The sequence below is a fragment of the Protopterus annectens genome, chromosome 2.part2 (genome assembly GCF_019279795.1).
Source record: "Protopterus annectens isolate FY-2018-M chromosome 2.part2, PAN1.0, whole genome shotgun sequence".
Lineage (NCBI taxonomy): Eukaryota > Metazoa > Chordata > Ceratodontiformes > Protopteridae > Protopterus > Protopterus annectens.
In genome coordinates this window covers 501,199,129-501,271,217 of record NC_056730.1, presented here as the reverse complement: position 1 = coordinate 501,271,217, position 72,089 = coordinate 501,199,129, and positions in this window count along the sequence as shown.

Below are 72,089 nucleotides of genomic sequence, written 5' to 3'. Positions count from 1 at the left end.
TATCTGATACGTGTATGAGTGTGGAGTCATCAGCATATTGCATTAGGGAAGCCTGTTGTGTGGGTCAGTGGAGGGTGCTGGTGTTTAAAGAGGAGGAGACCAAGAATAGAGAACTTCTTTGGCCAACACACAGACCACAGCTACAACACAAGTGAAATGATTTATTGAAAGATTTAGCGCTTTCTTCCTCTGATAGGGAATTCCTCAGAACAACTTACAATGAATTACCCAGCCCTTAAATACACATAAATCCAATAATTAAATAATAAAATAATCACATAATTACACAAATCAACTAAAAACCATCATTACAAACATTAAAATGCCATAAGTGTGCACACAAATAAATAAGTGCAAATACATGAGTTTTAATATCATAAAAATTTCCTAATAAAATCTTTAAAATCTTAAAAAAGTATAAAACATTTACACATGTCCTAACCTATTAAACATTTTAACTTTAAAATGCATGCTATATTAGTGGCTTTATTGATTCCTGGATACTGAATTGCATCTAATCTTAATTGCCACTTCAACTCACAAATATCTAGGTGCAAATCCACGATTTTCCCCTGGGGGTCCTTCAACAAATGTTCAACTACCAAAAACTTAAAACAATGGTCATCATGTTCCTTAATGTGTCTATATAAGGCATTAGTTATTCTCCCTTTCCTGATGTCATTAATATGTTCACTAATGTGATTCTTAAATAACCTACTGGTCTTCCCTACATAAAAATAAGACACTTTTGGCACTTGGCCATATAGACAACATCAGAACTACCACAATTAAAATGCCCCTTAATGGTAATGTTCTTAAGTTGTTCTGAGGAAGTCCCTATCAGGGGAAGAAAGCGCTAAACCTTTCAATAAATCATTTCACTTGTGTTGTAGCTGTGGTCTGTGTGCTGGCTGAAGAAGTTCTGGAGTTGGTATTATTGTAGACCAAGAATAGAGCCTTGTGGTACACCGTTGGTGACTGGGAGGTATGGAGAGAGGGCGGAGTACCATTTCATTGACTGATACCTATTAGACAAGTAGCTTTTGAACCATAGAAGGGTGCTCAGTGATAGACCTAATGTGTACATTTGAAGTAGAATTTTGTTGTGACAAATTGTGTTGAAGGCTTTAAACAAGTATAGAAACAAGGGGGAAACTAGTTTGTCATTGCCTCTTCCTTTATTAACAGTATCTATAGGTTAGAAGTGCAGTGTTAGCATTATGGGAGGTATGAAAGTCATGTTTTTCAAGTATTTTAGAGAGAGAGGGTGGGTTTAGCTTGACAGTTAAGGTCTTTACCTCATAAATACAGAGTACACAGTTTGATTCTGGCTTCATGGAAATTAGCCTACTATTCTCCCATGAACCTAAAATCACTTTAGATCTAAGGTTAGCGATGTCTGTTGAATTTCCTACTTTGTGTAGATGGATAATCTGTGATTGTTTCCAAAGAAAGGGAACATGGGATTCCTAGACTGATCTATTTTTAAGGATTGAAAATTTAAATTAAATTAAATTTGTCTGCTTTTCTCACATGTTCAATGAACTTTGTAAACTAATGTGTATGTAGTCCACTAGCCTGAGCTGGTATTATTAACCTTTTATCCTCTGGTTTCAACTCGCCTTACCTTATCCATTCCTGTGTAAAATTCTTATCAAAACGAGGTTGTTCCAGGAGATCTCTAGACTGCTTACAATATTTATGGCTTTTCCACATTTTTTTTCTTCTCATCTGGTCCTTCTTATATTCTTTTTTTTTTCCGCACATTCAGTTGCTGTATGAATTTTGTCAACTTCTGGTTTGATTTCCATTCCTTATTGCCAATTGAACGATTCTGATAAACTAAGCAGAGTGGTCATCTTAAACTTTGTCTCCTTATGTTTTAAAACTTTCAATATTGTTTGAATCTGATGAGGTCAGAAGATATGTATGTAATCCCACAGCTGCAGATCTACACATGCAATCACTTTTGAGGAGGCCTATACCTCCTTCAGAGCATGGAATATATAATCTTGGTATAAATGGATATTTATATTTCATTTGGTAAGCGTGAAGCATTTTTAGCGTTTTTCTGTCCAACTAATGCAATACCTTTTGGGAACAGCGAATCACACCAAAACTGTAAATTAATACAGGATAGGTAAATCAGTTTATACCTTGGACTTTATTCCTAGATGTGAAGGTTGTTTTCATTTCTTCTTTTGTTTAACAAGAAACATTGTTATTAAATTATAGCTTATGACATAGACAATCATGCAATTATAGAAATGAAAACAAATCAAATTGACATATTTTTAGTTGCAAGCATTATACATCACTTATAGTCTATCCAGTCATTGTCAGTCAAACATTACATAGTTCCTTCAAGTCCTGCCTTCTTTTAAACCTCATTCCTCCTCTAAAACATTATTCAGTATGTATTGTTCCCACAATTCTCATTTTAAGTCTGCTATCTCATTACACTCCCAAAAATATATAATCCCCAATTACCTCTTTCTTCCCCATCACACTGCCAACATTTGATATCTACATTTCTCCAAAAACAGAGCTTTCTTTGGCTCGACAGTGCTTCAACATATCCCTATTTGAGGACCTCCCGAGAGTTACATTGTTGGATATTCTGACTGATCAGTGAGGAAGAATGAAAAGGACAACAACAGATAAAGAAGTTATGCAATCACCATAACGTTTCTACTGTGCTGTCCATTTTCATTCTTCCTCACCTTCCCTCCCAGCCATCCTCTGGCCTTGTCATTCCTAGAACAATTTTGGATGATTATAAAAGCTTTCATGTTCCATGTTTCAAACTCAATTTTTATTTTATCTGTCTTGTCTTTTAAATCAGTAGACTGTAGGCAGCAAACTCAATCTGAGGAGTTAGGAACACAATAGTGCATTATGGGAATAGACAGGAGCTTGAGACTAGAATCCAAAGTCTAAAAAATGTGGCTGATCCAGATTCAAGACCCATCAGTGAGGAAGAATGAAAATGGACAACACAGCTGGAACATTAGGGTAAGTACATTAACTTTTTTTTTTTGTAAAATGGAAGATTCCTTTCCCCAAAGGGAATGTGTCTGCCCAGCAAAAAAGCAGCATTAGCCGACCATCCATCCTCGTAAGCCTCAGAAGAGTTTTCTGTTTGGTCATATTAAAGCTCTGAAGGGCTTGGTGCCCAAGTCTCTCTTTGTAGTCAACTCATTTGAATGTGACTGATGGTTAAGTTCCATGGAATGTACCCTGAAGCTTTGGAAGCTGTCCGACTATTATATCCTATACAAGATATAAACTATATAGTTAAGGCTACTGTAGCAGTGATCAATATGATGAACATAAATGTATTCTTTAACTTGGGATTTTAAACTGTCACATTCATATGTTGAGATTTTTTTTTTTCTTGTGTCTTTTTGGAATGTGGAGAGGTTTATGAATAACCTTCCTTCTTCTGAGTTAAAGACTTCATTAAATGCTTTTGTGATATCCATTCCTCCAGTGACTAGGGATATTTTAAAATGTACTTATGATGCTGCTGAGTGCTGACTCTTCCTCCAGATCTATTGCATTGAAATCACTTTTGAGGAAATTTGTTTGTCTTTACTCTTAAAATCTTCCTAATGTTTAATCTGAGATTTTACATACTCTGAAATAAAGAGACGTTTGTTTAGTGTGTTTGGTCTCTGTGCAGCAGAGATACTTATGGCAAAACTAATTCTTGGACTGATTCAGATTTTTCAACCCTCATTTCTCACAACAGATAATAGCTTTCCTCCTCTTTAGGTCCTTTTTTCTAATAAACAGACAATTTTAAGCATTATGGAGCTAGTCAAAAGGTTTTAGAACTGGAAAGGAAGATCAATAAAGAAAGGAAATGTCTCTGATAGTAAAGTACATTGCTCTCAGTCAGCATGATTACCTGCCTGTTCATCACCCCAACTCTGGAAACCTTTCTGTCTCTGACACTCCATCCTCCTTACTGGAATCAGATTGTTTCAGAGAGAGAGTTGAGTTCTGAAGGTAAACCAAAGTGGATGCAATACTTCATTGGGAATCTCCCTCCTTTCCACTGGATTCCTTCTCACCCAGGAAACCAGATTCCTCTATTTCTTCACATTATACACAGAATTCTGTCTCAAAAAGTCATAGAACCAGTGTCGTTCAATCTCCCAAGAAAATGTTATTATTCAGCCAACCTTATTAATGGCAGACACTGTTTCCCCAGAAATGGGCACAGCATTCAGAAACAACAGGGAAAACGTCCGTGTTCTCTCTCTCCCAGGACTGACAAGAGTGGTTCTGCATTGCCCACTGAGGGAACCCCAACAGCTGCAGAGGATGTAGCTAACAATAGTCCATAGTGGCTGTAAGTGCTATACCAGAGGGATCCAGGGTGAAAGATGAGTGGTCTGAGGTACAACAAATAGCCACAGCAGTGACACTCACCTGCAGCCGAGGCAAATTGTTAGCATGCTATAATGGCAAAGAGTGTTTGCTTAACTTTTTCCTTTTGTGGCTGAAAGAAGGACCAGCTGTGGGATTAACCATCAGTTCAATGGTCAAACTGAAAATGGTGCACCTATCCTGGGGAAAACAAGCAACAATGGCAGTAAAATACCTGTCCACAAAAGTTACTTTTTAACAGCAAAAACACAGTAATAAGCACTTTCAAACACTAAGGCAACCCCACAACCTTAAAATAAATATGAATGTCCACAGAAAATAATTTTATTAGTTAGATAACACTACTTTTAAACTGACAGAAACATGCATTTAAAAGTACATTACAGTCTCAAGATAAACCATTAAAACACAAAACTTCTAGCCTAGAATAACGTTCCTGAAGAGGAAAGTAATAAAACATCAGTAAAAAATAAGAAAATGGATTTTTTTCCCCAAAGGGAACTTATCTGCCCAGCTACGGAAAGCACAAACTGACCGTCAATCCTCAAAAGCCTCAGAGGAGCATATTGTTCAGTGGCAGTAAAGCTCTGAAGGGCTTCAGAACAAAACTTGTCTTTTAGTCAGCTATGCTCAAGCTGCTTAACGGTTTGGATGCATGGAAGGTGTCCTGAAGCTTTGGAAGCTGGTCCGTAGTTATATCCGTGGCAGGATATAACCCATATAGCTAAGGCTACAGCAGCAGTGATCAGTATGAAGAACCTGTTTGGAAAACCATAAATCTCTGATTTGCATTTCATTGCTATTAAAACAGTACTATAAAATATATCATCAGATTTGGGAAAGGGGCACTTCGTTCTAATTAAATATTGTAGTATTAAAAAGAATGGTTGTTTGCTGTTTTGACAAGTGCAGCAAAAATGTTATATTTTCCAGACTTGCCACAGTAGTAATTATTACACGTGGTGTTAAATAACACTTTCTGCACATACCCCATTTACAACTGGGTGACTAAGTTCTAAGTTCCTTTTCACATTTCAGAATCCTACATTTGCTCTGTTTACTACTGAATCAAAGCTTCTTTATCGACTGTTCAGAATGCTGCATGTGCCCCATTTTCTTCATGGAAACTAACTCATAAGTACTTGCTTACTGTTTAGAATCCCACCTATGTTGGCTGTTATTGCATTTATTTCTTTGGTTATTTCTGCACTGACTTTACAGGTAAGTTTTGTAACTTGTTATGCTATTTATTATAAGCTTGTGATCTTGTTACAAAAAAAGATGCATTAAGAAAACAACCAACAGTTCCAATTACATAATAACAGCTGCATTACATTTACAGTAGTATTTTCATAACGGTTAAGGTTTTAACCTCACAGATAATAGGTGCAGCATTTAATTCTGACCTCTGGTTATTGGATAGGCTTGTAATAGTCTTCAGACTACTGGCCTAGTATTTACCTAAAAACATGCGTATTATGAACAACCAGAGCTTCATAGTTTCATAGGTATTCACTAGGCAAGCTGTCTGTATGACAATAAAGAACTTAGTCATGCAACCCTAACAGTTTAGTGGGTGGATTTGCTACCAAGCTTGGATGAGAAACATACCGCATATTCATAGGTTCAATAAGTAGGTACTATGTTATAGGCCCTGGTTCATGCCACCCAAGAAAGTTAATTTCCTGTACCCCTGTTGAGCAGAGCCACAGAAGTGATCCCTGGGGTGTATTTCCTATTTCCCATCCACTCATCAAGATTTTTCTTGAAGAGTGCTAATGAGGAACTTTGCTTGACATAGATGGGTAGCTTGTTCCAGAATATAGGAAGTCTCTGGACAGGAATCTATCCCTCCAGCATGTCCTGTTTATTGTGGTGACAAGGTTTAGGTCCCTAGAGCATGTGGCTCAGAGGGATTGAGATTTCTTAAGGTGTAGCATGTCCAACAGCTCTGGGTTTAACATAACTTTATATGTTAGGCAGAGATCTCCTTGGAGTAGGTGATATGCTACAGAGTAAAGCTGGAGTTTTTTAAGATGGTCAGTGTAGGTCATCTGTTTTGTGGAAATCCGTCAAATTGTCAAAGGAGAACATGAAAGACACCAAAGTGTTGCATTGTTTGGCACTCCTTCATCCACCATAGCTACACCTCTGCTTATTAGTCTTAAAAGCTATAAAATATTTACTATGAGTTAAAATGCATTAAATTATATTATTTTAAAATTTGAATCTAAAAACAATAAAAAACTAAGATTGCCTATTTACAGCAAACTCAAACTATTTTTGCATTGTTGAACACATTTCAGTAATTACAAATATTAGAAATTAGAACTGCTTTAGTTTTTTCCACTGGTTAACCATATGAGGAATATTCAGTGGAACTGGCCCCAGAAAAAAACACCAGCTAAATATATTAAACTAACAGCAGAAGCCTCATCCTACCCAGTGTCAGTCCTAATAAATAGGTCAATTAAGGAAAGATATGTTACCACACTTGGGAAAAATCATCTTTCCTCTGCACAAAGGAGGAAAATCCAATGACATTTGCAGCCATCTTATCCCATCTGTCAAAGCTACTAGAAAAGTGTATTCCTCAACTTTATTATGGACAACAACCTTCTCACTCCACCCCAGCATGGCTTCCACCTGCATGCCAGCACTACAACTGCACTTCAGAACTTTGTCACTACAGCCAACCAGCGTAAGAATAATGGTAACTCAGTCTCAGCAATGTTCTTGGATCTGTCCATGGTATTTGATACTATATCCCTTCAGAAATTATTACTTAAACTACCTTCGTTAGGTTTAGTCTTGTCATCAGCATCCTGGTTTCATAGACGCTTCTCAATCAGGATGCAGGCAGTGAATTGGGAAAACAACATCTCTACCTTTCTCCCTGTCCTGAAAGGCTCAGTATTAAGTCCTCTGCTGTTCAATATCTTCACCAAAGATCTGCACACTGCAGCTACACATGTATCCATCATACAGTATGCAGATGATTCTGTACTAATCAGTTCTGCAAATAATCTAAAAAAACTGCGACACTTAACACAGGAATCCCTTACCTCCATTGAGGCATGGCTAACAAGCTCATAATTACTATTAAATCCCCCAAAAAACCTCAAACTGATCCTATTCACCCTAAAGCAAGGGGGTCTCCACAAACAGCAATTTACCATCACCTCCTCCAATAATACTGGAATAGAACTTGTAATCAATACTAAACTATTAGGAGTCATCATTGATGACCACCTGAAATTTGACCACCACATAAAACAGGCAATAAAGAGAACTTGCCAAAAACTAAGGACCCTCTACAAGGTCAAACTATACTTAACCGACAGAGCCAAAACAATCATAACATTTTCTTTCCTTCTCCCTACCCTTTTTTATGTCACCGCCATACTCATCACCTTGCATTCCACCTCAGTCTCCTCACTAGGCCAGTGTTACAACAAAACAGCCAAATGTATCTCAGACCACAGCTACTGAACTCACCACTGCACACCTCTAAAACAACTTCAGTGGCTCAAGCTATGACAGGCCCTAACTCACTCAAAGTTATTGATTACTCACAAAACCCTGTACCTCCCTGAAAAGTGGCCAAGCAAAAGCAACATGCTCCAGCAGTATAACCCTGCCAGACCAGACAACATGGTCTATCAACAAGCTGTTGCTGACTGCAAGCAAGTCCAGGAACTATGCTAGAGACACACTGTATTCCTCCTACATCAAAAAAAAATTGGAACTCTATAACTCCAAGCTCCTAGACAAACTGAAAATGCTAAATCATTCAAAAATCAGCTAAAGCAGTATCTATCTATCTGACACATGGCTATGTTCATGTTCCACTCCTGGTTAAATCCTTAGCCTAATTCTGTTTATGACTTCCTACAACTCAAACATTTGTCAAGCTCATTCATGTCCTTTTCTCTACTGTACCCCCCATCTAGTCAGCTTCTACCTAACTCTTCTTTTCAGCTGTAACTCCCACAACTCTTAATATGCCTTAGAAAGCTTACTGCTTATTATACAATTAAATGTCAGTCTTGTAAACAATTTTTAGCTACAATATATACTTTACTAAATTCTTTGCATGGTCATATGTTTCTGTAATGTATTGTTTTAAATGTCTGCCTATTATCAATCTAACTTGGAATTACTGTGGAGCTTTTCTCCATGGGCCCCTGCTAAAAAGGGGGATCTGTTTGCTCATTTGGAATATCCTGGCAACAAATGCAATAAATACACTATTTTCAAAAAAAATTAGGTCCTGCTTTTGTTTCAGTCCTTCCTGTAAAATATCTTTTCTTGCAGATGCAGCTTCTAGAGTTTCTCTCTGCAGGTCATGTCTATAACAATCCTTACAGTCATTATTTTCATGACACAAGATGGTTGTCACAATTTTGGTTGCTGTTTCTCTTGGAACTTTGACTTCAACTTTTATATAGTTATATTATGCACATATTCACAATTTCTTCTGTCAAATTTCCACCTTCCCAATGAACCATATAAATAGTAGAGTTGTTTACACTTACCATAAATGTAGATGTTTATCTTGAAGGTGAGAGACTAACAGTGTTGGCACCACACATTTTTGAGACTCCACTGAAGTTCTCTTAGTGTAGTCTGGTCAGGGGAATTATGAGGATGCAAGAGGCCATGCAGCCTAGGGCCCTGAGATACTCTCTGGCTGTGAGGTATTTCCTGACAAGGAGCTTTCTGAAGTAAAGAGTTAGAAAGGTGACCTTGTCTGTTGAGAGAAAGGCTACCTAAAGCAATGAGTGCAGTAAAGTTATCAGAAGCACAATCCTATTTGTGGGGTTTGTTTGAGAGTTTTGGGTATTGATGGTTAACCACACTGAAGTTAGTATAGGATTTAAAGCAGATCTGCTTTGAGTTTTTCTAGGTCTGTTGCCTGAATAAGGCAATTGTCTAAGTAAGGATAAATCTGAATTCCCTTTGTCCTGCATAAGGCTTTGACCAGGGCTAGGCATTTTGTGAAAACCCTAGGTGCAGTAGACACCCAAAGGACAGAGCACAGAATTGATAACTCCTTGTACCTCTTCAAAGCATAAGAACCTCTTGTGAGATTCCTCTATGGGAATGTAGAGGTATGCCCATTTTAAATCTAAGGTTACCATGAAGGCACTGGGGGAAATCAAGGCAGTAGTTTTTGTAGAGTTCACATTTTATATTTTGGAACCTACAAGAATTGATTGAGCCTTGACGGGTTTAGAATTTGGCTCCCGGGTACCTTCTTTTCTAGGGCAAAGAAAAGAGTTAAACCCTTTTCCTTGGAAAGAAGTTGGTACAGGTTCCAGAGAGCCTTGTGTGCATAGAAGCTGTATTTGGTTTAAGGCATTGGCCTTTTAGTTTTGGGGAATATCTGGGAAACCTGAACAAATCAAGGGTTGTTTCAACTTGAGTATGTAACCTATTTGAATGGTGTTTAGAACCCGTAGATCAATCATAATGAGGGTCCAGTACTTGTAGAATAGGGACAGTCTTTCTTCCAGCCTGGGAGGAGAGGAAGGATGAGTGATAGGGGGTGGGTGGAGGGGGGAAAGGGAGTGCCATGTAAGGTCCCTAGAGGCAGGATCCCAATGACCTATTGTGGTCTGATTGCCACTGTCTTGGCTGCTGATGCTGTCTTTGCCTCTTTTGCCTATGAGGTCTCCTTTGTCTAGGTTTAGGCTGTGGGCTGGAAAGGACCTATATTTGGTAGAGTAATTTTGACTGAACCAAGTAGATAGGACCTGGAGAAAGTTCTTGTCAGTTTGCATGGACTTGGTCTTATCCTCCATTATCTTAAGGACAGCCTCCTTGGCTTTAAAACCAAAGAGGTCTTTGTCCAAGGGAACATCTAAAAGGGGTCTATATTCTATTATTCGACAATGAAAAGAGGGTGTGGGGGACTGGGGTGTGGGGAGCGAAGCCCTTCACTTAATTTTGTGTTTAAACTTTTTTTTTTTTTGTGGAACACTGAAATTTTTCCCTGGGAAAAATTAATTGTTCTGTGTGTTCACATTTTTGTGGTTTCGACATTATTGGTTCGATGAAAGTGCATTCGCTCTTGTCATCATCCAATAATGTGATATAGACGCTCTAAAAGACTAGATATGATGTGTTTATCAGGGGGCTGCTCCCTCAGCCAGGCATGCCTTCTAATGATGGATCCTGTAGATGCTGCCCTGTTGGTAGCTTTCAAGGCATCATAGCTGCAGTGCAGGGAATACTTAGCCACTTGAGAGCAGGGATTGCATTAATACAGTAGTTCCTTTCAGAGGGCCTTGTTTTCAGTCCCCCATTAAATTTAGTTTCATCTGGTCTGAAATGGTTTCCTGGTACGTCACCATATGAAACTGGCAGTTCAAAGCCCTCACAACAAGGGTAGCAGAGGCGTAGACTTTCTTTCCAAACCTGTCTAAGGTTTTGCTTTCATTGTCTGTTGGTGAAGAATTTTTGGAAGAACTAGCTCTTGCTCTCTCATGGTGAGTGACCACTTCAGGATGTGCCACAGGGTTCTTAAAAATGTGCTTGTGGGAATCTAGAACCCTCTAAAATCTGTTAGGTTTGTGAGGGACCAGGGGAGGGAAGTCTGAGGAATCCAGAAAGACACTGTCTACCACCTCTAAGACTGGGTGAAATGGCAAGGGTTTGTGTTCAGGATGATTGAAGAATTCCCTAACCCTCTTCCTGGATTGAGGTAGTCCTGAGCTTCCCATTTGAAATGTTCCTCAGAGTATGTAGGGTTCCCCCAAAGAAAATTTTCCTTAGGGGTAGACTGAGTTAAGGTTCTTCTCAGAATCAGAATCCCCATAGGAAGCAACAGAAATACCCTACTCAAAGGTGCATTCATCATTATTAAAGTCATCATCAGAATCTAAGTGGTCAGAAAACTCCTGCAGAGAAGTCTCCTTTTTTCTTTTAGCAGGGGATGCTTCAGGTGGAGGGAAGCGTCTGAAACTGACCAAGGAAATCAAATCCAAAGCCTATCTCATAGGATCATAGGATTATAGGATCATAGGAGATTACTAGGCTATTGACCTGGAAGTCATTTCAAGTCTATCCATTTCATCCCAATGTAATACTAATACCACAGATACTCTAGTCATATACCCAGGATTGTATTTATTAATGATTGCCCATGTCCAAGATGGTTGTGGGTGCTATCCCCTGGTAAGAATTTATGGTGCCTCATCCAATTGTCTAGCTTTTTTCTGAACAGTGTCATAGAGGTGCTCTGCTTCACATGAATTGGCAGCCTATTCCTAAGATGCTACAGTCACTGGGAGACAACTCTGTACCTCCAGCATGTCCTATTTAAGTTGCAGGCCATATTTAGGTCCCTGGAATGGGTAGCTCTAGTCCTGTTTGATTTATGTATGTGCAGCAAATTCATTAGGTTTGGGTCTGAGATTGCTCTGTAAGCCAAGCATAAGTATCCCCAAGAAATCTATATGATACTGAGTATAGTGACAGAGACTTTAGTCATCTGTGTAAGGCATATGCTGGAGTCCCTTGATGTTCTTTGTTAGAAATCTCTGAGATCTCTCCAATTGCTGCAAGTGCTTTGTACAGTACATGCCAAAAGGGACATTATACTCAATTATGGGTCTGATTAGTGATGAGTATAGTGAGGTTATAGCCTCCTTTGCTCTAGAGGCAATGCCTTTGCTAATCAAGTGTGCTATGTAGAAAGCCTTCCTTGGTGCAGTAGACACATTGTGGTCAAAGTTAAGGTCGCAGTCTACTCGTGATCGCAGATCCTTTACCACTTCTTAGGTACTTAGGGTATTGTTGTTAATACAATAGTGCGAAGGGATATTGTTTTTACCAAAGGGAATGATGATGCATTTCTTTGCATTCAGTTTGAGACCATGATTAAGACACCAGTCACTAGTCTGTGTAAGACCCCCCTGAAGTATACTGAGATAATTTGGGGATTCAATAATAGCACATAGTTTGCAGTTGCTCACAGAGTTGGTCAGCCACAGCCCCTTAGTTTTGGCCTGAACTTCTGAAAGAAGTATATACCAAACAGTAGGGGGTCTAGCACTGACCCTTGTGGCACCCAATTGGTGACAGATTTGCTGGTGGATGTGGAGTCACCCACTTTGATAGTATGTGACTCCTTTGTGAGCCAGTTGCAACCCATCTTGCAACAAAAGAGTTTACATTCAGTTTGCTAAGTTTATTGGTAATGCCTGAGTGTGGGATTGTGTCAAAGGCCTTTGCCAAGTTAAGGTATGCTGTGTACACAGATTTGCCCTCATCAATGGCCCTGATCATATTTTCAAAGAAATCCAGCAGGCTTAAAGGGCAGGATCCGCCCTTGATAAAAGCCAAATTGGGTCAGATCCAGGCTGTGAAGGTCACCTATGTCTTTATTTATGAGGTCCATGATGATACGTTCTGTGGCCTTACCGATGAGGCTGGTCAGGCTTATGGGACTATAATTCCCTGGGACTGTTGCAAAGCCAACTTTGTGGAGAGGAATAACTGTTGTTGTTCTGTATTCAACCAAAGCTGAGAAAAACACACTTTATAATAGCAAAGCTTTCGGATAAAATCCTTCCTCAATACTAATACAAACAAATCTAAAAACCAAATGGTTTAAACACAGGTCACTGAAGTCACATGACCCAGCAGTCCAAAAATCATGTGACCACAAGTATATAAAACAAATCATTAAAATTAGAAAAATTAGAAAAAACATTAAAAAAATAACATTATCGCAACCTAGTATGTTGCAATTTAACAAGAACAGGTTTCAAGGTAATCATATTATTTAAACCTGGAAAATGGTCAGAGTTCAACCTAAGAATCCATTCATACTCTTTTAATTCAAGATGATGAAGTCGAGGAAGCGGAAGATGAGGCAGAGAAGATGGAAGAGGCAAAACAATGTCAAGGGGGTGTCAGATTCAGACAAGGAGTATGTCATGAAACAACAGATAAATTCTGAATCTATTCTAAATATTTCATCTTGACAGTTGACTTCAGCAGAAACATCTTTGTTGGGTAAAGGACTTAAATTTACATCAGCTTCAGATTTTGAGTTAGTGGTCTTTATTACTGGTGTTAAGATGTTTATGCATAATGTTAGCTTACCCTATTTATTTCTTATATTCACTTTATTAGAACCTTTTAAAAACATAATAGTTCTTGTCTGAAACATTATCCATTAATAGAAGCTTTTTATCAGCAGGCAAGCAAGATATTTATGCACTAGAATGTCACAAATCAAAAATTATGTTTTTTTAAATTTAACTGTGGCAGAAAATTAAACATTAAGGCCATTTAAATGTAGTGATAACCTTGAGATTAAAATTGTTAATAAAAGAGGTGCAATTGTTTTACTGGATAGACCAGAGTATGTTATGAAATTTAACAGCTCTTAGGAGATAAAAATACCTATGGACTAATTGGTATGTTTAGAGTGAAGGGAACTGTTTACAAGGTCAAAATGCTTGATTATGATTTACATATCAGTGTAACATTTGATTATTTTTATATAAATTATCCCATTATGCCGAGTATGTATATGGTCTTCCAAAAATTCAGAACAAAATGACATGCCCACCGATGAGACCTATACTTTTTTCAAGGGATTGCAAAACAGAAGAGTTATCAATTTACAAAGAGAAGTGCTTTCCCACTTTTTGATTTTAGTTGAAACTGTATTGGTTGATGCTATGCATTTTTTAAAAAACTTTACAAGTGGGATACCCTGATAAAATGTCAAAAGTGAATGTTTGTAACACTTGATTTAAATTCCTTATTTATGTTCATACCAAATCTTTGTAGTGTGAAAACTATTAGGAAATTTTTAATGGATACCAACTTTTCAAATATTAAGATAAATACTTTGTGTATATTGCTTAAGTTGATTTTGAAAAATAATATAATGACATTAAATGAAAAGTTTTATCTTCAGAGAACCAGAGTAGCCATAGGTACTCATTGTGCAAATAGTTATGTCAATTAATTTTGGCAATATGGGAATGAGAGTTTGTACTTTATGGTGATTTGAAACAATATGCTAGCTTCTATATGTAGTTTGTGGATGACATTTTAATGATGTGGACATGAAATGAAATTAAACAATTTGTTGAATATGTTGAACCTACTACATGTTTCCTTAAGTTTGATCATAAATATTTGTGCACAAATTTTTTTAGATGTTAGTTTGTATTGAGACCAAAAGGGTAGAAATTAAAAGTGGTGTTCATACTAAAACATGTAAAAGAAATGTGAAACAAAAAAACTTCGGCAACCCGAATGAAACTGTTGACAAACTGATAACAGTAGAATGGCCACACAGTCAGATGGTATTTTTTAAGCTTTCTTCCACTTTAATGTCACGTGGACTTCTTCAGGGTTTTTTCTGAAGAAGTCCACGTGACATTAAAGTGGAAGAAAGCTTAAAAAATACCATCTGACTGTGTGGCCATTTTTTTTCTCTACTTTGGTTGCTGTTTATCAGTTTGTCAACATGTAAAAGAAATGTATTTTTAAATAGGAAAACTATACATCCTATCTATATCTAAAGCTGTGTGTGTGTGTGTGTGTGTGTGTGTGTGTGTGTGTGTGTGTGTGTGTGTGTGTGTGTGTGTGTGTGTGTGTGTGTGTGTGTGTGTGTGTGTTTGTGTTATGTATGCACACACACACACATATATATATATATATATATATATATATATATATATATATATATATATATATATATATATATATATATATATGTGTGTGTGTACACACACACACACACACACACACACACACACACACACATATATATATATATATATATATATATATATATATACCAAACTTATTTATTTTATTTGACATTTGTTAACAGGGTTGATCCAACTGAGGCCCATTTTCAGTGGAGACCCAAGGAGAAGAGCTCCAAAGATTTACAAACATAAGAACAAATTTTAACATAGTTACTAATTAATTGCAACACAATTCAAAAAGCAGTAGTAATGCAAATAACATATAATTAAGAAGTTCAGAACAAAAAGTGAACAAGAAAGGATACAAAGCAATGAATGATAGTAGCTGTAATTTCAGCAATGATTTTTTTTCTTTCTTTTAGCAGACAGGTATAATAAATAAAAAGAAACATACCTCAAAAAAAGAAAAGTTAGCATAGGGCTTTGTAAGAGATACATTATGTCATTGTATTCACCTGACTAGGTGGAGTTTATTCCTGGCTTGGGGGGGGGGGGCTGAGGAGGAGTAATGGGTTAGGTAGGGTCATAATAATATCAAGACTTTATGCTAAGTAAATGTAGTCTAAGCTCTTTTTTGAAGTGCTTATGGTGGGAGATGGTTATTATTTGTAAAGGATGTTTGTTCCATGCTTGGGCTATGCTACATTTGTAAAGAAGGTCTCCAAAATACTTGTTGGGTTTATAAATGTCAAGGAATTGTTGAGTTGATGTACAGAGAGTACGGTTTGGGGGTATAATAGGATACCAGGGAGGAGAGAGAGAGGCAAGAAGTAGGTTTGTAAAGTACAGAGTGTATGATTTGAAACTGAGACATTTGTAGTAGTTGGGAAATTCTAGCCACTTAAGAGAGTTGAGTGCTAGGCAGTGGTATGAGTTGCAAGGAGAGTTAGTGGCACATATGGCTACTTTATGGTAAGTTTGTTGTGGAGTGAATGAATATGAGAATAGGGGCTGCATAAAGAAGGGAGGGAAGGAGGAGAGATTGAGCTATGGAGGATCTAGCTTCTGAGTTAAGAAATTTCTTATTTTGGTAAAGTAGACCTAGTTTTTGGTGTTTTTTTTTTTTTTGCTGAATATGGAGATTGAATTTAAGTTAATCATCAATAATTGTGCCTAGGACCTTTGTGTGGGGTTTGGCTAGGATGGTGGTCTTGTCAGGGGATGTGATGACAAAAGAGGATTTGTGGTGAGAGAGGTCGAGGAAAGAATAGTAAGAGTTTAATTTTTTTGGATTTAAGATGAACTGATTTATGGTGAGCCATGTTTCAACAGATAGGAAGGAGGTTTGGGTGTGTGTGTGGTGGTAAGATAAGTTGTCAGAGATGGAAATAAGCATAGAATCGTCAACATACTGAAAGAGAGTAGACTGTTTACAGGAATTATGGAGGTCATTTATGAATACATTAAACAGAAGGGGACCTAGGATGGATCCTTGGGGAATACCACATTTTATGGGTAGAAAGGAGGGGCAGGAAGTGAGCCATTTAACAGATTGCTGCCTGTTGGAAAGAGGGTCTATATTACATAGATGAAAAATATAAATCTTGAATGCTCGGATGAGCAAAAATGCAGGTAATCAAAATTGCTATTGTGGGGGGCTGTGCCCCCCACCCCCCTAAAACTATATTCTAACTCCAAGATCACACTACAGTCAGGAAAGGGCAAATTTTCTGATCTTCACTGTACCGCGATCAGACAATATCAATTTCAATCACCTGCATTTTTGCTCATCCGAGCATTCGAGATTTTGATTTTTTGTTGTTCTGATAGGAACCATTGGAAAGATAGCTGGTATGCCAGTTAAGAGAAGTAACAGAAAGATTAAGGTCATTGAGTTTAGAGAGGAGTAAGAGGTGGGAAACAGTGTCTAAAGCTTTAGAGAGGGCAAGGAAAAGTGAGGATACAAGTTTGTTTGTCTCCAGCCTCATCTACTGGGTGTGTAAAAGCCAACAGTGCAGTAGAAGTATTGTGGCTTGGTTTGAAACCATGCTGGGTAAGGGTCAGTAGGTTTTCTTGAAGGAGAAAATTAAGTAGTTGAGTATGGATGCACTTTTCAAGTATTTTTAATAGAGGGGAAGTATGGCTATGGGTCTGTAGTTTGATGGGTCAGTGAAATTGCCACCTTTATGCAATGAGATGATGTAAAAGGCTTTCCAAATCTCAGGGATGGTGGCTTCTTGAATGCATCTGTTTATGAGCAGGGATACAGGGTAGGCAATGGATTCTGCAGCAAGTATAAGAAAGAAAGGTGGTAGGTGATCTGTAGAGGGAGAACAAGATTTGAGCTTAAGTAGAAATGATTTAACATAGGCTGTGGGTACAGGTTAGAGGGAGAACAGGGTGTTGTTTGTTGGAGTAGGGGTGGTTGGAGAAGGGTTAGAGTTTAGGTTTGTGTTTTTCAGTTTCTGGATGGTATCAATTATGTAATTATTGAGGAGGGTAGCAGTTTCTAGTGGGGTATTGTAAGAGAATGGGGAGGGGGTGAATGGGTTGCTGGGATGGAGGATCCTGTTTAGGGTGGCCTAAACTTTTTGTGGGTTAGATATTCAGTCAAATTGGGTTCAGTTGCAGAAGGATTTATTATCCTTATTAACTATTTTCTTGGTGAGGTTATGTAGTTCTTTGTAATTTTGGAGGAAGACAGGAGTTTTGGTTTTAGCCAAGGATTTCCAAGCACTATCTCTTTTGTGTATAAGAGCTCGAGTTTCTTTGGTGAGCCAGTGGGCAAAGTTGCATTTAGTTCTTATTTTCCAAATATGGGCTACTGAGTTAAGAATGTCTAGAAATGTTTTATTAAATGCAAGAACAGCATCATTGATGGGGAGTTGCTGAAGAAAAGAGCTGATTTTCCAAGTATGGGCTACTGAGTTAAGAATGTCTAGAAATATTTTATTAAATGCAAGAACAGCATCATTAAGTGAGAGTTGCTGAAGAAAAGAGCAGTTTATGCTAGCCAGAGTGGAGTTAAAAGAGTTGACATTAAAGTTACAGAGTTTGCGACATTCATGTTAGGAATAAGATTTGGGTGACTAGGGAGAGTATCTTTGGATGTAAGTGGTAAGATGATCACTTAGGCTGTCAGGTTGGATGCATGGGCTGTGGTAGAGGTGTGGAGTGTTTGTAAGGATCCAATCTAGTATTGGATTAGTAGATGAGATTTTGTACATGTGTGTGGGGATATAATAATTTGGAGGAACCCATGTAAGTTAATGCAGAGTCGTGGGGAGTCTGATGAAAGTTGTAACCAGTCAATATTGACATCCCCGAGGATGATTGTTTTATAGTTTATGTTTTGGGACAGCCAGGACAGAATAAGCTCAAGGGTGGGAATATTATTTCCTGGAGGGATATATATGGAGGCAATGACAATTTTTTATGGGAATTTAGGTGGCAGTTGAGAATAAGTAGTTCAGCTGGGTGGAAGTTGGGAATAGTGATGGTTATAGCTGAGAGGTTAAGATTATTTGCATAGAAATGGCAACTCCACCACCTTTCTTTGGGAGTCTATCATTACAGTAGACATTGTAACCAGGTGGTAATATTTCTTTGTTACTGATATGGGGTTTTAGCCAGGTGTCTGATAGGGTTAAGATATTGGGGGAGGTATGGGCAATCCAGGCGTGAAGATCAGTGGTCTTGTTTACAAGGCTTTGAATATTTAGGGAGTAGATATCTAGGTGTTTGGGATGAGAGCTAGCAGAGCTAGTAGGGTATGGTAGGTGAAGTGGTTGAGAGGGTGAGGAATTGGGTGGGTGATAGGGTGAAGTGGGGGAAAAGTTTTTGAGAGTGGTATTAGGGCAAGGTGTAAGTGGTCTGGGTTTGGGATGAATATCTCCTGATAGCAGCAGGGTGCTGGAAGATGAGTTGTGAGAAGTATGTAGGTAATAGAGACTGCAGAGTTTGTGTTTTTGTTTGTTGGTTATAGAGGTGTACTGATGAATAATATGTTTATGGAAGCAGAGGTAGGAGATGTTGTAGAGAGATGGGGAGATTACAAATGAATGGAGTGTAGGGATTGAATTATAGTTGCTAGTGATTGTAGGATGCATATGTGAGTGAGACAAATTACTGTGGTATGAGGTTAAGAAGGTGAGAAAGGTTAGAAGTGGGATCGTAATGTAGATGTGGTGCATTGTGAGGATAGGAGGGTCAGGAGTCAGGAAGGGGTAGTAAGGGAAATGTTGGGGAGTAGAGTTAAGTATGTAGAGAGTGGGTGTGTGCTTGGGGTGACAGAGAGGAGTTAGTGAAGTAGTTTTGGGTTTGTAGGAAGGGAAGGGGTGGTTTAATATATGTGGGAGTGGCTTTGGGAAGGAAGTTGAGTTTGGATTGTAGGAGGGGGAAGGGAATGTCTATGACTTACAAATGTAAGGAGATAGGGGTGGGTGGAAAAGGGGGTAGGGTAGAGGAGTGAAGTGAGCCCATGTGTGGTGAGGGCAAATGGAGTGTGGCTACACCAGGAAAAGGTGAACACCAACAGAAACAATCTAGCAAGTAGGTGAGAGGCAGTGGGGAAAGGTAGGAGAGAAAAGACAAGCAAGTCTAGCTAGTTCAGGGGAGTAAGGGTAAGGAGGAGTGTAGGTATGGCTGAGAGAAAGAGTACAGAGATGGACCAGGAGGCAAGTTGCAGGCAGGGAGCTATTAGCAGAACATGAGAGTGGTGAACAAGAAAAAATGCAGGGTGGGGGTGACAGAGATAGGTAAAAGTAGAAAGAGCAGTACAATGATGTGCAACTAGAATACAAGCTATAGTAACAATTATAGGCTGGGTTGAACAGTGGTAAGTTGAAGGTATCAGGATGTACTTAACACAAGGGTACAAGCACGCAAGTAGGACTGTAGTCCAGGAAGGTTCCAATTGAGCAGTGTGGAGGTGAGGCAATTGACTTGTCAGTGCGCACTGTTTACTTAACACAAGGGTAAAAGCACCACAGGTAGGATAGTAGTCCAGGAAAGTTCCAACCGAGCACTGGGGAGCTGAGGCAGTTGACTTGTCAGTGTGCACTATTTACCTTAAAATTCCCTACAGACTCTGCAATACTAAATACAGCGAGTATTACAGAGAAAAAAAGTAGTTTGCAAATAATAAAACACAATTTGGAGTTGCACAATGCCAGTTCCATGAAAAAGAGCAGGTACAGGGAAGTAACTGAAAAAAAATATATATATATATATATATATATATATATATATATATATATATATATATATATACAGAGAGAGAGAGTGAGAGAGAAAATAAATAGACAATGTGCTCAGGTAACACATTTAACTAATGATGATAATATTTTTAGAACAAGATTTTGATGAGCTAAAGGGATATTATCAGTCTGAGATTAGTAGAGTGATTGATAAAGTGGTAAAATGTAGAAAGGAAACAATGCAAACATTTTTCAGTTATACTATTGATATAACTCAACCTATAAAATTATATGATGGGATGAGAATTTCCCTAATTTATTCAAGAAACATAGCAGAGATATGTGATATAATGAAAAAGAATGGGCATATTCTAACAGTGAATGAGAAAATACCTAAAGTAGTTGGCAACATGCCTCACTCTTCTTTTAAGAATAAGCCAAGCTTGAAATGCCAACTATGTTATAGGACTTTACAGCGACAATGTATAAGTGAATGTTATGGCACTTATAAATGTAGAAGTTGTAATACTACTGTATTGATTCATCAGGTTCTTTTTTACATCCCCTAACAAAGAAAAAATGTACTTGCCATTTTTATGCAGATGATATATCTAGTGACATTATTTATTTAGTGCAATGTCAGCTATGTTCTTTCTTTTATGCGCATAAGGCAAATAGATCTATGAAAGAATGCATTAATGAGCATTTTTATGATATGAAGAAGAATAATGAGAAAATTACTTGTCATAAGCTGTAGCATAATTTTAAATTTATGGTATTGAACTTAGTGAATTTGAATATTTGAGGAGCAGATATAAGTAGCAAGACTGAGTAGATGGGGTATAAATGGATAGTTAGATTAAATGTAACAGATAGTTGTGCTTTAAATGATGCTTGTGGTATGAAACCAATTTTAAAATGAAAGACTTTAAGATATTAAGACATTAAGATGATGATGTTTTTAATTAGTTGGAGAAACTGTTTTTTTAATAGATTAATGTGTAAACTTGAAACAATAGAGAACATATTTTGCTTTGGTTTCCCATCCCTGGCCACATGTCATCCTCCTGCATTCCATTGCCATTTGTCTCATAGAAAAAACACAATCCATATATTGTATTTTTTTCCAATAGCATAACTCAGACATCAGTGACATACATGTCCATTCTGTCCCATGGTCCCTCTAGTTTAATACCTTAATGGCACATGAACTCCTCATCATATTCCACCCAGCCTAACCCTAACCTATTAGCATGCATGCCTTTCATAATCCAGTACTGATATATCCAAATGTACTTTACCATATCCGGATTAGAATCTATCATGATGACACATATATTGTGAAACCTATTAACCAATTGTCCCATGACCCTCTAATATACTTCTTCTTCCTTTACACTACCTCATTGTGCTCTTATTTTCTTTCCTTCAGCTTCACCTCTCAGGTGGTTGAATAATGAAAATATGTTTACAGATTAACGCTGTACCATCTGTTGCTTTATCTTTTCTGGCAAATGCATGCTTAATGGCTCTGCATTTAAATGTATGAAGATGACTATATCTCTATACTATCCTGTTGTCTACAGATTCACCCCTTGCCATCTGTTGCTTTATCTTTTCTGGCAAATCATGCTCAGTGGCTCTGTAATTGAAATGTATGAGAATGACTACAATGGTGGGTTGTAGCCTGCTGTCTCACAGCTTCTGTGTTTATCAGCCTGTCATCCTGACTGTTCTGTCCTGTTCCCTTCCTCCCCAGGATTCTCTGGCTGCTGCCCCTTTATCTCCCTATTGCCTGATTTCTGTGCCACAAAAGCTGTATCAGCTTATCTATTTTTCTTCTGTCCCTTCAGCTTGCTCCTGCTGAATCCAGCTTTTCTTTCTCTCTCTCTCCATCAAATACTTTTCCTGTGGACTCCCTTCCACACCAGACCCTTCCCTCTGCCTAGTTCCTTCTCTGCCTCATTTTTTTCCTGTTGGTCTCTCACAAATCATCCACTTTGTTTCTCCTCTATGTACTCCCTGCAATATCTCTCTTGGGTGTCACCTTGCTTTTTATACTATATTGAGCTTGTTTCCTTGCTCTAATTTCATCAGTCAGATTATTGATTACCCACTGACATTCACGTAATTACAGCTCATCCCAAAACATGTTGGGAATCCCTTTCACTTGTTTCTTCCAAGTCATTTCTGTAGATAGTGCTGCCATCATAATTTCTACTTTGGCTTTTGAGACCAATTCAAGCCACAAGTAACAAAACTTCTTGAGTTACTCTCTATCTTTCTTGCTCCAGGTAAACTGTGGTTTACGTTCAAAATCATCGCTCTTTTTCCCTATAAATGGTCTTCTTTTGCAAATAAAAATGCCATTGTACTGCACTCCCCATCATGACTGACATTGTATGCATCCTTATCTGACTATACTCTTATCCTTAACCTTCTTCACTCTGCCTAGATGTTTGTAGTACTCTCACTTCCTTTTTTATCTCTGCATCTACTTTATGTCACCTCATCTTTAATTAAATAAATAATCCATTATTGAAAAGTTCAGCAATCATTCATTTGAATACACTACTGCACCTGTACATAGCTATATGGTTACTACCCTGACCTAATGCACTGGGTCACCAACCCATGACCCATTACACAACCACCTGCCTAATTTCATTTCAGTGAATGCATTAGAATTGGGCTAGTTGTCCAGCTAGATTACTGACAAAGCAAAGTATTGATTTATTTTTTTTGCAATAACCACACTTTTTGCAATAAAGCGTAATATAATACTTCTGATATCATTATATCTTCACCATGAATACTATGTACAAGTTACTACCAGAAAAAAGTTTGTCACAGGCACATATATCCATGTTTCTGTGTTACTGTTTCATGAAATTTGTATCTGTTGAAATAGCTTCCCATTGCTTCATTTGTGGGAGAGCAAATATTTCTTAAAGCTATCAGCCAAGCTGCAGCTTCCTGACATCACCAGACCCAAAGGTGAAGAGTGTTACATCATGCATTAATGCAAAGGTAACTGTGTCAACTGTGCAGATTGTTAACATCAGCATACCCCAAGGTGAATAGTGTTACATCATGCAACTGCTGCACAGGTAGCTGTGTCAGCTATGCAGGTTGCTGACTATACCGCATCCCAAGGTAAACAGTGTTACATCATGCAGCAACTGCATAGGTAGCTGTGTCAGCTGTGCAGATTGCTGACATCATCAGATCCTAATGTGAACAGGTGAACAGTGTTACATCATGCAGCTTCTGAACAGGTGGCTGTGTCAGCTGTGCGGATTACTGACATCACTGGCTAATGCATGCCATGCAGTCTGCAGCAAGTAAATGAAACTGTTTTGAAACATAATCCAATTAAACATGGTTTGGTACTGCATAATCAATGAATAGGTTCAAACAGACTGGCTTTTCTTCAACATTTTAGGCTGCTGGAAACCTCTGCCTAATCAGGGCATTATTGGGAGCTAGTGTACCTCCAGTAAGGTGTGCATATGCAGCATCATGTTTGGAGAGAATGCTATTTTTCTATAAGTTTGCTTTATTCCAGGAAAGTAGTACTTTTTTCATTGTAGAGTAGGTGATCAAAATCCTATTGAAAGGATGCACTTACACTATTTTCATACAGGCTTGCTTCTTGCCAGACTGGGTGTTAGTAATCCTGTTTGCAAGCTTTGTTTTCTACTGTTTTGAAATGGGCAGGTTTCATTCTAGAGGGGAGAAATCAGATCCTGTCACTTGTGTACTTACATTACTGTACACTGGTTTGGCTCACACTATGGTAAGTGACCAAACTTGAGTTTGCATCACTGCATAACTACAGAATGGTATGCCTCTTGGCTGTTAGAATAATCCCAATTATTTCCTTAAACTCTGCATATATAACTTTTTTCAAATGGGATGCTTGCATTTTTGCCTGTTTACTTCTGTATCTAACATGTCTATTTACTTATCTATAAGGCCTTTATGCGGCTGTTCCATTATGTTTTGACATAGTATGTCATGCCTTAAATGTACATTTGTTTTAATTAACAATGGAGATTTAGGCAAACATTTCAGCACAGAGCAATCTGAAATGTCTTGCTTCAGTTTAAAATTCTTCTTTAAAATGGAATGAAATGATTTTCATTATGACCCACTGATAAGCCATATATGGTGGCTGTGCAGTCAGGCTGCTATTGGACTAGGGCTTTCTGAAGGTACTTCTTCTGTATTCTGATGTATTTCAGTGTGATTGTCTATACTTTAGTGGTAATGTCTAATTTCAGCTTGTTGCTCTGAGGAATGGAAACTTGTAATGCTGTTGTTGATGGTCTTTCAAGTACCCCCATCCCATAAAATTTTCTAAAGGTGATGGCTTTGCATGCGGCTGTCCCAAAGCTCTGTAGCACTCTTCTCTGAATGATACTGTAGCATGGGGTGCATTGATCTGAGTGATAAGATTGCTCCATTTGCAACTCTGCTTTCAACAGACATCTTGAATATTGTCCTGGTTGATCCTTGCTAGTCTATATCATCATTCCCCTTTATAATCGATCTAGAGAAATTTAGCCAGATTGATTGCACATATGTGGGTATATAGTTTTGACATGATTGAGAAAGCTAGATGATTTACCTGAGGTGAGTGCACATTTCAGCCTCGGGGAGGGGGGTCTTACAAGCAAATAGGTGCACCCCTAATGTCTGCCTGTATGACAGTAGTGCCTGGTGATAGGGAATGAATGGGTAGTGGCGGTGGATCAATTGTCAGCAAGCACAAGGACCAAAAAGATTAATATAGGCAAAAAAATTGTAAAAAAACAATAGGTTTAAGTACAGAGCTTTGAGCAGTGCATTTTAGTTTATGTGCATTCTTAAAGAATGTTGAGTTTCTGTGCATTTTCAATGAATGTTAAGTTCCAGTCCATTTTCATAGAAGGTTGAGTTTCTGTACATTTTCAAGAAATGTTGAGTTTCAAGAGAAGATAAGTTTACTATTGCTCATGCTAAGTCTGTTTTCAATGTGTAACTGTTTTTGCTTAGTAAATGGTCATCATCAGTGTTTGTGCTACAGAATTTGTAAACAGTAGCAGAACAAGTAGCATACTTGCCTTTGGTACAGAAGGTTATGGATTCTACTCCCACACCATACAGATGAAGTGTTGATATTAAAGTGCCCTTTAAGAGGAGATGGGGTACTTCACATACATAAGTGCATCCTCCTTTGGTTGAGATACCAAGTAACTATGAACCAGCTGATGTTTTGACAGCCAAATTCCTATTGCAATATTATCAGCTTGTAACATGGGCATTTTATTCTTCAAGGGCAGCGAACACTGAATTTGTACATAAAACACTGAAATGCAAAGTTGTTTGCTGGTGGCAACCTCTTCATTAGATATGGGCCCATTTAATGTGGAATTATTCAGATGACTTTTACTGCTGCAGAGATTGTGTATATTGACTGATATTGGTGGAATGTAATGGCAGAGGTTTGAGTGACCTTTTGTAGCTGAAATGTACTGTAATGAGAAGTTTTGTCATTACTGGTTCATATGTTTTGTTTCATCACTTACTGGAAAAATACACAAACCTACACATTTAAACACACACTCTTAAGTGGTAATGCATTATACAAGGAATAAAATGTAATATAATCAGGATGGTGCATCAAAGAACACATCTGTATTTATGGTCCTAAAATGTATGCAAGGGGTCTATGGTTTGAAAACAGCCCAAAGGTAATCTTAATCCACCACTAGACAGATGCATTTTTTGAATGTGGATTTCAAATTAATTTCAATGAATGCCAGTTTCAAGGCAGAGAAGCTTACTGTTCACTAAGTCTGTTTTCATTGTGAGACTGTGTAGTTTTGTTTAGCAAATGACTTTCAGTGTATGTTCTATAAAATGTGAAATAAAAGTTTTAAATACCTCTAATCATTATATAAGTAAATAAGAAAACAGTTTGCATACCGATAGGTTTGAACAGTGTTTATGGTAACTGGGGAAAGTAGCCAAGTAGTGGGACATGGAAATGGCTGGGGGGTGCTGCAGGGTGGGGCATGATCCATTACTCTGCCTAGGGCCATATTTGACCATGATCTAGCTCTGCACAGAACTTTTCAAGTTTGTTCTGTTCCAGAATTTGTAAGTTATTTTTATGAATAACACTATCCCAGCTCATGCTGCATTCTTTTTCAGAATGGTTATAATACTGGATTCTTCCATGCACCCCTATTACAAACCTTCCACTGTACTACACACATATAGTGTTGTATTTGAAAGCACAGGTGAAACATGTAGCACACAAAGGATGACACAATGTGGCGTACACCACTGGTGGTAGGCTGTAGGGTAATACACAAGAATGTGGAAAGCAATTAAGAAACTTACTGAACTGTGATATGCTCATTTCCCATTGCTGCATGCCAATATTAATTTGCATCTCATCAGAATTTCATATTTTGTGAATGACATCATAAAAGCATATTGCCCAGCCATGTTTTCTACCCTTATGCTATATTATCATCAGTATAGCTGAGTCTATGTCAGATCAAAGAAACTTTAAATCATCAAAACTCAGACACAAAAAGTACATCAATGTAAAGAACCATTAAAAGCTCAATACATTAAAATGCACAGTCATCAAATATAGCATTATAAAATTATGACATCCAAACTGATACATCAACAAGACAATTCAGCCTAACAGGCACAATACAAAATAATCATCTTGTAGTATTGAAATAAAGTCTAACTTTTGTACAAAGAGTGGGGAAAGATGCAACTTGACTCAGTATACAGTCTGTCTATATGCTAGACTATCCACAAAGCAAAGTCTAGAAAGGTTCCTTCCCATGCCATGGAAAAAAAGAAAATGATCAAAATACTATTTACCTTAACTCTATATTTACTTCTAGCCTTTAACTATATAACCAACATATCCCTCAACTCCAGGACTGCACAATTGCACATGGGCAAAACCATGGCCTTAAGTTCAATGCCAAAAAATGAGTTGTCATCCCTCTTGGGAAAAACTCAGTTCCCATGAATTACCACATCGACGGTAGTCCACAGAACACTGAAGGTGTTATAAGAGATCTGGGAACACAGGTTGACAGCAACTTCTCCTTTGACCACCACATTGTCACTGTGGTCAGAAAGTCATTCTATGTGGCACATCTCATTACTAAGGGTTTTGCATCCAGGAAGAAAGAGGTCATCATCTCGCTCCACTCTTCCCTCATTAGACCAGTCATCGAGTACAATGCCCCATTTGGCATGTACCTCACCAGACACCTGCAACAACTGGAGAGGCCACAAAAGTACCTCACAAAGAGGACCCTAGGCCTTAAACACATATTCAGTATGGACAGACTCAAAAAACTCCAGCTATTCTCTGTCTCATATCGCCTACTTAGACGTGATCTCTGCTTGACTTACAAAGCCATGTCTGACCCAGCTCTGTTAGATATGCTACATCTAACGAAATCCCAATCCCTCTGCACCACACACTCCAGAGACCTCATCCTCATTACCACAATCAACAGAACATACTGGCAGGACAGGTTCATAACCCAGAGACTGCCCATGCTATGGAATAGACTTCCCATACATGTCAAGCAGAGCACCTCACTGGCCCTCTTCAAGAGAAATCTTGATGAGTGGATGGGAAATAGAAGCTTCACCCCAGGGATCACTCCAGTGGCTTTACTCGACAGAGGCACTGGGAACTAAGGTCGGGTGGCACAATGCCAGGGCAATCCTATGGGCTAGGCTTGTAAAGGCTCCAGGGCCATTAGCCTAGCACACCTATGAACCTATGAACATATCAAATAATACAAATGAAATCTAGCATTCACTCCCCCATCGCCTTACTTATATGTATATCTATATATATATATATATATATATATATATATATATATATATATACCTATACACACACACACACACACACACACACACACACACACACACACACACAACACACACACACACACACACAGACACTTGTGTGATACCTTAAACCTCCTATAATAGAGGCCCATGGGATATATGCAAATTACCCCTTAAGGACATGACTTTTTACTTTTCATTTTTAAGTCTTTGTGGATACTTTCAGGCCAATGAAGCCAAACCCTACTAGCTGTTTACATGCATGTTTTGGCCTTCTTATGAACTCATCAGCACAACCTAAGTGTACTGTTTGGCTATAATTTAGAAACACAGGGAGGTTTAAAGAATCACACAGCAAGAACTCTAACTTGGCTACCTTTCTTGTAATATATATATATATATATATATATATATATATATATATATATATATATGGGTCTACTTCTTTTGGTCGACAACCCATATGACTGACACTCATTTGGTCAACAGCTCATTTGGCTGACAAAAAGTATTCAAGGCAAAAACCTGGGATTTGCCCCCCTCCCCACTGTTGTGCGACTGTGGATTTGTTATATATAGTTGGGGGTGTGGGGTAACCCCACATTGGGGTGGGGGTGAAGCCCCCCACCTAGAATGTTTGTCGATCAAATGAGCTGTCGACCAAATGAGTGTCAGTCATATGGGTTGTCGACCAAAAGAAGTAGACCCATATATATATATATATATATATATATATATATATATATATATATATATATATATATATATATATATAAACTATCTCCAGGCCTGCACAATTACACAAGGGCAAAATGAGCTCCACAAAACACATTCTTTTTAAATTTCTCCACATGAAAATATGAAATACAAAAATATTTATTTATTTATTTATTTCAGTTTGATAACTGTGGATGTCCACTGGGCCACGAAGATCCCATTTTCAGTGGATGCCCGGGGAGAAAAGCTCCAATGGACAGTTACACAGAAAAACAGTATATACAATACATTTTCAAAGGTAAAAATACATGGTTCAATACAGAACGGATGTACTAAAACATACAATAAAGTACAATAAAAATAAAATCATTGTGAATTATATCTAGTATGATGAGGAGAAATAAGAGCATCTAAATATTTTTTTTTTTTTTTTGAACAGGAGAGAGATCTGGATAAAGCAGAAAACTGTTGTAAAAAAAGGGGAGATTGTAGTTAATGTTGGAGCAGGGCATGGAGAGGTTAGTGGCTAGGAGGAAAATTTAAGTTGGGGTGAGGGATGGGCATATCCATTGAGTAGTAAGATAGGAGAATAAGAGGGATTTAAATTTGGCTCTGATTGCGGGTATTGCAAAGAATACGAGAGAGAGAGTTCCAAAGTTTTGAAATGGAGTAGGAGAGAAGGAGTTGGCCAGGGGATTGAGAGGGTTTGTAAATTTGTAGTTGGCTTTGGTTTTCTGATCTTAGTGAGTGATTAGGGATGTAGGAGCTTAATGCAGTGGAGAGAGGGGCAGCTAGTGGGATTGTGGATGAATTTGTGGGCGTTAGTGAGTCTAAGTAGGGTCAGGTAATTGGGAAGTTCAAGCCATTGTAGAGTATGGAGAGAGTGACAATGGTGGGATGAGTTTTTAGAGTTGGTAGCAAATTTGCATATTTTACTATAGCATGATTCGAGTTTGTGCTGTAGACCAAGTTGGAGATTGTTTAGTAGGTGGGCACCGTACATAAGAGAATGGAGCAGGTAGGAGGTGGCTATGATTTTTCTGGTGGAGGGGGGAGGTATCGGTTGTGTCTATATAGTTTGCCAAGTACTTGTTGTTGTTTTTTTTTATGGTGGATTGAATATGCATGTCAGATTTTAGGTGGTCATCAATAATGATGCCAAAGAGTTTGGTATTTGAAACAATTTCGATTGGAATGTTATTGTTACTGAATACTGAAAAAGAGTTTATGTCTGTTGGGGAGTTTCTAAGAGCAAGGTGGTTGTTTTTCATCCTTAATTCAGTTTTAGAGAAGGCTGATTGAATTTTGTCAATTACTTAATGAAGAAATGTCACATGGTTGATGTTTCATAAGAAACCTTCCATGACATGTGTGAACATAAACAAAACAATATAGCTCCTACTATGAGTGGATGTACAGCAATTTCCCGAGACTCAATTCCCTAAAAGTCAATCATCTGAAAAAAAACTGTCTGAAAACACTTTTTTCATTTTTTTTTGTAAGGAGGCAAACCCCTCACCCCCTCAACTAATATAATCAATTCTCCAGTCGCACTGTAAGGTAGAAGAGGACAAACACCTGGAAAAGGCACTTAGTGCCAACACAACTATCCAACAATGTTTTTCAATAGAAATGTCAGCATTAATATGGACTTGAGTTTCAAGGAGTTGGGGTTGAGGAATTTTAATTAATCGAGCAGTAGTCTAGCCTCTTGGGGTCTATTAAGGGTTGGTGTGCTGTGGAGAGCACAGGTGGATGCAGCCCCTTCTCATATTTTGAAACCTGTAGTGTTAATTTCTAAGATTACAAATTTCTTGTTTAGGAAAACCTGTGCACTTCTCAAAATCTGACTGTATGTCATATGTTCTATCATTGTTGAAAGCTGTAGATGTATACATTCAACTATTTTTTTTTTTTTAAATTTAATGAAATGCATGCTGTCTTTCCATTTGTCATTCATGCATTTAATATGGATCCACACAGGTCTTCGAAAACCTAACTAACAGGCACTTTACTGAGCTTTAACTTATGTGAAAAATAATTATCAGACATTGCATTTGTCATGATTACAGTTCATCATATTCCTCCCTTATCACATCCATGTACCAAAATCTGAACCTGTAACACTACATTAATGCATTACCTGTTTGTGTAATCAAATACAAAATTATGCTTTTACCTGGGGGCCCAGCCTATACCCACTAATATATATGTGTGTATAAAATTGTACAATCACACTACCATGAAGAAAAATAATAAATTAATGTACTGTAAATCACTACCTGCGTGCTATTACAGAATGCACCAATACTTACTACAGCAATACTAAAACTGTATAATGTAAGCCCTGACATCAACAGTGCTTAAACTATACACTGTAGAAATATGTAATATGCTATTTTTGATAACTGTTACCTCAACAATAGCATATAATGATAAAAACACTCAGAAGTTCATAGGTCCATAGTTAAGTACTAGGCTAGCTGCCCTTGCAGGCCATTTTTAGCCTAGACAATTTGCCGTTTTGTGCTCGAATTAACTTATCTTACCTGGTTAGAAATTGGCCTTACCTGCTCCATTTTCGAAAATTAAATACTACCCCTAAAGAGAATAACTCAGATTAAACTACAGATAATTTAAGGGCACTGATGCATGGAATAAAGCATTTAGGAGCTACCGCTATACATTAGTAGCACAGGGGGTAGTCCTGGAGTAAATTTTCTGTTTCCCCTCCATCGAGCTAACTTGTACTTGAATATGGATATGGAAAAAATGTGTTTCATGTGGGTGGGAAATCTGTTCCAGAGCAGCAATATCCTCTGCAAATATACCTGTCACTCAAAATCATTCTGCTGATGTTGCAGAAGAGGTTCAGATCCCTAGATTGAGTATTTCAGATGTCATTTGATTTGCTGATGTGTAGTAAATCCATCAGTACTGGGTCAGCAAGACACATTTCACCTTTCAGCAGTCTGTAGTAAACTGAGTTTAGTAACAGGGCTTTGAGTCAGTGCATGTAAGATATGTTGTTTAAGCCTTGTATTCTTTAAGTAAAAGCATCTCTGTGGGTGTTACATTAATTGCATCCAGGTGGACAGATACATGCCAAAAGGGGTATTATATTCAATAACTGGCTTAATGAAGGCTGACTAAAAGGGGACAATGACATCTCTAGATCGAGACACAAACAATTTGTTTATAAGCTGTGCAAAATAGAAGGACTTTCTTACAACAGTGGACATGTGTTGTTGGTCAGGTCACTGTCCATATAAGTTCCCAAATCCTGACCAACTGGGTCAGCTCTTAGGGGAGTATTTTCACTGCAGTAATTCCTGGGATAGATGACTTCTCAAAGGAAAATAATGCATTTTTGGGTATTTAGTTTCAGTTCATGATTTTGGCACCAGTTATTTACTTGGGGCAAACCTTCCTGCAGGATGGATTAGTCATTTGGACTTCAATGACTTCTCTTAGCTTGCAGTCATCTATAAACTTAGTCAGAGCTCTTTGGTCTAGGCTTTCACTTCAGAAAAGTAGATGCCAAACAGGAAATGTCCCAGCACAAAACCCTGGGGAACCCCATTGGTGACTGGTCTATCTGTGGAGTTAACTTACCCTATTATGATATCCTACTCCCTATCTGTGAGTCAGATGGCAATCCAGTAGGTGTCAAAGAGGTTTATTCTCAGTTTACTTAGCTTTTCTACTGTACCTGAGTGGGACATTGTGTCAAACGCTTTGGTCAGTTTGAGGTATGTGTTGTGTACCATTTTGCTTTTATCTATTGCTTTTGGTGACCTTTTCAAAAAAATGTACCAGGCTGAGTAGGCATGACCTAATCTGGATGAATCCAAACTGAGTGAGCCAGTTTCTGGTATTTAGAGTTTCCCTATGTCCTAATTGATTAGTTCCATGGTAAGTCTTTTCATGGCTTTGCATATGAGTCTGGTCAGACTTATGGGTCTGTAATTGCCCTGGTCTGTGGAACATCTTCTCTTATACTGAATAAGCCAAAATATCTGCCTCCACTTTGGCAAAACAAACATTGAATACTTTTTAATAGTATCATCCACATATATAGCCATGAACACATGTACACACACACACACACACACACACACACACACACACACACACACACACACACACACACACACACACACACACACAGGAACCTGGACAACTGGATGTGAAACAGAAAATATACCCCTGGGATCCTACTTGTGTCCTACTGGATACGGAAAACAGGTGCAGACTTTGTGGGAACATGGGTGAAATTCTTAGCTAGGCTTATTATAAGGGCCTCCAGACCAATAGCCTAGTATCATCCTATGAACCTATGAACCTATCCAATTAGGGTAGACATTGGACTTACCCATCCCATGATTGATAATTATATATTACCCCTAATAAGAATAACTAGGATCATACTACAGATAATTTGAAGGGACTTATGCAATGAATAAAGCATTTAGGAGCTGCCTCTGTCCATTAGTAGTACAGGGGACAGTCCTGGGATAAACTTTCTGTTTCCCATTCATAGATCCAAGTTGCACTTGAATATGGACAGGCATGAACTTTGTTTTATGTGGATGTGTAGTCTGTTCCAGAGCAACAGTATCCTCTGCAAGATAAATCTGTCCCTCTAAATCATTCTGCTGATGTTGAAGAAGAGGTTTATATTTCTAGATTGAGCATTTCTGATGCCATTTGACTTGTTGATGTGCAGTAGATTGATCAGAATTGGGTGAGAGGGTGCCTTGTATGCCAAAAACAGGTCACCTCTTAGCAATTTGTAGAGTACCATGTATAGTGATAAGGCTTTGAGTCAGTCCATGTAAGACATGTTGTTTAGGCCTTTTGTCCTTTTAGAAGGATATCTCTGTGGGCATTCTAGTTCATGCATGTCTGGGCAGATACATGCCAAAGGGTGCATTATAATTAATGGTTGGCCTAATGAAGGCTGAGTAAAGTGAGACAATGACATCCTTAGATCTTCTCACAATCCCTTTGTTTTTAAGATCTGCAATATAGAAGGACTTTCTTACAAGAATGGACACATGTTGGTCAAAAGTTAGGTCACTATTGTCTACATAAGTTCCCAAATCCCAAATGACTTGGTTAGCTCTCAGAGTGATATAGTTAATATGGTAGTGCCCTGGGACAGATGACTTTGTAAGGATGCAATAATGTATGTTTTAGCATTTACTAAAATAGCTGTAGGATTCTCCTTCACTGCCAGAGTAAGTCCACTGGTTTCCATTATCAACCAAAATGTCTTCCTTTTCAACGACTGCACATTTTAAGTATAGAAAAGGTAATAGTCCAACATTAAACCATTAACAAACACATTGATGTTAATAAACATTGCGTCTCACTTTACTGTTTATGTGTGTTTAGAAGTCAAACTTCAAAATAAGTCCTGCATTTTTGCTGTACAGATTTGAAAGAAAATATGTGCAGATTACATTCCCAGAGCCTAAGTTTTCAGTCTACTAACTATTAATTAAAGTAAACATAATTTGCATTTGTATAACAGGTTATGCTGTTAGCTCACCATTGAATTGATTCCATAACCTTAAGTGGCATTCTCAGCCACACAGTATTATGAATATGAATGGAGAGCTGATCAATGATATTCTAGATACAAACCTGACAGCTGATGTGAGGTGTCTGAACAGTGGATTCAAAAATGACTCACTAGAGATCTGTAAAAAAAATAGGAAATGCTGTGTTCATTTACAAAAAGAAAAGATAAGAGACTGGATTACAGATGTAATTTAATTTATTTTATTGGATCAAACTGGAAAAAGGTATTATATCACGTGTGTTCCTGTACCTTTGTGTTTGTTAGAGACCTGTGAAGAATTAGAGTTTCATTTACTGTATGCAGATTGGTCCAGACATTGTAATGCACAGAGACAGCAAATCAGGATCTTATTTAAAAGTTACACAACAGCACACTGGGCTGTGCAGTAGAGTTTCACATCCAGAGATTCAAGTTGCACTTGAATATGGACAAGCATTTTATGTGAATGCGGAGTCTGTTCCAGAATAGCAGTAGCCTCTGCAAGATAAATCTGTCCCTCCAAACCATTCTGTTGATGTTGTAGAAGAGGTTTATATTTCTATACTAAGTATTAATGATGCCATTTGACTAGCTGATGTGCAGTAAATCAATCAGAATTGGGTCAGGGGATGCCCTGTATGCCTAGTGACTTTTTTTAAGAGCAGGCAGGTTTCTTTGGACATCTGCTTGAAGTCCGTCAATGTACTGTATTCAAGCTCTCAGTCATTATGGAAAACACTGGTACAAGTATATACAAATATTACAAAAAATTGATAACAGCCAACATAGTTCCCAGCCTCTTATATTGAGAATCACAGACAAATCCAAAAAAAATCTCACTAGAGATCTGTAAATCAATGAGAATTTATTTTAATAGTGGCACTACTGACTTTGAAAGTTGATGGGATAACAGGGCAGGAATTATTATGCATTTTTTTAGAAGTAAAATAAGTCTGTAACTTTAACGATTGTTTTGGGATAGTTGAGAGATGTGGTAGATAGACAGACACAGACAGTGTTATTTTACCATATTCCAGAAAAATGCCACCATAACACTTAACAGCTTTGCAAAAACATTCACCAGGTCCAATGCTCTCCATTATTGCCCAGGAGTTCATTCTTTACAGCATCAGTTGGTCTTATGTTTTGCAAAGTGTTATTTCTATATCATGTTACAAGTCATGCTCCATTGTGTGTTGTTTAGCAATTCTGAAGCTTAACAAAAACTGAGAAAAAGTGATTACATATTCTTAATTTCTCTGTCTTTGTTTATATTACCTTCTTCTGTCCTTATATTGTCTGGCATACTGTGGTGAATACGTTAAAAGACATTTTGATGATATGTTTGTGAATGTATTTGTCTTTTTACTAACTGTTCTCATATTGTCTCTAGATTCTCTCATTCCCGAAGAATCTGATGAATATTCTGATCTAAATTACACGCTTTTACAAAATGGTACGCAAAAATAAAAATATTCTTTTTGTTCATTTAATTGTTTTTTTGTTTGTTTGTTTTTAATCCCTCTGTTTATTTTTTCTCAATAAATTAAACAAAATGTGAAGACTCATTTAAAGCTCACCATGAAATATGTCAGTGTGAAACTTGTTGAAATAGGATGTTAGCTCACCCCTGAATTGATTCCATAAACTGAAGTGGCATTCTCAGCCACACAGCTTTATGAATATGCATGGAGACCTGATCTAGATGCAAAACTGAGAGGAGAGCTGATGTGAGGTGTCTGATCAATGGATTCAAAAATGACTCACTAGAAATCTGTAAAAAATAAGAAATGCTGTGTTCATTTACTTACAGAAAAGATAAAGAGACGGTATTTCAGATGTAATGTAATTTTGTTTTTTATTGGACCAAACTGGAAAGAGGTACTACATCACGTGTGTGTTCCTGTACCTTTGTGTTTGCTAGAGACTTTTGAAGGATTAGAGTTTCAGATACTGTAGGCAGATTTGTCCAGACATTGTAATGCACTGAGGCAGCCAATCAGGATCTTATTTAAAAGTTACGCAACAGCACACTGTGCTGTGCAGTAGAGTTTGCCATCCAGAGATCCAAGTTGCACTTAAATATGGACAGGCATGAACATGTTTTATGTGGATGCGGAGTCTGTTCCAGAATAGCAGTAGCCTCTGCAAGTTAAATCTGTCCCTCCAAACCATTCTGTTGATGTTGTAGAAGAGGTTTATATTTCTATACTAAGTATTTATGATGCCATTTGACTAGCTGATGTCCAGTAAATTGATCAGAATTGGGTCAGAGGATGCCCTGTATGCCAGAAACAGGTCACCTCTTAGGTGTCTGGGCAGATATATGCCAAAGGGTTTATTATATTCAATGATTGGTCTAATGAGGGCTGAGTAAAGGGAGACAATGACATCCCTAGATCCAAGCTCTCAGTCATGATGGAGAACACTGTTACAAGTATATACAAATCTTACAAACAAGTGATAATAGACAACATAGTTCTCAGCCTGTGATCTCAAGAATCACAGACAAATCAAAAATAATCTGGAACACAGGCTGGAAATCAATGAGATTTTTTTAATAGTTGCTCTGCTGACTTAGAAAGTTTTTTTTTCAATACACATCTTTATTAAATTATCATGTATGACATAGGCAATCTTACATTTATATAAATGAAAAACAAGCAACATTGACACCACTTTAGTTGCAAACATTATGCATCACAGACACCATTGAAACAACTGTAGTTACAAACACTATACATCACTTATAATCCACCCAGTCATCATCAGTTAAGTATTATATGGCTCATTCAAGTTCTGCCTCTTAAACTTCATTCCTTCTTTGCATATACTATTCCCACAATTCCCATTTCTCTATGTAGTTTGCTCTGTCCCTTTTCTAAATATCCCAATTTGTTTTATTTCCGTTACTGTAGTCACTACTTCTAGTAAAGTTGGTTTAGACTTCGATTTCCATTTTCTAGTAATTGCTTTTTTTGTCAGCCACCATAATTAGACCCAGCAAGACTTTGCTATGTCTAGCCAATTCCATTTCTGTATCATAGCTCAAAAAAATCATCTCCCCAGCCAATCCAATCTGCTCACCCAGCATCTCTGACAGAGCAGTTCACAGGGAATCCCTAAAGTTGGCCAGCTCATTACACTCCCAAAATATGCTCCCAGGAATCTCTTTCTTGCCTGTCACACCTCTAACATTTGCTATCCACCTGAGGAAAAATACTTTGGAGTCTGTCTACTTGGAGTATAAAAATACCTATGTAAGCACTTCCAGGCAAAGACCCTAAATCTTCTAGACTTTGCTGCATATTTGGGAGATACACATATATCCCCATTGTCTCTTTGTGAATTGCTTATCCTTTCTCTCTTCCCAATCCTTTCTAAGCTCTTCTGATTGATTCTTATAATTATCATGCAATATTTTATATGGTCTACTAATTATTCCTTTTTTAATGGCAGCTTCTGTTCTACATTCTATTAAAAAATCTACCAGTGCTGTTCTTTCCTTTAGGACCTCCTATCTCTTTCTCTTTGCCTCTACTCTGATATCAATTCTTGATAGGGAAGGCAATTTCTAAACTGCAGTCCAAATAAATTATTGGCCTCTTCCCATTATATTACCGTTCCCTTTCTAGTTATTTGCTCCCAATACCTTGGTTCTTTTGCCAGTTTTCTCCAATAAATTCAAGCCCCATCTTGCCAGTTATCTGGATCCCTAACCACAGTCATCCCTATTGGCAGAATCTCTTTTCTCCATTCTAGTGCTGGTTTAGTTCTTAGAATACTCCCTGCTATTTTATGAATATAATACTGTGTATGATTTTTGTTGTTTTCCTTAAGAGTCTGCATCTGGAATCCTAATCTTTCCCTATTTCTTCAGCCCCCCCCCCAATCATCATCATCATTCCTTTCCATTTTGAATTATAGTTTCCTGCTTGTGTTATGTATAAGAGCCTTAACTGTGTCACTCTAAAATACCCCCTCAAATTGGGTAATCCTAGTCTGCCTTGTTCTGTTGGAAGAATCATCTTATCCCACTTGACCCTTGCTGTCTTCCCTTCCCAAAAAAAAATTCCTTCGTCTCTTTTATCATTGCTATCCATAGCTTCTCCTCTTTTGTTGTTGTTGTGTCTTTTGGCTTTTCCCAGTTAGGGGTCGCCACAGCGGAACTCCGGTCCACTAATGATTGGCAGTAGATTTTTACGTGCGGAGTTGCCAGCCCTGACGCAGAACCTTCAACGAAGGTACGCCCATTCACGCACAACTCCACACAGAAGATGCTCTAGTTGGGAATCGAACAGGACAACGTCTTACTGTGAGGCGACAACGCTACCGCCACAGTTTTTACCACCACCGCAGTCAGACCTGTGTATAAGACTAAAGGGACTAAAAACATTTTAATTGCTTGTATGTTAGTATCCATATCCATAAAACAAAGCTACCAGCTTCTCAATTTTGTATTATCTTCTGTTCAGTCACTTCCCACATATCCTTAGCTGCCATTTCTAATCATACTCCTAAATACTTCATATTATCATGTCCCCTTAAATATGGATATTGTTGGACCAATTTGTGTGTGGGTACATAATTTACCACTATTGTATTTGTTTTAGCTTCATTAATTTTGTATCCTGAGAAGATTTGAAACTGTCTTAAAATGTTCCACAACACTGTAATGTCCCTTTATGGTTTTGTCATATATAAATCATCTGCAAATAGAGCCAACTTTTCCTGACTTCCATACCAATTATATCCGTGAATTTCTGAGTCCCTTATTTTATTTGCCAGTGGTTCTAAATATAATGCAAACAAAAAGGGGGAAAGTACCGGGAACTTTCCTGTAGATTGGTTATACACAGCATTTTTTTCTCATCTCTTCCTATCCTGTTAGTAATTGAGCCTCATCTACCTCAAGCCTTGGCATATTTAATTCCTCCATAAACATTTCCATTTGTACCTTTTCTTGATTTCCATATTTCTCTGAGTTATACAAACTGGTATAAATTGGTATATTTTAGAAATATTTATAATCCTTCTACTGGATATCTTGTGTTATCTTCCTTGTTATAGACTCCTTAAGTTTGGTGACAGCCCTTTCCACTTTCTGTTTCCTGAGTCATGTGCTAAGTTTTTGTGTTCTAGAATTATTATCACAAAACAGTTGCTTAATAGCAATCTTTCTAAACGTGTACATATTAAGGTAATCCCTTATTTTTATTTAGCATTCTGCAGTTACTCTTTTTCTTGTTTTGAGAGATTCCCCCTATTTTGCAATGCTTTAACATTTGTCAGTCCCTCTAGATAATTCTTGTTACTTCTTAGCCATATGTTCCTTTCCTTTACTTCCACCCTAGTTTTAAACTCCACTTTAATTTTATCCCACTCCCTAGCTATATTTTCAGAAGAAATTCCTATCTTCCTTAGTAGCTCCTGAATTAATTACAAAATCCATATCTTCTTTAGTAGCTCCTGAATTAATTCCAAAACCCATTCCTTAATTCCTCTGTTTTCAGCTGATAGGTGGGAAAGCACCAGTGCCTCATTTTTATTTCATTACCTTGCATTTTTATTTTAGTTATTATTGGCCCATGATCTAAAATAGTTATTGGGTGTATTTCAAGACCTTCAACTAAATGCACATGTTCATGTGAGATATATATTCTGTATAGCCTAGCCCAAGTTTTGTATCTTGGAAAATAATATGTTAACTCACTCCAAACTCCTAGTACTGAATTTGGATCTTCCATGCAAAACATTTTCATAAATTTCTTCAAAAATCTACTCTCCTTTGTTATATATTCCATTCTAGCCCCCCCAAGACACATCTTCAATGTTGCAAACCAAATTCCAGTCAACACCTATAATTAATATTCTTTGCTGAAAGTGGATGATTTCTCCCATAATTTCCTTAGGCTCCATTATAGCAGTGCTAGGTAGATTGTAAATGCATGCCAGTGTAATCCTCCTCCCTTGCCAGTATCCCCTTAGTACTATATATTTTGCATTATTATCTTTTTTTTTCCTCTTCTGTCACCATTGGATCACCTCTTACAATTAATATAAGTATGCCTCCTTTTCCTTTGCCCCAGATATTCCACTGAATAACCATCCTGGAAACCTTTCTTTATCAAATGCACATGCTCATTTTGTTCCAGGTGTGTCTCCTGTAGCACAAATATTTACACTCTACATTTTTCAATATAGTTCACTACCCTTTCTTTTTTATGTTTATCTGTAAGACCATTCAGATTGAAAGTTATTACAGAAAGCATAATTTCTTATAAAGTTATTATTATCAACTTTTATGTATAATTGTTGTTTTGTTAAATGTCTAGTTCCAACTTTTATGTTGTTGATACGTTGTTCGGCAGGTTGGTATTTTATGCAGTTGTTTCTTGTCATATCCATTTGAGCCTATGCCACACCTTACATAACTTATTTTTTTTGAAAGCCCTCAAACAGAACAAACAATCCCCCCAAACCCCCTAAAAGCTATTAATTTAATAATAATACCCAAAACTATGTACATCTTCAAATATTGAAGTGTTTGCTTCGTAATAAGAACAAAAGTTCTAAGTTGATAGCTGCACAGACAGGCTAGAGTTAAACAAAAATTAAGGTTTATCCAACAAGAAAAAAGTCCAAGCAAAGCAAAAAACTGAGCGTGGCACCACAGGACCCAGAAAACAAACGTGTGGTACAGCTGAAGTAAAAACCAAGCTGCAAAGCTTTGCAATCCAAGCCTTTAATCAACAAAAAAGGATGTAAACCAAGCGCTTTTGCTCGGCTGAGGACCGAGCTTTCTCAAGGTGAAACAAAATGAGTGCTTCACTTCCAACCATTAAATAATCAACCAATACATCACGTGTCATTATTAATTAATCAACACCATGTTGAATTAAAAACAGAAATATTATACATTTAAAAATACCCCCTTTGTTTTAAAATAAATACATTCCCTACAATAAATAAGTCAGTGGACCAACTGTAAAGTTCTAACCTATTGATTTGCTAGTTGTAGTTGTAAACATTCAAATACCTGGAATATATCCCAATAAAAATAACACAAGATCAACACTCAATAAATAACAGTAGAATCTCAATATTTAAAATAAAAAATGACTTCAACATTTCAAAAAAATGGTTAAAAACTAGTGTAATGTAAGTAACCATCATATAACACATCTGATTTGTTGTGCTTAAGACCAGTGGGACCTAAACTTATTCTGAGAACATGTGTTCAAAGGATTAATAACTCTGTTACCCCCACCATAATACTTGAAGCCTCTACAAATGAGCCTGCCTGAGCTTCAAGACACTATTAATATTAATGTTCTCATTCAAGCCAGGAAACCGGCTGGAGTCCAATTTTAATTGCCAAAATAATTCCCTATATTCCAGCCTGGTTTCCCAGCTGCCTCCCCTAATGTCTGGAGTGATTTGTTCAAGGACCATGAATTTCAAGCGCATATTCTCGCATGTTAGAGAGTGCTTATAAAATGCATTACTTTCTTTGTGGTTTGCGACATCATAAAATTGTTCATAAACTCTCCTTCTTAGAACACGTTCTGTTTTACCCATGTAGAACCCACAACATGTTTCACAGAACCCTATATATACCACTCCCTTCACCCCACAATTAAAATATTTAGTGGAAGTGAATCTAAACTTTCTGGAAGGGAGGTATAAAACACCAGAATTTAACATAGCATGACATTGTCTACAATTGCCACATGAATGTGTGCCAACTTTCTTATTATCGCTGTTAAATATAGTCTTGTGTCTAATTTCCAAAAGCTCTTTTAAATTTGTATCTCTTTTTCTGACGAAATGAGGGTTAATTGGCATATATGATTTTAATTCGTCATGAGTACTAAGAATAGGCCAATAATTTTTAATAATTTGCTCTATCTTGTGTGAATTAGCTGAGTATGTATGTATGAAGCTATTTTTGATGTCAAAATTGTCTGTGTGCTTATTTTGGAGAGGGGTATTTAAACCAGTTCCCAACAAAGGGGGAAAAAGGGTGTCCCTACCCTTCTTTACTTCTTGAATTAAATTGTCCACCAATGTGGCAGGGTATCCTTTTTCTAGAAACAACCTTTTTAACGTGTCAACTTCTTCCAGAAAACTTTCCAAGGTGCTAGACATATGTGAACCCCTAATTAATTGCCCTTTTACTATGCCCTTTTTGTGGTAAAAAGGATGCCCACTTTGAAAGTGGAGATAGGAATAACAATATGGCCTTTTCCTAAATAATGTTGATTGAAAACTTTGGTTGACATAATCCTTTGATAGTGTGATATCTAAATAATGTAATTTGTCTTTATCAATCTTATAGTTGAACTCCAAAAATGATGTTGAATTGTTAATGTATTGCAAAAAATCTAATAGGCCATCCTCACTGCCTTTCCATAAAATACAGATGTCATCCAAATATCTCCTGTAGTGTAAAACATCCTCATACCATGCACTTGTGAAAACGAAGTTCTTTTCCCAATAGTACAAAACCATGTTGGTGTATAAAGAGGCACAGGGGGCCCCCATGGCAACCCCTTTCCTCTGCCGGTAAAATTCAGTTAAAATGGATAAAGTTGTTCTCAAGCACCATTTCCATTAGTTCCAAAATAAGGTTAGTAACTTTTGGGCTGAGGTCCGTTTCTGTTGTCAAAATCTGCGCAAACCACTCTAAACCTGTTTGGTGTGGAATGCTTGGAAAAAGCTCCACTACGTCAACTGTGACCATTAAAATTTCTGGACTAAATAAATTTTGGTCTATTCCCCTCAGAAAATCCCAGGAATCCTTACAAATGTGTTCTATCCTTGTGACATATTGTTTTAAAGTGAAATCAATAAACTTTGAAAATGGTTCTGTAATACTTCCCGCTCCTGAAACTATTGGTCTAAATTTAAGCGGATCTAATGATTTGTGTGTTTTGGGAATCCCAAAAATTTGAGCTATTTTCGGACTGTTCACATGTAAATAATTAAACAACTGTTCATTAATTACCTTCTGTAACAAATGATCATACAGCTGGTAATTAATTTTGGCATAAGCTATGTTAATCTCATTTTTGGATACCAGCTCATATTGTTCTGAATCTTGCAACAGACTATGAATATATGATTCATAGTCAACTGTGTATATCAACACCGCTCCACCTCCCTTGTCAGGTTTCATGACTCTACATCCTTCATTTTTCAAAAGGTTGGTCAATTCCATTTCACTTTCATCCAAATTGTTAACTAGGTAAGTACATTTGGGTTGTTCCAGTCTCCTGATGTCCCTTTCAACCAGTTCTTCAAGTACCTTTAAAGAAGGATGCATGGGAGGGTTAAAGGTGCTCTTTCTGATGAGGGGCTTGCACGTGTTTTATTGTCCTTTGAATACCAGGCTTAAATGTAGTTGTCTCAAAAAAAGTTTTAGATCAACTAAAGTTTTTGTTACATGAACCGGTTTTGAAGGGACAAAATGAAAGCCCCTGACAAATAATTTGAAAAAGGAATTTGTGGGTTCTAAGTCTGTGAAATTAAAAATAGTGAAATTGTTCTTCCTACATACAATTTGTTTATCATTAATTAAATGTTCTTCTGCGGGTAAAGTTGTACTACCTACTAAATTTAATTCGGGGGTAGGTTCCACGTGTTGTACTGGTGTCTGTGTCCTCACCCCCCCGAGGGGATGTTGAAAATCCTGCACTGACTGTTTCCTATTTTTTTCTGCAATCTTCTCACTCCTTCTCAAACCATCAGCTCCCAAAGGCTGTTGGTTTGCATAACCGGCCCCCTCCCTATTGATGAATACATTGTCCTTGTAATTATGTCTCTGCCTTTTTATGTTGGAAAGAGGAAATGCTCTCCCTTCCCTATATTCAACTAAATCCCATTCCAATTTCCTCATTTTACGATTTAAAACTTTGAGACAATGTTGGTCCACTTCAGAAAAAGTTTTCTCATAATCCGCATTTACACTATCAAACTTAACATCTTTAACCATGTTTTCTTTCAGACTATTTAATTCGCTAAGCAACCTATCAGCTTTCCTTTCATATTCACTAACCATACATTTTAACATGTCCAAGCCAGCTTTATTAAATATGTCACACAGCTGATCATATAACATGGTGCCTGCCTCTACGTTATTAGGAAATTTAAAAAAATGCAGGCCCTTCGGAACCCTTTGCACATGTACACATTCATTTAAATAATCTATTTCAAGTTGATTATTCTTGTAGGCATAGAGTTTCTCTTTGAAATTACTGAAATTCACTTCCATATTACTGATAGTGTCATGAATCAAAGTACCTTGTTTAAAAGAGGACTGGTGTGCAGTCCACCCTTTGAAATCAAAATTATTTAGTTTCCCCTCACCTTCGTGATTGGGAATAACTCTAGATCCAGGAAGTATCGTGGAAGTGTCCACCCTAATACTACTTGGTGGTCCTTCGCTGACACCATAAACGTTAGCGTTAGACAGTCCTGAACCTCGATTATTTAGTTGCTGCTGATTACATGGTAGTTCAGTATAAAAAATGCCATTTCTCTCCTTTAAAGAGTTAGACAGTTGAGTAAGGAGAGTTAAAACCTGTTTAAACTCTCCTCGAGTAACAGGAGCCATGTCTGGGTCCTCCGTAAGTAGGGAGGGAGTGTCTGCAAAATTGCCAGTTGCCGTTCCTTCTGCCATCCGCTCCACCAAAACCAGTAAATCCAACAAGAAAAAAAGTCCAAACAAAGTAAAAAACTGAGCGTGGCACCACAGGACCCAGAAAACAAACGTGTGGTACAGCTGAAGTAAAAACCAAGCCGCAAAGCTTTGCAATCCAAGCCTTTAATCAACACAAAAGGATGTAAACCAAGCGCTTTCGCTCGGTTGAGGACCGAGCTTTCTCAAGGTGAAACAAAATGAGTGCTTCACTTCCAACCATTAAATAATCAACCAATACATCACGTGTCATTATTAATTAACACCATGTTGAATTAAAAACAGAAATATTATACATTTAAAAATGCCCCCTTGTTTTAAAATAAATACATTCCCTACAATAAATAAATCAGTGGACCAACTGTAAAGTTCTAACCTATTGATTTGCCAGTTGTAAACATTCAAATACCTGGAATATATCCCAATAAAAATAACACAAGATCAACACTCAATAAATAACAGTAGAATCTCAATATTTAAAATAAAAAATGACTTCAACATTTCAAAAAAATGGTTAAAAACTAGTGTAATGTAAGTAACCATCATATAACACATCTGATTTGTTGTGCTTAAGACCATTGGGACCTACACTTATTCTGAGAACATGTGTTCAAAGGATTAATAACTCTGTTACCCCCACCATAATACTTGAAGTCTCTATAAATGAGCCTGCCTGAGCTTCAAGACACTATTAATATTAATGTTCTCATTCAAGCCGGGAAACCGGCTGGAGTCCAATTTTAATTGCCAAAATAATTCCCTATATTCCAGCCTGGTTTCCCAGCTGCCTCCCCTAATGTCTGGAGTGATTTTTTCAAGGGCCATGAATTTCAAGCACATATTCTCGCATGTTAGAGAGTGCATATAAAATGCATTACTCTCTTTGTGGTTTGCAACATCATAAAAATGTTCATAAACTCTCCTCCTTAGAACACGTTCTGTTTTACCCATGTAGAACCCACAATATGTTTCACAGAACCCTATATATACACCACTCCCTTCACCCCACAATTAAAATATTTAGTGGAAGTGAATCTAAACTTTCTGGAAAGGAGGTAAAAAACACCAGAATTTAACATAGCATGACATTGTCTACAATTGCCACATGAATGTGTGCCAACTTTCTTATTATCTCTGTTAAATATAGTCTTGTGTCTAATTTCCAAAAGCTCTTTTAAATTTGTATCTCTTTTTCTGACGAAATGAGGGTTAATTGGAATATATGATTTTAATTTGTCATGTGTACTAAGAATAGGCCAATAATTTCAAATAATTTGCTCTATCTTGTGTGAATTAGCTGAGTATGTATGTATGAAGCTAATTTTGATGTCAAAATTGTCTGTGTGCTTATTTTGGAGAGGGGTATTTAAACCAGTTCCCAACAAAGGGGGAAAAAGGGTGTCCCTACCCTTCTTTACTTCTTGAATTAAACTGTCCACCAATGTGGTGGGGTATCCTTTTTCTAGAAACAACCTTTTTAAAGTGTCGACTTCTTCCAGAAAAATTTCCAAGGTGCTAGACATACATGAAGCCCTAATTAATTGGCCTTTTACTATGCCCTTTTTGTGGTAAAAAGGATGCCCACTTTGAAAGTGGAGATAGGAATTAGAATAGGAGCTTTTCCTAAATAATGTTGATTGAAAACTTTGGTTGACATAATCCTTTGATAGTGTGATATCTAAATAATGTAATTTGTCTTTATCAATCTTTTAAGTGAACTCCAAAAATGATGTTGAATTGTTAATGTATTGCAAAAAATCTAATAGGCCATCCTCACTGCCTTTCCATAAAATGCAGATGTCATCCAAATATCTCCTATAGTGTAAAACATCCTCATACCATGCACTTGTGAAAATGAAGTTCTTTTCCCAATAGTACAAAACCATGTTGGCGTATAAAGAGGCACAGGGGGGCCCCATGGCAACCCCCTTCCTTTGCCGGTACAATTCACCATTAAAATGGGTGAAGTTGTTCTCAAGCACCATTTCCATTAGTTCCAAAATAAGGTTAGTAACTTTTGGGCTAAGGTCTGTTTCTGTTGTTAAAATCTGTGCAAACCACTCTAAACCTGTTTGGTGTGGAATGCTTGGAAAAAGCTTCACTACGTCAACTGTGACCGTTAAAATTTCTGGACTAAATAAATTTTGGTCTATTCCCCTCAGAAAATCCCAGGAATCCTTACAAATGTGTACTATCCTTGTGACATATTGTTTTAAAGTGAAATCAATAAACTTTGAAATGGTTCTGTAATACTTCCCGGTCCTGAAACTATTGGTCTAAATTTAAGCGGATCTAATGATTTGTGTGTTTTGGGAATCCCAAATTTTGAGCTATTTTCAGACTGTTCACATGTAAATAATTAAACAATTGTTCATTAATTACCTTCTGTAACAAATGATCATACAGCTGGTAATTAATTTTGGCATAAGCTATGTTAATCTCATTTTTGGATACCAGCTCATATTGTTCTGAATCTTGCAACAGAGTATGAATATATGATTCATAGTCAACTGTGTACATCAACACTGCTCTACCGCCCTTGTCAGGTTTCATGACTCTACATCCTTCATTTTTCAAAAGTCTCAAAGTTTTAAATCATAAAATGAGGAAATTAAAATCTCAAATTAAGGTTTGTCATGCTAAGATGCATAGTACAGCCGGTGCTTTTAGTAAGTGCTATTTGATTTTTTCTATCTTTATAGTTCTCACAGCTGAGAAAACACTTGATGGCTTTCAGTAAACACTTTCTACCAAGCCATTTCTCTTTATCAAATTGTCTTCTAGTAACATGCAAACCAGACACAAAACTGCTGAGGGTACCTTGTTTACCAGAAAAAAGCCTTATAATATTTAATATTATTTTTCATTTACATGCTTTGTAATAAACTTGTTACTGGATAATGCCTAGGGTGTTAACCCAGTCATTTCCCTATGCAAATAGGGGACTGATTTTTTTCTTTTGTTTTACTCTCTTAATCAGACCTTCGCTCTCTTCCCCACTCCCCCCTTTTATATTGCAGTGCCTACCTCTCTTAAAACTAAACAAAGAAAAAGCGAGAAGAATGGAGAAAAAAACACCTATTTATGATAGTATCCCCATTGCAAAAAAAAAAAAAAAAAGAGAAAACTTTGCTGCAAGTCTAATTGGTTTTGTCTTATCTTAAAAGTCCTTCCAGCTGGGAAAACCTCTGATTGCTTTCAGAGAACATTATATCCTAGCCAATTTCTCTTTCCTTTCCTTTTTTTCTTTTCCCCTCAGACAATCCTCTTCCACCAGACTTTCTCCAGTTTCTCTTTATCAAATAGTTTCCATGGAAACATGAAGACCAGCTGCAGAATTGCTACTAAGTATACATGCATTTGCTAGAAAAAAACCCTCCTAATATTCATAGGTTCATAGGTATGTACTAGGCTAATGGCCCTGGAGCTTTTATAAGCCTAGCCCATAGGATTACCCTGGCATCGTGCCACCCTACCTTAGATCCCAGTGCCTCTGTTGAGTAGAGCCACTGGAGTGATCCCCGGGTGAATTTTCCATTTCCCATCCACTCATCAAGATTTCTCTTGGAGGGCCAGTGAGGTGCTCTGTTTGACATGTACTAGAAGTCTATTCCATAGCATGGGCAGTCTCTGAGTTTTGAACCTGTCCCTCTACCATGTTCTGTTCATTGTGGTAATGAGGCTGAGGTCTCTGGAGTGTGTGGTGCAGGTGGATTGGGATATCTTTAGATGTAGCATTTCTAACAGAGCTGGGTCAGACATGGCTTTGAAAGTCAAGCAGAGATTGTCTCTAAGTAGGTGATATGAGACAGAGAATAGTTGGAGTTTTTGAGTCTGTCCATATAGGGCAAGTGTTTAAGGCCTAGGATCCTCTTTGTGAGGTAGTTTTGTGGCCTCTCCAGTTGCTGCAGGTGTCTAGTGAGATACATGCCAAATGGGGCATTGTACACGATGATTGGACTAATGAGGGAAGAGTAGAGGGAGACAATGACCTCTTTCTTCCTGGATGCAAAACCCTTAGTAATGAGATGTGATATTTTTTTTTAATTTACTTGTTGTCTCTTAAAACTAATCAATCTAAGGTCCTTAATGTAGTTATTTCCCCATGCAAAAATGAAAAAAAGCACATTCATATTAACTTTGTCATGCCTTTTTAACTTTTCTTTTACATTGCATTACGAATATTTTTCAAAACTACACAAGATAAAAGAGAGACGAGGGGAGAAAAAGAAAAACAACATCACCTTTTTACAGTCCCCATTTACGCTTACAAAAATAGTGTATAAAGAAAACCATACACCATAAATACAGTACTATTAAGAAAAGAAAATTTTTTACTTACAGTGAGCTTTCTCCCCTATGTTCTCCTCCCCAAAACATTTTTCTGAACATTAATGACATGGAGCAGGGCATATACTTTAGAGTCTCCGACAAATCCAAGAAATTTTGAAAAAGTCCAATATTTCCAGATTTTCTTGTTCTGTCATATTTCACAAATATAATTATTGCATTGTAATCTCACATTGAGTCACTGTTTTTATTACTGTTCTTCTCCTTTGCTCAAATCCTGTCTCTGCTTCATTTCCAACATACTCTCGATCCTTCTAGTCAACCTTCATGCTTCACTCTGTTTCACAGCTCACTTTTTGTAGGACAAACTTTTGTATTTCTTCCTTAGCATGCACTTCATCAAAAAATTATTCTTCCCTGTAGGAATACTTTAAAGACATCAGGATATAGCAGTTTGAATCTCATACTTCCATCTTGACATTCCCCGAATAGTAAAATGAATTTATTCCTCTTCTGCCTGGTGTACAGTCAGTAATCATCCTCCACAAACACTCTGCCGTCTCCCACTTTTAGTATTTTCTCCTTCTGCCACAGTTTTGTCAGAATCAACTCCTTCTGCTGGTAGGATTCCATCTTTATTATTAAAGGTCTAGGTTGCTTTCTTATAGCTAGGTTTGGAGCATACACATGATGTGTCCTTTGAAAACCACAGACTTTATGATGAACAGACCAAACATATGAGGTAATAATCTGGACATTTTGTGAAATTTTGGAAACCTGAGAGGCATGAAAGGTCAGTGCAAATTTAAGGGACTGTGTTACACTGCCTTTCTGGCAATGATCACTAAGTACTTTATGATATTGAAAGTCAGCAATACTCTTAACTTTTTTTTTTACTGTAACTAGTACTACATGGAGCAGGTAATGCTCCATCCACTAAAATAATTTAGAGCAGTTCACCAATCCTAGCCATCTTTTATGTGTTCTCAGTATGGATGTCAAGATTCACATCTTGAGCTTCACTCCTGATGTGAATTTCTTGACATCCATGTCTCAAACACATAAGTCAGTTAGGCTTGATGACCTACTCATATTCCTCTTCATCTTCCTTCTGTCACTTATTACTTAGATGCACAGTTACTGTCAGTTAGCTATTACTGCCTCTGTTCTAGCTGGTTTATACTAAGCAGAGCATACTGGGTATTGTACACTCCAATAGTTTTGGTGCTTCCCACATATATTTATTCATGTGCACTTGCCTAACTCTGAATGTACTAAAGTGATTAAACTGCTTACATTGAATTGGGCTTAGTTACCAAGGCATCCTTATGACAGATTACAGACTAACTATTAAATAATTTCTTCCATATGGTCTGTAGTCTCCCCTGACACCGATCTTAAGTATGATAGCTTATGATTGCCACTATGTATACCTTTTCTTCTAAGCCCAAACTGGTGTTTGAGCACCTACAAGTCAATCATGCCTGAATAGTGTCCCTAAATGTCTTGAAGTAAATATCATTTGCATACTCATTTGTAAGTTGTAAATCTCTCTCTCTCTTTCATCCCTACACATTCGTTCTCTTCTTTTGTATACACATGTCCCGTTCTTTACTAAATTTCACTCCTCTTATTTCTGAAGCTCTTTATCAACTTACTAATAATCCTTTTCCCAGCTAATCACCCTCTCTATTTCTCTTTACAGTTCATGTATTTCCCTACTTATCTCACCTTTGCTTCCAAGTCATTCTTTTCATCTTTTGTAATGTATACAAATTAAGCTTGTTTTTCTCACTAGACAATTTTACTATTTCTTTGGTTGCTCTCTATTATATTGTACTGTATTATGCTTGTAACTACTCCTGTCTCAGAGCTGACAGACTTCATAAAAATGTGGAGGCATCTCCTTACTATTCCCAAGTACCTTTACAGTAATTCCCTATTCTAAATCTATTCCCCTCTTTTCCACTGCAGAGCTGCTTGTCACCTTCCGAAAGCTAAATGACTGCAAAAGCCTTTGCATCATAGTCATACACATTCCCCCAGCCAACAATACTCCTATTCTAGAAGAAATTCTTGCCTGGGCAACTAACAACATAAAAAAATTAAACTATTATTCTAGGCGATGTTAACATCAATTAGCTAGATATCTCCAGTAATAACCCCTCTACTAATATCAACCTTCACATTTATACTCAGCTAATCTCCAACATCACCAGACCAGACAACAAAAATAACAAAGGCTCAATCTTGGATTGGATCTTATTAATTTATTTATTTATTTATCATTTGTTGACCGGGAAAGTCCGACTAGGTTCCACAGAGCCTGTTTTCAGCAGAGGCCCGGGGAGAAATGCTCTTGGTTACTGATCCTGACAAAATTACTTCCTCCGGCACATTCCCTGATAGTATTAGCAACCACTCTCCAGCATTCATAATACATAAGTCCACCACTATACCAAACATTCACCAATAGTGTTATACCAGAGATCAATCACACTTCCCACCAAATACCTTCAGTGACATCCTGCAGAACACTAACTGGAGTCCACTGAAATTTCTTCCACTCATGAAGCTGTGGAATTCTTTAACTCTACATGGATGACACAGTGGTGCAGCAATAGCATTGTCGCCTCACAGCAAGAGGTTCTCTGGTTTGATTCTTGGCTGGGGTGCCTTCTGTGTGGAGTCTGCATGTCCTCCCTGTGTTTGTGTGGGTTTCCTTCCATGTTACAAAGACATACATCTGGAGCATTTTTCCCCAGGCCTCCACTGAAAATTGGCTTTGTTCCAAGTCAGACTTTCATAAAAAAATGCATTTCTCAGGATTCTAAATAATCTTGTCCCTCTCTGGCTAAAAATAATCAAAACATGCTAACTGACTTGCAAAGTCCACAAATCAAGTTGTGTCTTTTAGGGAAAAAGCCTGGCAAAAATAATAAAACACCTTCCAACCTCATGCAATACAAACAACTTTACAATCAGGCTAAATGCTTAGTTGTCAAAAGGAAAAAAATACTACTTCCATGCTATCCAAGACCAGCATAGACAAAACCCCAAGAAATTATGGGGAGCGATCAACTCCCTACTCCACCCAGGTACTAACAATATTCCATGCCCAAACCCAGAAAAAAACTCGCTCAGAGCTAGCCTCACTCTTTAATACATAATTCATTAACACCATCACCAAACTTACTACTACCTTCCTACCCATCAACCCAGACCCACAAGTAGCACCATTAGAACACACATCTTCAAATCCTCCACCTATTTGTTCACTGTCACCCATTCCTACATCCACCATCCAAAAACTTTTTCATAAACTAAAACCATGTACCAATGCCCCAGATAACATACGTGCAGAATACTTACAGCTAGCAGCCTCCTCCATTACATATCCCATCAGCATTCTCCTCAATAGGTCCATTCAGGAACCATGCATACCTGATATCTGGAAAAAAGCATTTGTCCTCCCACTTCATAAAGGCGGCAGCAACTCTGACATCTTGAACTTCTGTCCTATTGCCATTCTTTTCCCATCTCTAAAACACTAGAGAAGTGCATTCAGACCCAGCTCCTAAGTCATCTGGTAAAACATCAACTCCTTTCCTCCACTCAACATGGCTTTAGGCCTGGACATAGCACCAACATTGCCCTCATTTCCTTCTTGGACACAGTAAATAGAGCCCGAGATGCTGGCTCCTTAGTCTCTGTCCTCTTTCTTGATTTATTAAAGGAATTTGACACTATTTCTTCCTCCCTACTGCTTACTAAACTCTTTGACCTTGGCCTATCTCTCCTACCCTAAAATGGTTTACTAACTATCTCAGCAATAGGCAGCAATCTACCATATATTGCAGCACTCTCCTTCCCTTTTCATCAATACAAATACAGGTGTTCCCCAAGATTCTATTTTGGGCCCCCTCCTATTCGGTATATTTGTCAGTAACCTTCATACCACTCTTACCCATTGTACTGTCATCCAATATGCAGATGACTCAGCTATAATTTGCTCTTCTAAATCTGCCACTGTATTATAGCATCTTACCCAAGAAGTTTTTACCTCCACTGAAACTTGGATGCCTCAGAACCATCTCACCATTAACCCCAATAAAACAAAACTCTTAATATTCACCCCTACAAAGTCTAGTCCTGTTAAGTCACTACTCACTCTACATTCCCAAAACAACAGCATTATCGAAGCTGTCCCTAGTACCAAATTGCTAGGTGCCATCATTGATGACATTAACTTTTGACCTTCACATCTACAATAACATCAAAAAAAACATGAGAAGATAAGTGCCCTTTATAGGCACAACTATTTTCTTAGCCTCTCCGCTAAAAAGGCACTGGCATCATCCTTCCTGATTCTAACTCTGCTATACTGTGCTCCCAGCCTCACCAGTCTACAATCCTCCTTAAAAACTAAACTAGACTGGTGAGGCTGGGAGCACTGTATAGCAGAGTTAGACAGAGCTCCCAGCCTCACCAGTCTACAATCCTCCTTAAAAACTAAACTAGACTGGTGAGGCTGGGAGCACTGTATAGCAGAGTTAGACAGTGCTCCCAGCCTCACCAGTCTAGTTTAGTTTTTAAGGAGGATTGTAGACTGGTGAGGCTGGGAGCACTGTATAGCAGAGTTAGACAGTGCTCACATCCTCACCAGTCTACAATCCTCCTTAAAAACTAGACTGGTGAGGCTGGGAGCACTGTATAGCAGAGTTAGACAGTGCTCCCAGCCTCACCAGTCTACAATCCTCCTTAAAAACTAAACTAGACTTGCTACAACAAAGTTGCTAAATTAGTTACAAATGCAAAATTTTCTACCCAGCACTGCTCCTCTCTGCATCAACTAAAATGGCTGGAATCCCCTCACCATCTCACTTATCTACAACTAACCATAGCCCACAAGATAATCTATCAACCTGAAACCTGCCCTTCTCTCTCCTCCATACTGACCATGTAACATCCTAATCGCCACCTTAAGTCTGTAAACAAAATGCTACTGTCTGTCGAGAAACCTAAGCTCTCAGCCGGCCAAATGTTGTATTCTCATACTGTCTCCAGGTTTTGGAATAATCTCCCTCCTTCACTCAGGACTATCAGCAATCCTGCCTCCTTTAACAAATCCCTCAAATTACATCTCTCCTCCCACTGGCTATGCTCCTCTACCCCAAAAATAATCCCAACTCCTGACTTCTCTCTCTGGAGTCTCAACTTTAACCATTCAATTCTAAACATCTCCGCTCCTTTCTCCCTACTATAATTACTGCTTGCTGTCTCATTAACTTGACTCTTCTTCATATAGCTGTAGCATATAAGGATTCTACAGATATATTTATTCTCATGTGTTATTTAAATACTTGTCATCTTTTACTGCTACATTTACACCTGATTGTAAATATTATCACTGTTTTTGCTGTTATTTTTCTTTAAATGTGAATGTACTGCTCACAACACTTTATTCTATCTATTATTATTTTACTTTTGTATGTAATTAATGTGGAGCTTTTCACCCCGGGCCTCCACTGAAAATGGGCTCTTTATAGGCCCAGTTGACTTTCCCAGTTAACAAATGCAATAAATAAATAAATAAATAATAAAAATAATGTTTACAACTCTTTTATTTTATATTGTACTTGTAAAAATGACAATCTGTATTATATTTGTATTTGCTAATTTCTACTGTTTTGCTTGCAAGTGATATGTTGGATCTGTTTTCCATGGACCTCAACTCAAAATGGGTTTATTGTCCAGTTGAATTTCCCAAGTAAATAAATGTCAGCATAAATAAATACATAAATAAATAAACAACAAACTGAATAAAAGAAGACAACCTCTTCCAATCATGGCTTTCTTTAAACCTTTACACATTGATATTATTTTACAACCTGCAGGCCAATTTCAGTGGTAAAAAAACTTGATTGCAAAACTGGCACCTGGTTGTGTTAAATAATATCAATTTGAATCCACTTGTCAGAACAGAGAGGAGGACAATGATATCCATCTAGCTGCACCTAAACCATCAAAGTACTGTTGTACTGGGGTTTCTATCACTTTGTCGGACTTTTAAAAGTTCGATTATCTGATATAGACCCATTGTACTGAGACTTTAGAAATTACTTTTATAATTTTCAATCTCATCTTCAGTATTAATATATGTGTGCACACTAAGTGTTTAATATGATTTGTACAGAGCTGTAATTAGGGTGTGGCGAAGGAAATGACTGCCCTGGATGTAAGCTATTAGGGAGTGATGGAGAGTTGCAGATGGAATGTGATTGCAGTTCAGGCATCTGTGTTAGACCTTTTTTAGGTTTCGGCTCTCAGCTTTGGCAAGAAAGAACACTTTTTTTCCCAGCTTTGAATGGGGTGGGGGGGGTTAGTTTGAAGAAACTGTCCATGGTACCAGATGGCATAACTATGGCTCTGATTTTTTTTTTTGTTTTAATTTGTTGTACCCAAAATAGCTAGATGATGCTGCCATATTAAAATGATTTTATAGCCATCTCAGTCTCTGTTTGAAATGTGAAGGTAAAAAAAAAAAAATATATATATATATATATATATATATATATATATATATATATATATATATATACATATATATATACATATACTTGTTTCCCACCTTTCTAAGCTAGTATAGTCCAGTTTTCAGGTTAGTGCTGAATTCAGGGCTGTGTTACAAATCTCTGTGTTTGCCCATACCTTACTTGGATAGAAGGAAGTTTCTCTGTTCACCTGTGAGAGAGGGGAGCTTTGAGCAGCCTATCTGTCCCTGGACGAGTGGTTTCAGCCCAGAAAGTAGTAGTTTATTGGCACTTTTGGACTAATTTCTACCTCTTTCATTTCCCTGCTATAAAAACTGCATTTGCTTGGTTCTGCTCGCCAGACAGCACTGGTTAGCTAGGGTATAACGATTCCCGGCTCCACAAAGTCTCCTCTTCAATTTTTCCCTTGGAACTAGACAAACTTTCAACTTAAGCACTCAAAACATTCATTTCTCAGCCCAGCACTTGCACAAAACTCATAGCAAGCACTTATAAACCCTAGCACTACAGAACGACAATGCTCTCAATTCGACCTTACCAGTCATTCGGTAAAACAATTTAATGTACCTATCCAGGCATGTCCAAAGGGCAGTTTCAGGCGTACTCTCCAGTACAACTGATGAATCTGGGCATTTTGAGGCAATGTTACAACTGCCTCATGTACAGAGACAACCCTCTCCTCCTATCACCAAACACAAATACATGCAAGAGATGCAATTATACAGCCAAACTGGAGGCTAAGCTCTCTCAACCCAAGACTGGATCAGACAGTCAAGAAGAGAAGGGAAATACCGGCATCACACCACCAGTCTCACATAGACCCATTAAACCAGTACTGGCAAAAAACACATGTAAATACATAAAATTATACTCGGAAGCTCTAAATAAAAATCTGCAAAAGCAACAGAGCCCTCCAAAGCAGACATCCAAGCAACCTCCACCCCCCCAACACAAACCATGAAACACATACTTCACAAAACCAGTGTGCCATGCAATCACAGCCCTCAAGACAAAATAACATACCTAACATACTAGTAATAAGTGACTCTATAGTCAAGCACATTGACGTCTCACTCACTAGGCTGAATAAGGAGAAGGTCACTGTTAGCTGCCTGTCGGGTGTCAGGATCCACAACATAACACAAGCACTCAGGTTACTCCAGAACAAGTACAAATATGACTCTGTCATTGTCCATGTTGGTGTGAATGACCTGAGCCATACCTCCCTGGACTACATGAAAAGAGACATGGAAGAGCTCTCTGATCACGTAGCCCAGGCTGGTATGACCCTGACCCTGAGTAGCATCCTGCCCTCACCAAGAATAATACCACGGTATAAAGAAAAAAAATATCAATTTCAACGATTGGCTAAGTTTCTGGTGTCATTCAAAGAGGATCCAGTGTCTGTCTGCCTGGGATGACATGCTCGACAAGCCACGCTGCTTCACTAGAGACAGCTTGCACCTGTCACCCTTAGGCTTTTGAATACTGGCCAAGGCTCTTGCCACCCCCATAGTGCCTTTTTTAGGCAAGGCTCAAAAGACAAACCCACCACCATAAATAGAACAAGTAACAAAAATCTGAAGGTAATACTACTCAATGCCAGAAGTCTAAACCTCTAAATGCACACACTGGATGCACTTCTTAGTATGGAGAAAATCAATATATGTGCAGTAACAGAAACCTGGTTTAAGGCTCCAGAGTGCACCCCAGCACTACCATAAATTTTAGCCACAGAACCCGGACCGAAATATAAAAGGTGGGGGAGTATCCATATTCATCAAGGATACCCACACCTCCAGGTTAGTGGCATGGCACGATGCTTCAGAGATTATCCACGTGCAACTAACAATGGGCAAAACTGCAATTCAAATTGTAGCTTGCTACAGATCACCCACCATGTCCCAGGACTCTCATTCCGCATTTCTGGAAACACTGGGTAACTTAAAGGTCCTACCAAACACCCTAATATTGGGTGATTTCAACTACCCAAACATTAACTGGGAGAACTACTCAAGTACTAACTCCCTTTCCTAATATTTCCTAGAGTGGTGCAGCGGTTAACATTGTCGCCTCACAGCAAGAGGTTCTCCGGTTCGATTCTCGGCTGGGGTGCCTTCTGTGTGGAGTTTGCATGTTCTCCCTGTGTTCATGTGGGTTTCCTCCGGGTACTCTGGTTTCCTCCCACATTCCAAAGACATGCATCTGGAGCATTTCTCCCCGGGCCTCCACTGAAAACAGGCTCTGTGGAACCTAGTCAGACTTTCCCGGTCAACAAATGAAAAATAAAATAAAATAAAAAATAAATTCATAAACTCAAATGCCTTGGAACAACTGGTCATTACTCCCACCAGAGTTGACAACATATTGGACTTGTCATCACCAACATGGGCGACCGGTGTTCCACACTGGAGGTCAACCCCTTGCTGGTTAGATCTGACCATAAACAAATCACTTTGGATATCCACATTCAAGCCCCACCCCCAGACAAGGAAACCATCGTGAAAAATATTCCAAAAGCAAACTTCACGATACTTAAAATGGAGGTGGAAAGTTTCAAAGCCCCCATGCTAAAGGATAACGCTGTCCAAGCTGCAAAATCCTTTACTAATGCATTTTATGGGCACCTACAAGAATGCATGGATTGTGCTATCCCAAGCAAAACCAAGACTCCCTCCTCTAAGAAAAGGAAACCAGTCTGGTGAACCCCAGCCATAAACAAGCTATACAATAGAAGGAGGAAACTAGTACAGAAAAGAGTAAAATCCCAAGAAGGGAAGACATCCCTGATCAGTATCGGCAAGAAACTACAATCTCTCATAAAATTGTCCAAGGCGAGTTTTGAGAGAAAACTTGACAAGGCCTCCAAAGATAACCACAAGGCATTCTTTAGCTATGTCAAGAATCTAAGTGGCAATGCTCAGATCTGTTCGGAGTTAGTGCAGAATGGCACAAAATACACTGAACCAACCGATATTGTCAACATCCTGGCAGACAGATTCAGTGCAAACTTCACCCCCCTCTCACCCCAAAAGGGCCCATAACCATACCAGAAGAATGTAGAGCCCCTGAAATCACAGACACTCAGGTTAAAATAGCCCTCTCCAAAGCCAAAAACACAGCATCAATGGGACCGGATGGTGTCCCAGGCTGCATCCTACATGAGTTCAAAGACAAACTAACCCCTCACCTAAACACACTGGTCAAACTCAGCCTCTCCACAGGCTACATACCCACAGAGTAGTGCCCAGCAACGGTTATTCTGCTAGACAAAGGTGGAGCCACAACAGACCCCGAGAACTATTGCCCTATAAGCCTGACTAGCTTGGTCTGCAAGGCTATGGAGCACATCAACATGGAACTCATTAACAGAAACATTGGGAACCTCCAAACACTGGACCCTACCCAGTTCAGCTTTGTTAATGACAGATCAATCCTCCTAAACCTGGTGGACTTCTTTGAGACAGTTACCAAGGATATAGATGAGGGAAAGGTGGTACACACAGCCTACCTAGACCTCACAATGGCCTTCAACACCATTCCCCATTCTGGTATTATAGACAAGCTCACCTGCCTGAACATAAACCCCTATGTCACAAGCTGGGTTGTCAATTGGCTCATGAACAGAACCCACATGGTGAGAGTTGCGGGAGCTAAGTCTGACTATAAACCAGTTACAAGTGGCATTCCCCAGGGCTCAGTCGTAGGACCCCTCCTGTTCAGCATATACTTTTCAGAGGTACAGACACGCACAGGAGGACTATGGCTGACCAAGTTCGCAGACAACGGCAAACTAGGAGCTATAATTGACTCACCGGCTGACACAGACATCCTCCAAAAGGGTCTAACTGAGACAGATACCTGGTGTCAAAATCATGGCCTCAAGCTAAATGCCAAAAAGTGCATAGTTATTCCCTTTGGAAATAACAAAGTACCCACAAACTACCACATAGTCCCCTAAATACAGAAATGTAATAAGGAATCTAGGGACACAAGTAGATAGTAATCTCTCCTTTGATAATTACATTGCCAAAATCCTTCTTTGTGCCCACCTAATCACAAAAGGGTTTGCATCCAGATCAAAAGAGGTCATTGTGCCCCTCTACTCATCACTCGTCAGACCCATCATAGAGTACAACACCCCATTTGGGATGTACCTTACAAGACACCTGCAACAGCTGGAAAGACCACAGAAGTACCTCACCAAGAGGATCACTGGCCTCAAACAGATGCCCTATGCAGCTCAACTGAAGAAACTTCAGCTGTACTTGGTTGCATACCACCTGCTCAGAGGTGATCTCTGCCTGACATACAAGGCCATGTCCAACCCAGAATTGATGGACATGTTCCACCTAAAGAAAACCTTATCCCCTCGAGCCACACACTCTAGGGATCTAAACCTCACCATAACAATAAATAGGATGTGCTGGAGAGATAGATTCCTGTCCCAAAGACTTCCCATACTTTGGAACAAGATTCCAATCTACATTAGGCAGAGCTCCTCACTAGCACTCTTCAAGAGAAACCTTGACGAGTGGATGGGAAAACGAAAGTTTACCCCAAGGATCACATCAGTGGCTCTATTGGACAGAGACACAGGGAACTAATCTAAGGGGGTGGCGAAAGCCAACACATTTTGGCTAGGCTTATGAATGCCTTTGGGCAGATAGCCTAGTACCTACCTATGAACCTATGAACCTAAATGGAAACTCAAGCTGGCAAGACAACTGAATGAGGTTGCTTAGGAAATGTGAAAAAAGAATTAAAAAGTAGCTTATGCATAACAAAAAGAATGCTAATTAGTGACTGGAAAAAATATGCAGTGTAAAACTGAAAAAAGAGGCTGTTGGAGGCACCAGATGAAAGGAGACACCACTTCGGAAGTTATAAAGTTATAAAAGCAATCTTTTATTAATGCTTAACATAATCACCATGTTTTTGTCCACTAAACATCAGGACTTCATCAGGTACAATGCCATTACAGATTCTGTTCTTAAGTACCCTAATCCTATCACCAAAACAATTAATCCAATAAAACAATTAATTAATATTAAAATTCATTCTCAGTCTACCCAAGTTCCCACCATGGAGATAAATAATGCAAATGATCATACAAAAAGTACTAATAAGTGAATTCTAAAACACCTCTGATTGATATAATAAAATCTATAAAAACAACAAATAAATCTTTAGAAAAGCCTGTAAAAATATGTATAAATCTCATTAAATCATCCTCCTGTGAAGTCTTCCTAGATGCCCTAATGTACCGTCCTTTAACAATGCTCCTTTTTTGTTTGTAAGGGTGGGCACTAGTGAAGTATAAATAAGAGTTGGAGAATGTGCCTTTGCGGTGAATCTTGGATTTGAAACCTGAACTTCATCCATCTTGTGTATAGTTACATCTAAATAGTCCATCCTGTACCTATTAATATTATAGATAAATTTAAGGAAGTTTTTGGTCTGGTTAATATAATTAAGAAATGTATACATCACGCCTTCACATCCTACCCAGAAAATACAAATGTCATCCAGGTATCTCTTGTAATAATTCCAAAATTCAGCATAAATGGACTTAAATAAAAACTTCTGTTCCCAAGTGGACAACACTATAATTGCATAGGTTGGGGCTGAATAGGCCATCATTACTACTTTGCTTTCCTGTTTAAAAACATTCCCTTCAAAATATAAAAATTATTGTGCAGCACAAGTTCCATTAATTCCAAATAGAACTTAAAGTCATCATTAGAAAACCCCTTCTTGTCCACTAAGGTTTCTTCAAACCATGAAAGGCTGGTGGAGTGAGGTATCACTGTAAAAAGGTCTACAATGTCTATCGTTAAAAAAATCAACTCTTTCTTGTACAAATTTGGCTTAATTAATTGTACTCTCATACTGTCCTGTATTCCATGAAATCGTATTCTGTAAAATGTTTAATGCTTTCTAAATGCTTGATTGTGTTGAAATCCTGTATGTAATATTTTATGCATTTTCGGAGCTTTTCTCCCTGGGCCTCCACTGAAAATGGGCCATGTTGACCCAGTTGACTTCCCCGGTAATCAAACTGGAATAAATAAATAAATAAATAAATAAACAAAATAGATAATGTCCTAAATCCTATTATTTCCATGAATGATATTGCCATGTAGTTGTCTCAAGTATAAATAAATTATGTAAAGTCTTAAAAAATCAGTGTTGAAGTGCTGAACAAAATTTCTGAAGAATTATGTAACTCAAGGGGTTGATAGCATACCTACTCAAATACATAAACAGTAAGGGTATGTGTATGTCACCTAGCCATAAGACAATTCTCCTAGATTCTAGCAGCTCAATTTTTAAATGGGTACAATGGATATATTTTCATTTAAGCCCAGTAGTCTGTTGGCTTCTCACATCAACTGCCGATAGACCTCCCTGTACTCTATTATGATTTCCCATGGCCCCTTCTTGGGTCTCAAGGTATTTTTTTCTAGGACAAAAAAATAAAACCAGCCTGTTTGCATTCATAAGTGTGTTTATATAGTGCATTCTTTGTATCTTCCTTTTGTACATCATATAGGTGTTCATATATTTTCTTTTTAAGTTTACATGTAGTTTTTCCAACATAAAAAGTGTCACAGCCCTTGCACTCTGCTAGATATACTAACCCTACACTGTTACAATTTGAGTAGGCGGCTGCTTCTATCAACCAATCCCTTACATTTACATAAATAAATTCCTTGTTTGATATGTAGAAGCACTCTCCACATACCCCACATTTAAAGGTACCAGGCCTCTTCTGCCCTGTTCTCATCTTTGGATTGTTTCTAACATTCCCTTTATGTTTTTTTCCTACTTTCAGGACAAATCTAAGAGGTTCCATAAACTAGATTCTAAATCTGAGAAGCTAGCAAACTTCCTCCAATTATTACTATTTTGGATATTTATATTATCAGTATTAAAGTATGGTATATGCTCCTTTGTACTTCATGTCATTGTTCACTACACTTTTCTCCAAAGTCATATTCTTATTTGCATTTTTCTTCAACCCCTAAAATACAATTATATGTACCCATCCGATCATTGATCACTGCTCTCCTCACCTCATCCATCATATTCCCAGGTATTTTTTCTCCTTAAACATATTATGCAGGATTTTGCATTCCTTTAAAAAAAAAATCATCCTCTTGTGAAGTCATGCTAGATGCCGTAATGTACTGTCCCTTAACAATGCTCCTTTTTTGTTTGTAAGGGTGGGCATTAGTGAAGTATAAATAAGAGTTGGAGAATGTGTCTTTGCGGTGAATCTCGGATTTGAAACCCTGAACTTCATCCATCTTGTGTATAGTTACATCTAAATAGTCCATCCTGTACCTATTAATATTATAGGTAATTTAAGGAAGTTTTTAGTCTGGTTAATATAATTAAGAAATGTATACATCAACCCTTCAAATCCTACCCAGAAAATAAAAATGTTGTCCAGGTATCTCTTGTAATAATTCCAAAATTCAGCATAAACGGACTTAAATAAAAACTTCTGTTCCCAGGTAGACAACACTATAATTGCATAGGTTGGGGCTGAACAGGCCACCATTACTACTTTGCTTTCCTGTTTAAAAACATTCCCTTCAAAAAATAAAAATTATTGTGCAGCACAAGTTCCATTAATTCCAAATAGAACTTAAAGTCATCATTAGAAAACCCCTTCTTGTCCACTAAGGTTTCTTCAAACCATGAAAGGCTGGTGGAGTGAGGTATCACTGTAAAAAGGTCTACAATGTCTATCGTTAAAAAAATAAACTCTTTCTTGTACAAATTTGGTGTAATTAATTGTACTCTCATACTATCCTGTATTCCTTGAAATCGTATTCTGCAAAATGTCTAATGCTTTCTAAATTCTTGATTGTGTTAAAATCCTGCATGTAATATTTTATGCATTTTCGGAGCTTTTCTCCCTGGGCCTCCACTGAAAATGGGCCATGTTGACCCAGTGGATTTCCCCGGTAATCAAACTGGAATAAATAAATAAATAAATAAATAAATAAATAAATAAAATAGATAATGTCCTAAAACCTATTATTTCCAGGAATGATAGTGTCATGTAGTGGTCTGAAGTATAAATAAAGTATGTAAAGTTTTAAAAAATCAGTGCTGAAGTGCTGAACAAAATTTCTGAAGAATTATGTAACTCAAGGGGTTGATAGCATACCTAATCAAATACATAAACTGTAAGGGTATGTGTATATGTCATCTAGCCATAAGGCAATTCTCCTAGATTCTAGCAGCTAAATTTTTAAATGGGTACCATGGATATATTTTCATTTAAGCCCAGTAGTCTGTTGGCTTCTCACACCAACTGCCAATATAACTCCCTGTACTCTATATCTTCCTTCTGTACATCATATAGGTGTTCATATATTCTCTTTTTAAGTTTACATGTAGTTTTTCCAACATAAAACGTGTCACAGCCCTTGCACTCTACTAGATATACTAACCCTACACTGTTACAATTTGAGTAGGTGGCTGCTTCTATCAACCAATCCCTTGCCTTTACATAAATAAATTCCTTGTTTGATATGTAGAAGCACTCTCCACATGCCCCACATTTAAAGGTACCAGGCCTCTTCTGCCCTGTTCTCATCTTTGGATTGTTTCTAACATTTCCTTTATGTTTTTTTTCCTACTTTCAGGACAAATCTAAGAGGTTCCATAAAATAGATTCTAATTCTAAGAAGCTAGCAAACTTCCTCCAATTATTACTAATCACTTTTTGGATATTTCTATTATCACTATTAAAGTACATGGTATATGCTCCTTTGTACTTCATGTCATTGTTCACCACACTTTTTTCCAAAGTCTTATTCTTATTTGCATTTTTATTCAACCCCTAAAATACAATTATATGTACCTGTCCTATCATTGATCACTGCTTTCCTCACCTCATCCATCATATTCTCAGGTATTTTGTCTCCTTAAACATATTATACAGGATTTTGCATTCCTTTAAAAAAAATCATCCTCTTGTGAAGTCATGCTAGATGCCCTAATGTACTGTCCCTTAACAATGCTCCTTTTTTTGTTTGTAAGGGTGGGCACTAGTGAAGTATAACTAAGAGTTGGAGAATGTGTTTTTGCGGTGAATCTCGGAGTTGAAACCCTGAACTTCATCCATCTTGTGTATAGTTACATCAAAATAGTTCATCCTGTACCTATTAATGTTATAGGTAATTTAAGAAAATTTTTAGTCTGGTTAATATAATTAAGAAATGTATACATCACGCCTTCAAATCCTACCCAGAAAATAAAAATGTCGTCCAGGTATTTCTTGTAGTAATTCCAAAATTCAGCATAAATGGACTTAAATAAAAACTTCTGTTCCCAGGTGGACAACACTATAATTGCATAGGTTGGGGCTGAACAGGCCACCATTACTACTTTGCTTTCCTGTTTAAAAACATTCCCTTCAAAATATATAAAGTATTGTGCAGCACAAGTTCCATTAATTCCAAATAGAACTTAAAGTCATCATTAAAAAACCCCTTCTTGTCCACTAAGGTTTCTTCAAACCATGAAAGGCTGGTGGAGTGAGGTATCACTGTAAAAAGGTCTACAATGTCTATTGTTAAAAAAATAAACTCTTTCTTGTACAAATTTGGCTTAATTAATTGTATTCTCATAATGTCCTGTATTCCTTGAATTCGTATTCTGCAAAATGTTTAATGCTTTCTAAATTCTTGATTGTGTTGAATTCCTGTATGCAATATTTTGTGCATTTTCAGAGCTTTTCTCCCCGGGCCTCCACTGAAAATGTGCCATGTTGACCCAGTAGACTTCCCCGGTAATCAACCTGGAATAAATACATAAATAAATAAATAAAATAGATAATGTCCTAAAACCTATTATTTCCATGAATGATAGTGTCATGTAGTGGCCTGAAGTATAAATAAAGTATGTAAAGTCTTACAAAATCAGTGTTGAAGTGCTGAACAAAATTTTGAAGAATTATGTAACTCAATGGGATGATAGCATACCTACTCAAATACATAAACTGTAAGGGTATGTGTATATGTCATCAAGCCATAAGGCAATTCTCCTAGATTCTAGCAGCTCAATTTTTAAATGGGTACCATGGATATATTTTCATTTAAGCCCAGTAGTCTGTTGGCTTCTCACACCAACTGCCGATATACCTCCCTGTACTCTATATCTTTCTTCTGTACATCATATAGGTGTCCATATATTCTCTTTTTAAGTTTACATGTAGTTTTTCCAACATAAAAAGTATCACAGCCCTTGCACTCTACTAGATAAACTAACCCTACACTGTTACAATTTGAGTAAGTGGTTGCTTCTATCAACCTATCCCTTGCCTTTACATAAATAAATTCCTTGTTTGATATGTAGAAGCACTCTCCACATGCCCCACATTTAAAGGTACCAGGCCTCTTCTGCCCTGTTCCCATCTTTGGATTGTTTCTAACATTCCCTTTATGCTTTTTTTTTCTTTTTCCAGGACAAATCTAACAGGTTCCTTAAAATAGATTCTAAATCTGAGAAGCTAGCAAACTTCCTCCAATTATTACAAATCACTTTTTGGATATTTCTATTATCACTATTAAAGTACATGGTATATGCTCCTTTGTATTTCATGTCATTGTTCACTACACTTTTTTCCAAAGTCTTATTCTTATTTGCATTTTTATTCAACCCCTAAAATACAATTATATGTACCTGTCCTATCATTGATCACTGCTTTCCTCACCTCATCCATCATATTCCCAGGTATTTTCTCTCCTTAAACATATTATACAGGATTTTGCATTCTTTTAAAAAAAATCATCCTCCTGTGAAGTCATGCTAGATGCCCTAAAGTACTGTCCCTTAACAATGCTCCTTTTTTGTTTGTAAGGGTGGGCACTAGTGAAGTATAAATAAGAGTTGGAGAATGTGTCTTTGAGGTGAATCTTGGATTTGAAACCCTGAACTTCGTCCATCTTGTGTATAGTTACATCTAAATAGTCCATCCTGTACCTATTAATATTATAGGTAAATTTAAGAAAATTTTTAGTCTGGTTAATATAATTAAGAAATGTATACATCACGCTTTCAGATCCTACCCAGGAAATACAAATGTCATCCATGTATCTCTTGTAATAATTCCAAAATTCAGCATAAATGGACTTAAATAAAAACTTCTTTTCCCAAATGGACAACACTATAATTGCATAGGTTGGGGCTGAACAGGCCACCATTACTACTTTGCTTTCCTGTTTAAAAACATTCCCTTCAAAATATAAAAAATTATTGTGCAGCACAAGTTCCATTAATTCCAAATATAACTTAAAGTCATCATTAGAAAACCCCTTCTTGTCCACTAAGGTTTCTTCAAACCATGAAAGGCTGGTTGTGTGAGGTGTCACTGTAAAAAGGTCTACAATGTCTATCGTTAAAAAAATCAACTCTTTCTTGTACAAATTTGGCTTAATTAATTGTACTCTCATACTGTCCTGTATTCCTTGAAATCGTATTCTGCAAAATGTTTAATGTTTTCTAAATTCTTGATTGTGTTGAAATCCTATATGTAATATTTTATGCATTTTCGGAGCTTTTCTCTCTGGGCCGCCAGTGAAAATGGGCCATGTTGACCCGGTGGACTTCCCCGGTAATCAAACTGGAATAAATAAATAAATAAATAAAATAGATAATGTCCTAAAACCTATTATTTCCATGAATGATAGTGCCATGTAGTGGTCTGAAGTATAAATAAATTATGTAAAGTCTTAAAAAATCAGTGTTGAAGTGCTGAACAAAATTTCTGAAGAACTATGTAACTCAAGGGGTTGATAGCATTCCTACTCAAATACATAAACAATAAGGGTATGTGTATATGTCACCTAGCCATAAGACAATTCTCCTAGATTCTAGCAGCTCAATTTTTAAATGGGTACCATGGATATATTTTCATTTAAGCCCTGTAGTCTGTTGGCTTCTCACACCAACTGCCGATAGACCTCCCCGTACTCTATTATGATTTCCAATGGTCCCTTCTTGGGTTTCAAGGTATTTTTTCTAGGCAAAAAAATAAAACCAGCCTGTTTGCATTCATAAGTGTGTTTATATAGTGCATTCTTTGTATCTTCCTTCTGTACATCATATAGGTGTTCATATATTCTCTTTTTAAGTTTACATGTAGTTTTTCCAACATAAAAAGTGTCACAGCCCTTGCACTCTGCTAGATATATTAACCCTACACTGTTACAATTTGAGTAAGTGGTTGCTTCTATTAACCTATCCCTTGCCTTTACATAAATAAATTCCTTGTTTGATATGTAGAAGCACTCTCCACATGCCCCACATTTAAAGGTACCAGGCTTCTTCTGCCCTGTTCTCATCTTTGGATTGTTTCTAACATTCCCTTTATGTTTTTTTCCTTCTTTCGCTACAAATCTAAGAGGTTCCATAAAATAGATTTTAAATCTGAGAAGCTAGCAAACTTCCTCTAGTTATTACTAATCACTTTTTGGATATTTCTATTATCACTATTAAAGTATATGGTATATGCTCCTTTGTACTTCATGTCATTGTTCACTACACTTTTCTCCAAAGTCGTATTCTTATTTGCATTTTTCTTCAACCCCTAAAATACAATTATATGTACCCATCCGATCATTGATCACTGCTTTCCTCACCTCATCCATCATATTCCCAGGTATTTTCTCTCCTTAAACATATTATAAAGGATTTTGCATTCCTTTCAAAAAAATCATCCTCCTGTGAAGTCATCCTAGATGCCTTAATGTACTGTCCCTTAACAATGCTCCTTTTTTGTTTGTAAGGGTGGGCACTAGTGAAGTATAAATAAGAGATGGAGAATGTGTCTTTGCGGTGAATCTTGGATTTGAAACCCTGAACTTCATCCATCTTGTGTATAGTTACATCTAAATAGTCCATCCTGTACCTATTAATATTATAAGTAAATTTAAGGAAGTTTTTGGTCTGTTTAATATAATTTAGAAATGTATACATCATGCCTTCAGATCCTACCCAGAAAATACAAATGTCATCCAGGTATCTCTTGTAATAATTCCAAACTTTAGCATAAATAGACTTAAATAAAAACTTCTGTTCCCAAATGGACAACACTATAATTGCATAGGATGAGGCTGAACAGGCCACCATTGCTACTTTGCTTTCCTGTTTAAAAAAATTCCCTTCAAAATATAAAAAAATATTGTGCAGCACAAGTTCCATTAATTCCAAACAAAACTTAAAATCATCATTAGAAAACCCCTTCTTGTTCACTAAGGTTTCTTCAAACCATGAAAGGCTGGTAGAGTGAGGTATCACTGTAAAAAGGTCTACAATGTCTATCGTTAAAAAAATCAACTCTTTCTTGTACAAATGTGATTTAATTAATACCACTTAAACGTCCCAGGAGTCTTTTGGTATACTATTGTGCTCCATCTAGACTTTTTTTTTTAGTTTGAAGTCTAATTACTTAGCTATAGGGTAAGTCTTAGAATGGTATGTGGTCACTATGGGCCTGAAGGGAGGATCACTTAGGTATTTGTGTACTTTCAGGATACCAAATATGGACGGTATCAGGGGATTATCTATCCGTAAATATTTGAATGTCTCCAGGTCTGTCATCCCTTCTTCTAATAATTATTTTAGCACAAAGTCCGTCTTGTAATGTGCTACATTCATTTCATTAATAGAGCCCATGGAATACTTAAAATCATCATTCAGAATCTCCATCATCTTGACCACATACATCATGGTATCCATAAGCACTATTCCACCCTCTTTATCAGGTTTCATGATTCTTATGTATTTTTTATTTCTTAACTTATCCAATAAACTTTTTTTCTTGAAAACAGAGATCAGGGTAGGTTTTATTAGTTTTAATAGTTCCCCTTAGTTCTTTCTCTACCAGGCTCTCAAAGTTCTTTAAGTGCATGTGTAGGGGAGGGTTAAAAATACTTTTCTTTCTAAATTCTTCCTCTTATCCAGCCCCTGCACCACTGTCCATAAACATCAACAACAAGTTCTTTTTTTCTCAGAATTAACTTTAAATCTATTAAAACTCTACTAATGTCACTCTTTCTGTTAGGGATAAAAATTCAACCCTTAAATAAATAAGTTAAAATATACTTAATTTATATCTAAATTTCTGTAGTTAAATATACCAAAGTTTTTATATGTATATTTACACCCTTCTTGCATGATGTGAACCCCTGAATTCTTCACAGGGGTCTCAATTTGGGTCTGTCCAGTGTTCCTCAATATCTCCCCCTCTCATGGAAGGGCCCTTACCCCTCTTCTAATAGTGTATTGGCATTTCATTCCTCAATCTTTCGGATCTCCTTGGGGGTAGAGGAGAACTCTAACCCCCTGCCTCCTATGTATACTATGTGAATTATAATCCCTTAACTTTTCCACACCATTCCACACCATTCATGTATGTGTGTTACCATTCACACCTTTTGGTTTAGGGTAGCTATTATTCTTGATGTAGTCTATCTAATGTTGAAGTATTTCTTCTTTTCCTCCTCAGTAGTGAACATGAGGTTGAAGGTAACAATATAACATATCCCTCATGTTCTGTTTGATTATAGCCAACATCATTTCAAATCCACAGTTATCAAAATTTTTATCAAATCCCTATGAAAATCACTATTTTCAATATCATTATTAGGATACTTAAACACTCTGAGTCCTTTGGGTACAATATTTCTCCTAATACTTCTTTAAGATAATCATTAAGTCCCAAGGATTTGTATTTCAAGATACAATCATGTGATTTATAAATAATGTCATTATACGTATCCATATAGTACTCATAGTTAGTACTACCACCACCTTCAGAGAAAGAATATTTGTTGATAAGCCTGGCCCCTAAACAATGTGTTTTGTCTATAACATTTATATTATTATTGTTTTGGGCACTGGTAAAAAGTAAGACTGTCACCTTTATGTAATACCTGTTGTTCCTTAGGTGCTGTAGAGTCCACTGCTGCATTCATGTCTGCTACGTTAGTCTGAGTCAATCCAATATTTGGAAAGCCAGTACAGCCTAGGGAATGTCTTCAATTACCCAGTTCTTGCATGCTTTCATGTTAAAAACATCACGTCTTGTTCTCGGTTCACCAATAAATAACAGTCCTTTTTCCTCATTTCCTGATTGCCAGGAATCACATAATATGGACTACAAGTCCCAGAACGCCTTGCACAAGTCTGTGTGAGTAAGCCCGCAACTGTGTGAGCTGTCCAATCACGTATAGTATATAAAAAATATACAGAGTGTTTTGTTGTGAACAAATTTTCCATATAAATGCAATATCAGATGCTAGTTGGTATAATCGTTCAAATAATGATGCTATATGAAATACAATTGACTTTTGTATAAAAAAGAGACTGCCTAGTGGAGAGATACAAACTTAATTTACATTTAGTGTTGTTTTGTAATATCAGAGATAATGAGCAAGTTCCAAATACAGAAACAAAACAATAGTCACTAAATAGTATGCTATGCCTATTTTGCGGGAGCTTCTGATGTTACTTCAGAAGAACAAACAACTCTTATTGAAAGAGTTGATCAGCATGGTGAAGTTAACTATTCTGAGGGTACATACTATTACTTTATATAGTAGACTCCAATATATTACATATTGCAGAGTTTATAGGCATATGACAAATCTAAATTATAATCATTTGCAAAGATTGTAAACATTTTGTAATAAAAATAATTTGAACCTGAAAGAATAAAATCCTAAAACAGTAAAAATATCACGGATAGAACTGAAGGAGTAACTGAAGTAGGTTTCTGGAGTTCCAAAATGGCTGACAAGCAGTGTATGTCAGACTTTCCTCAATGATGTGTAGATTCTAATTGGAAAAGCAAGAAACCAATACTGTGGCATTTAAAAGGTGACTTGTCTTCAATTTTCCAAAAAAAAAAAAAAGTCAGAGAGAGAGAGAGAGAGAGACCAAATAGCAAAATACCCTGAAGTGCGTGGAGGTGCTCTGGGACCTTGTGCACACACATACACTCCTAAAGCACACCACCCCTTACCAGGCAGGGCAGGGTCTACATAA